The following is a 72089-nucleotide window of genomic DNA, read 5'->3' on the forward strand; positions in this document are numbered from 1 at the left end:
GCAAGTGCAAACTCCAGCAGGGAGGTCAGACTTTCTCCAGTTCACACAGACCTGGTCAGGGAGCACTGGGTTCTTCCAGTAGACCTTGTACCCGGCACTGCAGACAACCCCGCTGTATGGACACTTGTTGGCCAGGCTGGTCACTACGATGACGAGTTCCTTGTCAGCTTGGCTGAGCTGGCCTGTTTCCTTGTTGCAGATGGCATTGTAATAAGCTAAGAAGGCTCTGAATTCCAATGGCTGGTGAGACAACAATTTACATTTGGTAAAAATCCTGTCAGCGGTGACAGGGTTCTGAGGTAGCGAAGCACAGACATGCTGGTACCCTGTTCAAAGCCAGAAGGCCTTCCTGGAGGCGCCTGCCCTCTCGCAGGTTTTTTTTTTTTTTTTTTAATACAAAGTTGTAGAAGTTCTTTCTATAGTTTGGATATTAACCCTTTATTGGATGTGTGATTTGCAAATGTCTTTTCCCATTCAGTAGGCTGCCTTTTCATTTTGTTGATGGTTTCCTTTGCTGTGCAGAAGCTTTTAGTTTGATGTAATCCCATTTGCTTATTTTAGCTTTTGTTGCCCTTGTCTGAAGAGACTGGTCCAAAAAATTCTGCTAAGACTGATGTCAAAGACCTTACTGCCTATATTTTCTCCTAGGCATTTTTGGTTTCAGGTGTTACAATCTTTAATCAGTTTTGAATTTATTTTTGTGTATGATGTAAGATAGTGGTCCAGTTTCATTCTTTTGCTTGTAGATGTCCAGTTTCTCCAACCCCACTGATTGGAGAGATTCTTCAGGGTTGGCTTTGGGAGGAGGGCTCATTGCTCTTCCACTATTTGAAGCCAGCTATGACTTCCTCCCCAAGCCCATCATTCTTAGACAACTTACTCCAGTGCCTGAAACTGGAGGAAACTGGGACATCCAACAATGGCAATGCAGACCCAAGCATTTATCTTTATTCACCCAGAGACTGACAGGAGGAGCCAAACGCGTGGGCAGGGGGCGGTTACCCGGCGCTTCGCCTCACCACCTTCTTGCCCCGCCCCCTACACTCTGGGGGCGGGGCAGGAGGCCAGTCGGTGTCCCGGCCCCTCAGCCTCGCGCCAGCGGGCGGAAGTGACGCAAGCCCAAAGCCATTTCCGGCGGGCCGAAACTAGGAAGAAACTTGGAGCTGCAGAGGCGCTCCTGCCCCGATCTCCGCTGCTCCTGTGCCCCGTGGCCCGGCAGCGCGGAGCTGTCGGGAGCCCTGGCCATGGGGCAGCTCCGGCCTTCCGCAGTGTGAGGCGCGGGGCCTCCCGCGGGCTCCCCGATAGGCCGAGGGCGGGCAAGCGGGAGGCGTCGTTCCAGCTGCGGTCACGGCCGCTGCCGGGCTCCCGGCATCATGAACATAGACGTGGAGTTCCACATCCGGCACAACTACCCCTGGAGCAAGTTGCCGGCCAACGTGAGGCAGGTACGGCTGGAACCTGGGGTCGGGGCTCCGCCCTGCCATCACCTGCTCACCTTGCCCGCGGGGCCGGGGCTGCCCCTCGTGGCTGACTCCCGCCCTTCCCCCGCCGCGGTCTCTGGGAAATCGTCCCGCAGGTCAGGGGTTCGAAGGGGACGGCTCTGGGGTCACAGGGGCAGGATAGGGCCGTTGCTAAATGGGATGGACTCGCTTGGCACCTTTGCCCGTAGCCTCGTTTAAAACCAGATACTGGATTAGGCGCTTGCGAAACCTATTTAACACGGCCCTTGACCTCCAGAACTTCAGGATGGTGGGGAATAGACGAGAAACAAGTCAATACGTTACAGGATGATAGCCGCTCACACGTACTTGCATTGTAGTATATGGGGGCACACAGAGGAGTAAGAAATTGTCCGGGGAGCGTCTGGAGCCCGTGTGGAGGAGGCATTGAAATTGGGCCTTAAAGGACGAATGAGAGATAAGAGGGAGTATGATTTTCCGGGGAGAGGGAAAGTTATTTTAAGGGCTTGGACGAGTGAAAGAGCGTGTTGAGAGTAGCTAGCAACTTAGTATCACGGGAGGTGGAGGTGTGGGTATATTGGTGTTTGGAGGTGGGATTTTGTGAGTGAGTGGAGGTTGGTTGGTAGCAGGGAAGGCTGGAAAAGCAGGCAGGGCCAGATTCTGAAGGCGCTTTCCTACTTTGATTGTTGGATTGTATCCTCTAGGCAGGATAGGTTTACCAGAGATGTTTCAACAAGAGAGTGACGGGAGTTTTTGTTTTTGTTTTTTTCTTGAGGGTTAATTCTCAACTGCTTGAGTGTCATTTTTACTCAGTTGCTCAACAAATATTAATTGAACACCTGCATGCTCTGCCTTGTTCTAGCTGCTTGTAGTTTGCACAAGTCAACAACATAGAGACCCTGCCTTCATGGAGCTTACATTTTAGTAAAGAAAGACAGTAAACAAGTAAATGAACAAGTACTGAATGTGGCAGGTGGTGTTGAATCTTACGAAGCTAGTGATACATGCTGCATGTAAGGCACTGTTTCTCTGGCCGTAGATTGATCTTCAAGTTCCTCCCTTTCTACTTGGTTGAGAGTGAAATTCTGTTTTCCGTTGGTGCTGGGCAGTTATATATTTGGAAGATTTGGGATGGTGGTGGTGATGGTATAGGATTATTAGTTTGCTTCCTCACTCAGCATGGGGGCATAGTACTGGGAAATGAATAATTTAAGGTTCTGGCGATACATCACGTGGCACGGAAAGTGCTTTCACTGTAAGATACCCAACAAACAAGAAAGTAGAAAGATAAAGGAACTAAGAATTCGTGGTTGTCGGTGGCTGCCCATGTGACATTTATCTTGACTTGGAGGAACAAAGCTCTAAACTTGAAAGAGTAAGTTTCTCATGTTAAGCTTGAATGAGGGCTTTGGTACTTCTGTTCTTTAGGGTTTTGTGGTGTATCCAAAGACAACTGGAAGACCCAACAGTCCTTTTCTTGGTTTCCATCTTTTCTCTACTTTTCCTTTCACAAAAATAAATGTAGCATAATGGAAGAAAGATGGATGATTCAATTATGTTCAGCATGAATAATTGATCTCAGTATTGGCAAAAGCATATCTAATACTTAGTCAAGACTATTAAAAATAATCACAGATCAGTATTATAACTAGGTAGAAATGTGACATTAAATTAAAATTTGTTTTGGTAAGATCACTTAAAAAAAATAGCTGTTTTAGCTTAGGATAAGCTTCCACTTGTAGAAGGTTTTGGAAAACCCATCTGTACAAGTTACTTCCTTGGACTTTATCTAGCCTTACTACTGTTTGCCCAGGTCAAGCTCCACCTTCAGTTGCTGCATCAGCTTTCTATCTGGTCTCTCTTCCTCAGTGTAGGACTCCCTCACATTCATTCCTCACACTACACTGGGGTGAGATTTCTAAAAGGCCAATTCAATCCTGTACTGCCTGTCTCCTATAGATTACTTGTAGCTGCTTGAATGTCAGAACTCCTCCAGGAAGGTTTCCCTGACCTTCTGCATCTGGAGAAGTTGACCCTCCGCAGCCCTGTTTCTCATCCATAGCACTTAACCCCACTGTGTTGCATTTGCTGCTTATATTACTTGTTTTGCTTTTGTATTCTGAGCACCTATTGCATGGTTGGCTTTTAGTAAATATTTTTGGAGCGAATGAGTGATGGTACCAGTCAGAGATATTTTTCCAGGACTAAAGCTCAGTCACTTTAAAAGTGGGAAATAGTTCTTGTACGGAAAGAATTTGTTTTTTGCCATTACAGATATTAAATACTTTGATAGAGTTTCCAGTAAGCTTTGACGACTTTAATTTGGAAATGACTCATTTGCCACTTCTGAAAACTGGGGGAAGGTGAATTCAGATTTTTTTTAGACGTGTAAAGCGGGAAGGGGATTTCAGATTTTTACAAAATGTACGTAAAACCAGTAGCTTTTATATGGATGAGATGAAATGTTTTTATGCGATATGGGCTATGCAAGACTTTAAAAAAAATACATTAAAAGTTGTAGATAAGGCCATTATTTCAAGGTTTTTCTGTAGCTTATCTGTATCTTGTATTCATTATTCAAAAACAATGAGGTTCTGTATCATCTAAGAAAGGTCAATTAAAAAATTGTGCGTATCTTTTTTGTGGGGGGCTGTGATTGGGGTTTGTAGGAGCAAAGTCTTTAGAAAACCATTCGTTCTGCTGTTAGCATAATCTGATGCACAATGGGTGTTTCACAGCCAGCACCTGTGTGTCTCTGCATCTGTTACAGTGCCTTTTATATGCATCTCGGCTTCATTTGTCAGACCTGGTCAGTATTTCTGCAGTCAAATGCTCTACCACTGAGCTATACCCCCAAACCTGGTCAGTATTTCTGAAGGGTCAGCACGACCCAGGGTAAAATGACCCTTCTTTTAGTGGTAACAGTGTTTCAAAATGTGAATGGTGGGAAATTTGGGGTCGGAGTGGGAGAGAAGCCAAAGAATCTTTGTGAACAAAAGCAATTATATTTCATGTATATGGGTAGTGAAGAACAAAATCAACTAATACAGTTTTCAGATATTTGCGGGTACACGTATGTATTGATTGATCAGGATCAGTCATTACTTAATTCCTGGCACAAAGGCTTAGATGTTTACACGTTGCATTCTCTAACTGGCTTACAAATAATAGGCTCTTATATTTTGTATGAGTGGCTTGATTATACTTTTTGTCCTGGAGTTCCCAGGCATGAGGTTAGAAAGGGAGAACATGGTTGTAAGTTGGGATAAATTAAGAGATTTATTTTAAAACAGAAGAGCAAAACCTCAAGTGTGGAAGTTGCTCAGGTTCTAGCAAAATCGTGTGCTTCTGTGCGTGTGTGTTTTGTGTTCCTTGAGAAAGAGACTTATCTGGCAGCAAAGCTAGAGAAAACCCTTTACAAGTTTTACAGCAACCCCAGTGTATTAATTCCCCTCAACATCTTGGCTACTGACCCGGGCTTTGGTGCTGCATAGAAGATAGAGAGTAGTTTCTCTATGATGAACTTTGCTCCTAACCACTGGAAATGTTAAAATGGATGAAAAAAATAAAAGCACATATATTCTGGCAGTAGTGTGGGTCACAGTTTAACCTGTAACAGACTAATTGATTTAGATGCAGGAAGAAAGATTTTCATTTTCTCACATCATCACTTTTTTGTTAAAATACATCCCACCAGTGGGTCCGGTTATGTGCCAGTTTATTCAAATATGAGTCTTACCTGTCTTGTGAAGATTGCCTTGGGTGAAAGTATGTGTACGAACATTTACCTTGCCTTTCAGACCTGTGAGTAGGAAATATAATAACTGAATCCTCTGATTTTTCTGCCATTAGTTTCCTAAGATGTCTAATTTTATATTACAGCGTGTTGGAAAGATCATGCCTAGTAATTAGAGGGGGGAGAGCAGTCATGTTAAAATCAGTTTATGGTTGCACATTAAATATGATGTTGACTATAATCACACATACTTATTCTTTGCTTTTATGAGAGCCCAATTTTGAATTTAAAACACCAAAGCACAGCTAGAAAGGTTTTTGCTCATTAAAAAATGTATTAGAATTCTAAATTGTCTAAATGTTTTTTAACAAAACCATAAGGAGCTGATGTTTTTAAGAAGTCATCTTTTTGGGGCTCTCCCTCACCTGCTCCTCCCCACGCTTGCATGCGTGCGCGTACTCTCTCTCAAATAAATAAATAAATCTTAAAAAAAAAAGTCATCATTTAGAGGTACATTTGAAATGTACATTCTTCAGAAGTGTTAATTTTTAATAATCATAGCCCTCAGATGTAAATAATTAGCAGACAGGGATCTGTCTTTAGTTGTCACTCTGAAATTAAAAAAATATGTAAGTGCAAGAAACCATCCATTCATCCATCCATCCATCCATTCATTCAACACACACAAATTAGGAACAGTCAAGAAAGAAATCTTTTTAAGTAGAACTTAGTTTTTTGTTAACTTAATGAGGTTATGCTCTCAGATTGCTCTTTTATTTGATATTAAATACTTTAGGTAATTTCAGTAAGTCCTTTTAGAAAGGCAAACTGAAAATAAACACACTGAATTTTTGCTCAATATTATAGCATGAAAATTAGTATAATAATATTTAAGAAAATATTCTTTGTTCTGGAAATTAGAGGTATTAGGATAAAATTAGGGGGCATGGTTTTGAAGCTGTATGAGGAAAAAGTACTTTTGTTTTTTAGAGTCTTGGAAATTCCCAGAGAGAATATGAAAAGCAGGTTGTCCTCTACAGTATCCGCAATCAGTTACGATACAGAAACAACTTAGGTAAGTAGAGGCGTGTTTACATCAAGGTGGAAACGACTGTTGCTGTTTACCGTTTTCATTAATCTGTCCTATCTTTTCAATACATATTTCGTAGTACTGAAATTATTCCATATAGACATTTAAGAAGCTCTGTACTGAGCCATCCCACCTAACAACAATTTGTATTAGCAAGTAGATTTTTCTTTCTAAATCTGATTCAAATTTTTTTTTTTAAAGTATCATTTGTAGATTCATTTTACCTATAGAATATTAATCTCAATTCAGATGTACTTTTTTCACTTTAGGTGAGAAAATAAGCCAGAAGAGAAGAAGTACATTAGTTCTTAGTGGTTTTTGATTTTGAATTTTGTGGGATTTTTTTTCCATAAATTTTCCAAATATAAGTTTAATGAAAACTCTGTAATAATTAGAACACATTTTAAGCATAGTTGGTTCTGTGGTTTTTTTTAGCTTTCTCTTTAAATGTTTGCATTTTGTCAGATGACTGATTAGTCTGTTCTATTGCCCTGCTAGTCTTCCTGTCCGTGTGTTACTCTCAGTTTAAGCACAGTAGTTCAGAGATAGTTTTTTTATTTAAATGTATTTCATGGAAGTTAGAGGCCTTTTTACATTTAAAAAACAAAAACTATCAAATGATTTTTTGAAATAGACTTGATTCATTGAAAACTACCATTCAGTTTGACTCTCTTGTAATATAGTAAGGGATTTGATGAATTCTAGCTTGCGTTTTGCATCTTTTGGAGAGGACATTCCACGATTGCTTTCTTGGCTTTCTGATTTGGTAAGAATTCTTTCTCTACTTATCTGTCCTGTTACAGATTCCACTTGTGTACTCTGAAGTCTGTTTTTTTGTGGCATAATTGTTTCTTTGTTCCAACTTAGATCGTTTTGTTTGTTCTCTTCCAACTAGTGTGCTTTTATTTTTAATTGATGTTGGTTTGTAAAGTAGTTCTTATTGCATTTATAATTATATGTAACTGTAAGACACCTCAAAATGGAAAATTTCTCTTTCCCCAGTTAAACATGTCAAGAAAGATGAACGCAAATACTATGAGGAATTACTAAAGTACAGTCGTGATCATCTCATGCTGTACCCTTACCATCTGTCAGATATAATGGTAAAGGGCCTGAGGATAACACCGTTTTCCTATTATACCGGGATCATGGAGGTAAGTTTACGGTGTACGTGGGCCATTAGGCATGGGACAGGACTACATGTCGTCAATGCCGAAGCCAATAATGACTGACTGGGCCCTTCTCAGCCCCAGTGGGCATTGTTTCTGAGTTTACAGTGGAAAAAGGAGTGTTGGTTACAAGCTAACTGTGTCATCCACACCGTACAGGGAGTTGTTGTTGTCCGGGCTTTCATAGTGGAAAGGCACCTGTTTTTCTTCTGTGCTCTTGTAGCATTAGTCATTTATGTTAGCAGAGTCTCTATAAAACCGACTGCTTTTAACACGTGAATAAGGTTGAAGATGTGGGTGACAGAATTGAACATTGCGTTCAGAGAAACTTAATGCTTAAGTTTAACTATTCTCTGACTAGAGAAAGAATAAATGATTATAAACCCAACATGCAATACATGTGTGTTAGAAAAAGAGAAATAGATCTGTAGTCCTGGCTGCTAATTTCTTGCCATTTTTATTAACTTTTGGGTGTTAGCGTTTTTCCAAAGGCAGTTTTTAGGCCTGTGTCGAGTAACTTTAAGTATACTGTTTTGTTTTTGTTTTTTTAAAGATATTTTTTATTTATTTATTTGACAGATAGATAGAGAGCACAAGTAGAGTGGCAGGCGGAGGGAAAGGGAGAAGCAGGCTCTCTGCTAAGCAGGGAGCCCGGTGCGGGGCTTGATCCCAGGACCCTGGGATCATGACCTGAGCCGAAGGCAGCTGCTTAACCAACTGAGCCACCCAGGCGCCCCAAGTATACTGTTTTTAAGTGAGCTGTATGTGAAGGTTGGCAGTGTTTTTCTAGTACTCAGCTGCTACTTAACTTTATCCGAACGCTGCTGTTTTGGGCCCACTCGCCGCTTCCAGAGCAGGGGGCCTGGAGCTGAAGGAGCTGGGAGCGTGCAGGAACAGTGGCATCTCTTTCCGACGTGGCTTCCTTTGCAGGAGCTCCCTTTGCTTTTCTCCCTGAGCCCCTTCTTCACAAGCACTTAGGCCGTCCTGTGTCTCCCGCGTCTCTGTGTCCCTGTTTGGGTGGAAAGATTAGCGTAAAGCTCAAGGCCTGACAGCCCTGGTTTCTGTCAGTCCCTTTTCCCTAGAACCAGGGCAGCAGAATGAACGTGGCAGCTAATCAGTAAGCAGAATAATTGTGGCTGTCTCTTTGATTATTTTGCTGGTATTGACCACAAGGTTTAGGAGAGATAATAGGGGAAGGTTTTTTCCCCCTTTACCAGCTTTCAGTTATATCCATGTGCTTGCTGCTCTCTGGTTTCTGTTCTTATACCATTGGGTGTAGCTCCTGGGTTGAAAATAGGCCCTATCCCCACAGTAAACAGTTGGTTTATTATTGGAGAAACAGATGGGATTGGAAGAAGCTGGATACTGAGTTTAACCGTGCCGGTGGTTGGGTCTCGTAGGAGCAAAGATGACTCAGTGGTTACAGTCTTTGTCGGTAGTGCGTGTCTCAGATTCCTGTTGATGGAACTGTGATACATCATGCCCCTCTTGTAGGGCATGAATCTAGGATCAGGCATGAGGGATGGAGAGGCAGGAACCTGGAGCTCTAAAAGAGGTATTCCTTGCTTAGCTTCCAGAGGGCAGAAAGTTACAGGGCAGATGTTTGGGATTCACAGAGAGTGCTGGGAGAAACCCTGACCTAAAGGTCTGATCATCAGTTACTAGGTTGGGACCATGTAGCAAGTACCACAATGTGGCATGCATGCGTTAGGTTGCACACTTTAATCTCAGTGCTTCGGGCAATAATTGTTGTTATTCTGTTTGGCTATCGCAATACATATTTATTCACATGTTTTTATCTAAGGACCATTTTGCATTTAGAATTTTTAATTGTTTTCTTTTTGAAAGGACATTATGAACAGTGAGAAAAGTTATGATTCATTGCCCAATTTTACTGCTGCTGACTGTAAGTATTTAATTATGCTGAAGGTAACGATTAGAGTCTGTCTTGGTGCATGCATGCTGTTGTTTGTATTGTCATGTGTCTTTAACCTAAAGCGCTTCAAGCCCGGGAACAGCAAGCAGCACTGTTGGTAGGAATTTTATCAGGTGATGCAAGTCAAGTATAAGGTCTAGTCTAAATGTCTAAGGGAGGAATATTTTGGGGGTAAAATGAGAAAAATGAGACTATATATTTCTAGAAACTGAAGTTCTTTCTAATACTTGGGCTGTGTTGTGTACCAAATGAGGGAAGAAAATTTGTACACGATGGTTTTGCAGCATGATACACAGTTGTTACTAATATAATTTGCTTTATTATGCTTATTTTAAGGAAATATATATTTGACATGTGACACTGTTCTCTTGTGTAAGGAGAAACTTTTGCTGAGAAGTACACTTTGACTTCCCAATGTTGGGAGGGTTTCTGCTTTTTAAAGATTTTCCCATGTGACATTGTCAGAGGTGTCAACTTGAGTTCATCTTTCCCAGTTTGGTTTTCTTTTATTAATTGTTTGAAGAATTCCTTTTAATTTGATATTGATTGTTAATCAGTCATCAGAGATGAACAGAAGCCAAGGGTTTTTTCCTAAAAGATCTGGGTGTACTGATATTTTGAGATACATTAAATGTTTTTAAAGGAAAGGCTCTTTCTTTCAGGTCTAAGGCTTCTTGGCATAGGAAGAAACCAGTACATTGATCTGATGAATCAGTGTCGGTCATCAAAAGTAAGTTAGTTGTTGCCCTCTTTCTCGTTTCTTCCTTGTTATCACGTGTTCTCATTGTTTTAAGTGGGAGAAATAATGAATTGTAATTTCTTTGATCAAGAAATATGCTTCATACAGAAATAATACCAAAACAAATCCTCCGTATTCTCTAGGTTATGCTTGTGCAATTATCAAATTAAAATATTTAAGGAATAAAACATTTCTTTTTAAAAATTAACTTTGCTCTGCTGGTCTTTTTACTTGCTCATTCCACTCCCAGCATTCACTGGATGGGTGAAATAAGGACACAGTCTCCAAATTCATTTTTACCTCTTAGATTTCCTTTGAGCTTCTGGATTTAGATCTAGACTTGATGATTAGTGTTTTGAAGTAATTTACTTTGAAATAATTGAAGAATGACTTTCTCTATTCAGTGTATCTAAAATTCTTCAGATTTAAAAGCAGAATTTAAAAAGATTTATTTAGCCTGTGAGAAACAGTCTTATACTATGATCATTAAAAGTAGTGATTTCAGGCTGATTGCAAATTCTCAGATGTTTGTACCATTGCAGAAATTTTTCAGAAGGAAAACAGCTCGTGATCTTCTACCAGTGAAGCCGGTGGAGATTGCCATAGAGGCGTGGTGGGTGGTGCAGGCTGGATATATCACAGAAGATGACATAAAGGTGGATACCTTCAGAAATGAAACATAGGATTTTTATTTTTTAAATTATCTTATAATTTTTAATTATCGTTCTCTAATTTTTCTAAAAGTAACACTATTTGGTTTTCCTGAAGAAAATTAAGCATAGGTTCAAAATTTTAAATGACCATAGTAGGCTAGAATATTGGTGGGTTTTGAAGATACTCTTTAATAATGAGGGAGGTGCACCTGGGTGGCTCAGTCGGTTAAGCATCCGACTCATGATTTCGGCACAGGTCGTGATCTCAGGGTGGTGAGATTGAGCCCCGCATCAGGCTTCACACTCAGCAGAGAGTCTGCTTGAGATTCTCTCTCCCTCTTCCTTTGCCCCTCTCCCCCTTGTGTGTGCATGCATGCGGGTTCTCTCTCTCTCTCTCAAGTAAGTCAATCTTTAAAAATAAAATAATGAGGGAGACTTGACTTGGTTCATGTACAGTAATCCGGGGACTTCGATTAGATAGAAGTTTCATCTCAAGTGATGTGATGCTGCAGCTAGCAGCCATGATACTGGCCGGCACTTCTTGAGCACTTGCTGCGCCCTAGATGCACCAGGCTCTCTTCCCCGCACCTTTTATATTGTCTCATTTGATTCTCATAACAGCCCCCAGGGTGTGTCCTACTTGTACTCCATTTCGCATATGAGGCAAGTGAGCACAGAGGAATGAAGTAATGGTTCAAGTCACAGTGGTGGTGAAGGTCCAGGATTTTACCTCAGGCAGTGTGCTACGGGCGTGGTGCTCCTAGTCGCTCTGCTGAAGTGCTGTACCAAAGGGGGAGGTGCTTTGATGGGGCCGAGGGCCCGGATCAAGGGAAATGATAGTCCCGGTGGCCAGACCACGTTCGAGAGAAGCCTATGCCTGGTAGAAGAAATGCCGATTTAGAGGAAAAGGGGTGGAGCAGTGACCAGCTGGCCCAGAGACCAGGTCATGTCTCTGTGTGGTTGAAGGAATGAAAGTGAGCATGGGCACTTTTTTTTAGTTTGCATTTTATTTTACTTCAGAAGACAGATTAAATCTCGTGAGCGGAAGGCTTAGAAATTTTGCTTCAGTGTAGGAACTTCCTAACGGCTGTCAGACTGTCATAAGATAGCGAACTTCCTGTCACTGATGGTATCCGTGTGGGGTCTGAATAAACTTCTGCTCTGAGAGATTCAGAGTCAGCAAATGTATCTGATTCCCATTCAGAGAAGATGATGAAATATTAGTATTTATTAGGTAACACTTAATGATTAACAGCAAATATTGGTACTTATAATTACTTTGTCCTCCATTCTGTTGGTAGCATATTATGGTACCTTAATTGACGGTTATGTACATAGCTTTTTCCTTTGAATTCTAGAGTGATAAAAGAAAAAAATATGTGGTATTAGCTAATGACACATAATAATCATAATCATGTATAACATACAATATAAAATGTAATAATATATAATCATAATAATCATTGATTTAAACATGAAGATTTCAGGAGACTTATGAATTAATTTGGATCAAACTTAATTGAAAATATTTTGCTTTTCTTAGATATGCACTTTGCCTGAGAAATGCGCTATTGATAAGATCATCGATGCGGGCCCTCAGCTCTCTGGATCACTAGATTACAATGTAGTACATAGTAAGTGGTTAGTAGAAATGGTCTTTTGTCAACATAAAAACTTGTTTTAAACCATCAACAATCAATAGCAATTTTTATCAATTAGATACACATAGTACTGTTTCCTAAGACATGTTATTGTTTGAACTGTGACTTTAGTCCATTGTTTCCCAGTGTGGCTGTTGTTCACTTATTCACATACACTAGAAATTTATACAAATGAGTCATAAGGAAATTTTTGTAGTTCTGAGCATACGAAGAAAACAGATTTGAAAACTTTAATTCTTTTCCTCTTCTGTTTACTTTTTTTTCTCCTTCACCTAGCATTCAGTTGTAAGAATCTTTACAGAAAATCAGGAATCTGTTTTGTTTTGTTTTATATTTACTGTTGTTTAGTATTCCATCTAAAACAAGTACTTTTGCTTCTGTAGGCTTATATAACAAAGGATTTATTTATCTGGATGTACCAATATCTGACGACAGTTGTATAGCAGGTAAGTATGTGCTTATATTTTCCACTGTTTTTGAGTGGTTACTAGGTGCTGGGCATTGCATATATCACCCTAATAAATTAGACACGTATCATTCTAAGATCTATGATATTAGAATTTTTCAAAGAAAGACATTTCTCCTTTGTTATGTTGTAACACATTGCAGTGTGTTTTACTTAAATTCCTTATTTTTATCTTCGTGTTGTTGTACATGCGATGTTAAAACAATGGAAGTCTGAAATAAATTTCTCACGTCCTGAATCAACTCAGTGATTTTACAGATTTGTGTCCTTTTCGTCTGTGTTCAGTGCGTAACTGGTTTTACAGATGTTCAGTCCTGTCATCTCTGATATTTTCACCCCATGTGCCTGTCTTATTTTTTCGTGTCACTGTTGTCTTTTTTGTCTTTATCTACTCCTCCCTTCCTCCTCCACCCGTTCCCCAAGTTAAACCGATATTAAAGCCCTTGTGTATTTCCTTGTGGATGTATCAGTTTTATTAAAACATTCCCCTATTGCTGGTTATTTAGGTTGCTTATAATTTTTTTGCTGTAGTAGTGATGTGGTTAACATCCTTGAACACAGTGGAGCTTTTCTCCTCTAGGTTAGATTTCTTACCAATTTGTAGCACTTACTATATTTAGGTTATGTGTTACAAGTATGTTTTCTGGCTTATCTTTCAGCTATTGTTCTCGTTCATTGGTATCTTTTATCATACTAAGATATTTAATATTTGTGTAATCAAATATAAAATGTCAAAAATTTCCAGGGAATGACTTTTCTCTTAACTATTGAGTGATGGTAGGGGCTCATGACAAAAATAGTCCCTCATATTAGTGTTGAATCCTGACAGGTTATCATGCTGTAGTGTGTCCTGACCTTTATTTGTGATTCTTTAATAATGGATTTTGAACCATGTGCATACATGAATTCTATTTTAAGTTTGGAAAGACAGCCAGAAAATAATGAAATACTAATTCTGGTTTGTCTAATTGCTGCTATAACAAATAAAATACTAGTTTTACAGTTGGAAAGGTTTTGACAAGGAAATGATTTCTGGAGGACAGGGCTGGTAGTGGTTTCCTGTCACTGTGGGAAAATAGGAATGCATTATGCATTATTCTGGTCTTTACTCTCATCGATAAACTGATGTTGACTCATTTGAGAATCACCTAGAAAGATTGGTTTTTGATTAGTTCCTTTCAGTCCCTGTTGACTGTTTGAGCATCGCCTCACATTAGCGCTAAGTGCATCTGAAGGGTGTGGTCAGAGGAGGGCCGAGTGGGTGGCTACTGCGTTACAGAGGGGTGTTCTCCAGGCTTTTCTTAGTGTCTAGCGAGTTTTGGTGGTACAGACAGACTCAGGCTCTTTTAAGTGCTGAATATACCGTCCTCGTCACCATGGAACATGGGATGTTCCCCAATTTGGAATAACCTGTGAAAGGAAAGCAGTTTGACATCATGGAGGCCATCAAATTTAGCACAAAAGACACCTGAAGTTGATTTCAGAGAAAGCATTTCAGCTGTGTTTCAAAAAAACAAGCACTATGATGGTGGAACAAATAAACTGGGGGAGAGGAGTACTTTGAAGAGAATAGTCACGAAGGGGTCTGTTGTTAAAACATATTTAGTCCATCATGCATCAAACCATATACTTACTCAGTTTATGTCTCCCCTTTCGTTTATAGCTTCTAGATTTCTGTTACACTTGAATAGATTACTTTTAGGATATGTATAAAAATAGGCTAAAACGTCTTAAAATTAGCTTTTGTCATACAAGTCCAAACCTGTAGCTGGAACTTATTTTTGTATTTGAGGTGAAATAAGGGCCCAGCTTGGTTTTCTTCTGTTTGGAAAACCAGTAACCTTTGGATAAATGCTAGGACGGTTTTTTCAGTAACTCATGACCACTGAATGGAAGTGTTAACTTTTGTCAAACATTGAATTCCCCTCTGCATTGGATCTAATTCTGATATCCTTTTTTCTTCACTGATTTATTTTTATTTTTATACTGTGTTGTTTCATTACAGTGACTTAAAGTAACCTTTAATATTAGTTATGGCCAGGACTTCCTTGTGAGTTTTTTTTTTTTTTTTTTTTTAATAACTTCCTTGGCTATTTCCAGGTATTTTTTCTTTATATTTATTTATTTTTATTGACATGTTTAAAATTCTTATTTTGTTATTTTTTAGAGTTGTAATTGACATCCACTGTGTTAGTTTCAGATATAAACTGTAGTGTTGATGATTGTATGTATTGTGAAATGAGCACCACAACAAGTCTAGTTAATAACATCCATCACCACACAGAGTTAGCAGAAAATTTTTTTCTTGTGATGAGAACTTTTAAGATCTACTCTTTTAGCCACTTTCAGATACGCAGTGCGGCATTATTAACTATAGTTGCTATGCTGTAAGTTACACCCCCAGGACTTATTTAATTTTATTTATTTATTTTTTTAAGATTTTATTTATTCATTTGAGACACAGAGAGCACGAGCAGGGGGAGCAGCAGGCGGAGGGAGAGGGAGCTGCAGGCTCCCCGCTGAGCCAGGATCCCGACGTGGGGTTCCATCCCAGGACCCCGGGATCGTGACCTGAGCCGAAGGCAGACGCTTTACCGACTGAGCCACGCAGGCGCCCCCCCCCCCCAGGACTTACTTATTTTATAATTGGAAGTTTATACCTTTTTACTCCTTTTACCCATTTCGCTTACCTCCCATTTCTGGAAACCACCGGTCTGCTCCCTGTATATGTGAGGTGGTTTTTTTTGTTGTTTTTTTTTTAACCATATTTTTGAGTAGGCAATAGTTAGGATATACAATTCTAAATTTATAGAAGAGTATAAAAACGTCTGCCTCTGACCCCTGTGTCTGGCCACCCAGTTTCTCTCTCAGGGGCCACTGTTAAGTTTCTTGTTTATCTTACCAAAAGTATGCTAAGCACATAGATGTGTATGTATATATCCTTTTACACAGATGGTGTGTTGTAGTTCGTACTTTGTATTTTTAACTTAATGTGTATTGGAGACTATTTGGTATCTCTTCACGTAGAGTTAGGTCATACTTTTTTTATGTATTTGTAACCTCTTAAGTGTCTTGGTTTTTCTTCTCTAAAATACAGGGTTATAGTGTGGAACATCTCATGAGGTTAAGAGGATTAGACGAAATTGTGTACGTAAAGTACCTGGCAGTAGTCTGGCACTTAGTATGTGCTCAGTAAACGGTTGCTGTTACTCACACAATTGATAGTGTAGGAAAAGAATTAATGATAGCAAATAATGGGGTTTCTAAAATATTTCTAAAGAGAAACCTATGATCCTTAAAAGTACTTGGATGACTGGAACTATAGGTAACACTAAATTAGAAAGTGACATGAGCCAGATCTGGAAAGTGAATACGCTGTCCTGAAATGTACATTGTGATTTTTCACGGTGTCTTCATTTTGAACACTTCAGTTTTCTCTGATTTCTCTTTGTAAAGAAGAACTTAGGTTTTGGGTACAATTAGATGGTATTAGGGTCAGGGGACACGGGGATACTTACTCAAATCCTTTGATGGCCTAGGCACTCTGCCTTCCCAGGATATTTTCAAGGGAAACCTGCACAGGGAGTATGGTAAAGGAAGGCATAGTGCCTCTTCATTATGAACTGGGCAGAGTGCTCTAGTAAATTGGTTTAGAGTGTCTGGACCAAAGAGATGGAGAGAAATGAATATGAATACCCATTCAGGTGGACATCCACTGCTGGGCTGCCTCCTGTGCTGAAGAAGGTCTTGCCCGTCTTCCCACTAAGACCACTGAGGAGGACACACTAGAAAGCCCCAAAGAGCAAATGATCCTAGTGAGTGCTGGTAAAAGTGGCAGTCATGCAGATGAATTTCCTCTCTCCTCAGGATGGAGTGGGGATGATGGGACAAAGGCAGTCAGTACTCTCTGTGCACCTGGTCTTTGTATATAGCACAGCAGTTCTGTGTCCTTTGCTTTTCTGCTTTAGCCCAGTCACCCCTACTGTCTATGAGGCATTAAAACACAGCCATTGTGGCCTTCCCCATTCGGAAGCAGCCCCAATCCCCTTGCCTTTCTACCCAGTTCATGTCCTCCAGCACTTCCTCTGCCTCAGTAATGCTGAGAGTTCCCTGGGATTACTCTCTGTAGGATTTGTGCTCTACTATCAGAGTCCTCTGTGTAGACGGGGTTGTATATGGCCTTAACTTTGCGGGTTTTAGAAAACTTGCTGTGGAGTGGATAAACTAAATCAAAAGCTGAATTTAGTCCCTAAAGTAGAAGTTTCTCTTTTTGAATAGGTATTTGAATTATGCTTTTTTATTTTATAAAATCATATCACTGATGAAAGTCTATTTTGTTTTAGTTCCTCCTCTTGAAGGTTTTGTAATGAATCGGGTGCAAGGTGATTATTTTGAAACTCTACTCTATAAGATATTTGTTTCAATAGATGAGCATACTAACGTGGCAGAGGTAAGTATGACAATGTCTTACGAATGGACTTAACCTCAAGATTATAAGTTTGTGTAAAGTAGATAAAGTTATTTAACAATAAAGTTAAAATGTTTTCAGAATCTGTACATGGGTAGATCATAGACCATTAATATACTTAAGTCACAATTCTTAAGTTACTTTCTGTATATAGATAGTAACTTTTTTTTTAGTAAATAACTTATAATTTGGTAAGTAAGTTTTTATATGATTTCTTGGTAAAAGGATTGTAGACTATTGATTGATACGAGCATTTTCTTATTTTAAATGAGACTAAATTAAAATGTAAAGAATCTTCCATCGTTGTGGTCGCTGTTTGGATTCATACTACTGTAAGCATCTTAGACATAAGGAAAGAAGAAAGTTCTGATTTCAAAATGTATTCAGCCTTTGAATTATTCATAATATAAAATTTTGCTGATTATAGTTCACTTGTTTATGACAGCTGTGTAATATTAATAATTCTAGGAATGTAAATAATTTTTTGTTTTATTTTCTAGCTTGCAAATGTCCTTGAAATAGACTTATCCTTGGTTAAGGTATGTGGTTTTTATACTCTTTTTTATTTATAAATACCGAATGGCTTTTATTACAGACTTTTGTCTTGACACGCTACTGAGAAAGAGAGACAGTGAGATTCTTATTGGCTGTGCAGGGGAGTGAGGACAGTAAGGGGGGGTAGAGATAGAAGAGAGCAAGGTAAGGGCCCTGAGGCAGTGTTCCACCCCAGGCAGTTAAAGCTGGCCTCACGGTCCTGTGCGTGCAGGAAGCAGCCCTAAGTGTCTTGTAATGAGGTCACTGAAAGCAGCCCCTTCTGCCGCTGCTTCCTACAAAGCACCAGGCCAGAGATGGGAAGCACTCTCTCTTCTACATCTGCGAACACCTTAGGTGAAGAGCAGGCCTACTGAAAAATGGCCTTTTCTAGTTACAGGATAGAAATGTTTGAGGTTCACTATAAGCAGAATCTATGACAATATTTTATTTCTACAAATACTCTGATGCCTAGTTTATTTTAAATGCTAACTTCCTTTATATTCTTTCAGAATGCTGTTTCAATGTATTGCCGATTGGGCTTTGCCCATAAGAAGGGACAAGTAATAAATCTGGATCAGCTTCACTCATCATGGAGGAATGTTCCATCCGTAAACAGATTAAAGTAACTCATTTATTCAGTATGAGATATTAGAGTTTCCTTTTGAAAAAAACATTGTTTTATGTCAAAAATTTTCCTTATCAACCTGTCAGTTGAGGTGAACCCTGGATATTAGTGGTTTTTAATCTTTTTTTGTGTGATGAATCGTTTTTAGAATCTGGTGAAAACAAGAACCCTTTCCCCAGAGAAAAGTACATACAGTATTTTACATACAGCTTTAAAGAGTTCTTAGATTCCCTGGAGCCCATCCTTGGGTCTTGGTTAAGAACCACTGCTGTATGTGGGCAGAGCATTTGGGGCTATGTTTCAGTTTGGGGCTTGAACATGACTGGACTGGGTGGGTATTCATAATTAGCGTGCTGACTTCAGTAGCTATTTTTATGTAAGATATAATTTGTATGATTTTTAAAACGTGCATGTATTCTTCATTAATAGGAGTACTTTAGATCCACAAAAGATGCTGCTATCATGGGATGGTGGGGAAAGTAGGAGTCCCATACAAGAAGCTTCATCAGCTACTGACACGGATACAAACAGTCAAGAAGATCCAGGTTAGCAGTTACTCAGTTTAATTTAGAGTCTGTGTATAGATACGCCATGTGTCTATACAGACACTCACAGAGTGAACTCGACTTTGTTCTTGATATCATTCGATACGCAGTCTTTGAGTACTTAGCCATATGCGAGGCATTGAATATGGTACCTTCCTTCTGAGGATTAAGTCTAGGGAGAGAGAAGGTGGTATAATCACAGAAACCCACAACAATGTGAGAAGTGTTTTGGTGCTTGTGGGGAGCAAAGGGGAGGAGCTCTCTTGTTGCCTCAGAGGTTTGGGAAGCCTTCGTGGAGAAGATGATAATTGGGCTAAGAAGGAGTAAGAGCTTGCCAGGTGGTGGGTGAGGGAAGGCCTCAGCACGGGCTAAGCACAAAGGGAGGCAAAGCACAGTGCATGAGGGGGCTACACATGGTTTCACGTTGGGGCGGGGGGAAAGGAGCCCTGCGTAGGCTCCTGTTCTTACCCCAGGCTCTGACCCGAGCCAGGTGACTTGTCTGAGGAGGCTAGCTAGTCTTAGGGTTCTGATAGTTACCAAGTCTTGGTTTATTATTGGCTTTCAAGAAATTTACCACAAAAATGAGTACTTAAAAAAAATTTTTTTTTTTAACTTTCTCTGGTGGAGATAGGTAGGACTGGGGCCCCTTAGGACTATAAAATTGCTTATATTTAGTTAAGTACTTTTCAGTTATTAAATCAAGTTGAAATGCAGTTCTTTCTCATTCCAAATGGTGAGTGAAGAATAATTTTCATTTACTCGATTTTAAATTACGATTTTTTTTTTCCCAGCTGACACAGCCAGTGTAAGCAGTTTGAGTTTATCTACAGGATATACAAAGCGTATTGCTTTTCTATTTGACTCAACTCTTACTGCCTTTTTAATGATGGGAAATCTTTCACCAGTAAGTCAAATTCTTGCTTAAATATGACAGTGTTTAAAGATTAGATGTAAAACAGTTCATGTTTTGAGATCCTTTTTTTAAGTACTGGATTTATTCCTGAAAACACAAAATGCAACTGTCTTCGTTTTGTGTTCCTTAGAGGAGTATAGTAACTTTTTAGTGAGGGTTAGCCTCACACCTCACTCATCTTTAACTTTGATTATATTGGAAAGCATAATAGAAATATAAGATGTTACGTTTCGTAAAGAAAGAGAAAATTAGAACTTATTCATAATAGACTTGTATAAGGTTTTAAGATCCATTTTAGTTTTTTTGTTTTTGTTTCTTTATGCCAGAACTTGAAAAGCCATGCGGTCACAATGTTTGAAGTTGGCAAACTCTCAGATGAGTCTCTGGACAGCTTTCTTATAGAACTAGAGAAGGTAAATCTGGGTTGCTCATTATGGGATGTCGGGGCATTTGGTACCGTTCCTTGCTTGATTGTGTTGACTTTTGATGTATTCTTGCTTATTCCTACCTCATTCCTCACCTTAAAACTGCAGTGGTCATTTACACTTAAAAATACTGAGTGAACGAACAGATTTTGTAATTTACAAGGTGGTTTGTGGACCTTATCATCACTTAGCATGATTTGGTTTAATGAAATGGGGTATGGTGGAGCGCCTGGGTGGCTCATTCGGTTAAGCATCTGTCTTCGGCTGGGATTGAGCCCCGCATCCCTCTGCCTCTGCCTGCCGCCCCCCCGCTTGTGCTCTTTCTCTCTCGATAGCTCTCTCTCTGTGTCAAATAAATAAAATCTTAAAAAAAAAAAGAAAAAAAGAAATGGGGTATAGAAATAGTCTATGTAAGTTTTTAAATTACATTCTTCTAAAATAGCTTTTGATTTTTTTTTTTTTTTTTGGTATGACTCTCTAAGATCTCCTCTTCTGCAGTTTTATTTGAAGTTTTTGTTCCCCTTGTCTTAAATCTGGAGCAGTGTCCCTGGATACCATATTTATGTCCACTCTCACTATCCCCTTTAGCATCTTGAAGACTTCAGCTATATTTGCTCTTAGGCATCTCTTCCCTTCCCCTCCCCCCCGAATGAAAATAGCCCTAGTTGTCCTTAGCTCTAAATCTTGATTGTCCTTCATGTTTTTTCCTGGGTTTTTTGTTTTTGTTTTTCTGTGGGGTTTTTTTTTTGTTGTCTGCTGTTTATGCTAATAGTTTGTGTGCTGAATCTCTTCCTTGACTAATAATTTTGTACCTTTCGTGCTTTAGTGATGAACTCTGTATATTAAATGTGCTACTTCGAGGATTTTTGATGATTTCATTAACTTCTTTATATTAAAATAAAAAAAAAAAAGACCATAACATTTGTTCACTCTTCCTTCTCCATAGGATTTTTAGTTTGATAATGCAGAATTATAGTTGAGATAATCCTTGCTATTAATTGGTCTCTTTCATTTTTACCTTTATATATCCATTATTCCCTCAATGCTTTTAATATCTTGTTAATTCCATTTCTCATATATTGTGTATCATCTTTTGCCAATAAATTTTTTATTTTCTAGCACATTTTAAGTTCTGTTTTCCTGATTTTTATTTTTCTCACCTCAACTCGTCTTTCATCATGTGTAGCAAATTAGAAGATCACTTTATTCTTTATATATCTATATCCTTTTGTGCCACATAGCCATTCTTGGGAAAGCCTTTTAGTCTGAAGTTTAGTTGTTAAAAATAGTTCCTTAGCTATTTTTTAAGAAGCCTCGTCTTGATTAAGCTTAATTGATCTTATATTTTTTTTAAGATTTTATTTGAGATAGAGTGAGCAAGAGAGGGAGAGAGAGAGCATGAACAGGGGGTGGGGCAGAGGGAGAGGGAGAAGCAGTCTCCCCCCTGAGCAGGGACCCTAAGATCATGACCTGAGCCGAAGGCCAACACTTAACTGACTGAGCCACCCAGGTACCCAGTTGATGTTATTTTTTTAATGCCAATCTAATTTAGTCATTTCCCCCTACAGACCTTTCTTTCCATTTCCTGTGTTGTTTCTGGGATGTATGTATTTTTACATATTAAAGAAGTACCTGACTCAGTGTCCGAAGAGCACAGGGGTTTTGTCCCCTACTCTGTCCCTGCATCCCATACAGGTCATACCTAGCACTTAATAGGGACTCGGTGAACCCTTTTTAAATGAATTTAAGCTGTGTATTCAGTAGTGTTGAAACAGGTATGTTGAATCACATACTCCATTGTCCCTTGCAGCCAGTGATACAGAACTGTGGACATGGTGATGAGAACTAGAAGCATAATTGGTGACCATGGATTGGAGTGCTTTTCTGGATGAAGCAGAATATAGATTTTAGCTTTTTTTTTTTAAGCACCCTATTTGAATCATATGTGGGAGGTATAATTTATATATAATGGTATAATTTAGCATTATTTGGTTGCTTAAAATTGTTAGTTTTACTTACTGGGATAATTTCTGTCATCTTCAAAGATGTATTCAAATGGAAACTCAACTGAGATTTAGGTTAAGATTTGTTTCAGTATTGCCTGGGCAAATTTTTGGTGTACTGATTCTTAATAATGTTTTAATGTCTGTACTATATGGCTATTATATATTAGGATGAATGGTTTGAGACTGGTATTGCAAAATTTATTTTCTCTTGGTTTAGGTTCAGAGCACTGGTGAAGGAGAAGCACAGAGATATTTTGATCATGCACTTACTCTGAGAAACACAATATTGTTTCTGCGTCATAATAAAGACTTAGTTGCACATACTGCACAGCCAGACCAACCCAGTTACGGTATGATGAATGTGCTTGATTGTGAAAACATGACTCTATGGAACTTCTTCCTAAGAAATTAAACAGGTCATGCTCGCTTATTTAATCATCGCTTAATGCATTTTGTGTAGACGGCATGTCGAATTTGCAACTAGAGGCTTGTTTTGTGACTTTCTTTGCTCGTCAACTCTTTTTTTTTAAGATTTTATTTATTTATTTGACAGAGAGAGAACACGAGAGAGGGAACACAAGCAGGGGGAGTGGGAGAGGGAGAAGCAGGCTTCCTGCCGAGCAGGGAGCCCGATGCAGGGCTGGATCCCAGGACCCTGAGATCATGACCTGAGCCGAAGGCAGACGCTTAACGACTGAGCCACCCAGGCACCCGATCGTCAACTCTTTCTTGTTTTACTTTTTCTCCTTTCTTACGTGTCATTGACATTTGTAGTATCTCAGTCTGCTTAGTAGCTACAAAAATCGTTGGAGTGTTAACTTGTTTAAGTGGCTGGATGGCATTTAGAACAGGCCTCAGTTTGAGGGGTGAACAAAGCCAAAATTTAGTTGATTTAGGAAGCATAACATTTCCTGAATGAAAGATTACATTGTATAAAAAGAATAAGCAGGAGCTTCTGATTGAAATGCTGTTGTAATATTTACTGAAGTATTTTACTTTAAAAAAAAAAAAGAGAGAACAGAGAAACTTTTTAGAGAGTAAAAGAAAGAAGACAGTGGCAGTTTTAATCTGTGATGAACCCTAATGTGGCTCTTGCCCTGGTGTGCATTCTTGGGTGTGGGATAGATTGGGGGGGTTCCCAAACTCTAGCTCAACGGACGGTAGGTCCTGAGTAGGGCAGTGTCACTCAGGAATGCATGTATTTAAAAAAGATGACATGGTTTAGGCACCAGGGAAGAGCATTTGGCTCCAGTCCTCGCTCATTCACAAGAGCTGCATCTTGCAACTCCGTGAATTCTTAGCACCACGAGAACATTGAATTTCACTCATTCTTTCATTTACTTAAAAGTTCTATTTTTCTGGCCAAGAACCATTGGTTTCTGAGTCATATCCATTTTCATTCTAATTCTTTCACCAGCATCTGGCTTTCTTTTCAGCCCAATTTAAACATTTAAGGATGGAATCAGTTGTCACTTCACAAAAGTGGTCGCAGAGGTGAGGTCAACTGGGTAGTTGAGCTGAGTGAAGCTGGACACACTCAGTTCCTCGTGACTGGCTTCTTCAGCCCTAGCATGTCAGGGTCAGAGTTCTACTTTAGCAGAATTAGGACTGGTTCCATGCTGGGGCTCTTTCTGAGATTATTCATAAGTAGTTACAACTGAGAATATTAAGTCACCAAGTGCCAAGAGGCCAAACCACTTATTCATAAGCATTCGTTAATAGTAACCATTTGTTGGCTACCAAGTAGATCATGTGACCTTACGAGCAACACAATCTTGAAGATGTCTTTGTATGTAAAAATCCTGAAATTACTGGGACTTTTTAGTGACTTACGGAGATAATGGGTTAGAATATTTGAAATACTCTGTTAGAGACATCTTGAAATACACCATTCTTTCCTGCCCATCATGGCGTCCAAGAATGTTAGTGCTAGTGACCAGGCAAGTGTAACTCATTTTATACATAAAGAAATCGAAGTTTGTATTGGTCAAGTCTCCTGCCCATTTAGTCATAATGGCCTATATGATTAGTCAGTGGAAGAGATGGGACTTAAATCCATGTTTCTTGAAAAAAAAAAATTTTTTTTTTTTTGCTCTATCCCTTTTATTATCTTCTTTTGAACATTAAACTTTTTATTGATTCGTTCATAAACAATCTATTGCTTAGTAGTCTGGACTAAACTTTGTTTTTCACCATGAATAGTCTATGTACCAAAAAGTTAAAGTTGAACGAAAAACCTCAACCGTATCTATATGAAAGTAGTTAAGTATTATTCTAACTTTTGAGGTTGGTTTGATAGTTGACTGTTTTTGGTACCAGTTAGATCTTTCATTTCTCACTAAGGTTTTTTTATCTGACATTTTTTCACTCATGGTTGTGATTTCTCAGTTTTATTAAATTTGTTCCTGATTTGTTGTACGTAATCAAGCATAAATTTCTCGTTTTCTTTTTTAAGATTTTATTTATTTATTTGAGAGAGAGATTGTGCACGAGCAGGGGGAGGGGCAGAGGGAGAAGCAGACTCCCTGCAGAGCAGGGAGCCGGACACGGGGCTCAATCCCAGGACCGTGGGATCATGACCTGAGCTGAAGGTAGACGCTTAACTGACTGAGCCACCCAGGCGCCCTTTCTCTAGTCTTTATAGAGTTTTTCCCCTTCTCTCCTTTTCCTAAGCCACCTGCTCAACTCTCATTTTACTTCAGAATGAACCTCACATCTGGCTCCAGCCAGACCTGTCTTACAGCCGCTTCTCATTCTCCTGCCCCCACCTTGTTTGTCGGCTGTATGTAACAGATGCTCTTCCTGACGTCTGTATGACTCTCTCTCCTCCATTATCAACATTTTATTTGGAAATATTTTAAATTTACAAAAAAATTTTAAGAGTTCAAGAATAGCATAATTACTTTTAACCCAGAATTTGGGAGTAAGTTGCGTATCATGGTCTTTCTCCACAAAACTGTTCAGGGTACATTTCTTTTTTTTTTTTTTTTTTAAAGATTTTATTTATTTATTCATGAGAGACAGAGAGAGAGAGAGAGAGGCAGAGGGAGAAGCAGGCTCCCCGCGGAGCAGGGAGCCCGATGCGGGACTCGATCCCAGGACCCTGGGATCACGACCTGAGCCGAAGGCAGACGCCTAACCGACTGAGCCACCCAGGCATCCCCAGGGTACATTTCTTAAGAATAGGGCTATTCCCTGACATCAGCTTGTCTCAAATGAATAAATAAAATCTTAAAAAAAATAGAAGATTTAGTATTGAAAAAGTAGCCTGCCATTCGTATTCCAGTTTATTAGTTGACCTAGTAATGTCCTTAATAGCATTTTTTCCCCCTCAAGTGCAGGATCTAGTTTAAGATCTGATACTACATTAAATTGTCATGTCTCCTTTATCTCCTTTATTCTGGAACAAATCTGTAACCTTTTTTTGTCCTTTATGACATTCTTATTTTTTAAGAATATAGTCCCTTTTTGTTGGTTTTACTAGAAAGTTTCTCACATTGGGTTTGTGTGATGTTTTGTTGTGAGTCCAGAGTATTACCTAAGGAACGTCATGTTTTTCTAAGGGTATGACATTCGGAGGCATGTGATTTCCGTCTGTCCCCCATTGTTAGTTTTGATCACCCAGTTAATGTGTTTTTGATTTTTCTACTATATAGTTAAATATTCTCCCCACCCGCAGTGACTAAGTAATCTGTGGGCAGATACTTCCAGACCATGCACATATCCTATTCCTCATCAATCTCTCCCCCCAGATGGACCATCCAGTGGTGATCCTGCCTGAACCATTCTTTACTGTGATGGTTGTAAATTGATCATTTTTTCCAACTCCAGTTCTTCCAGTAACAGTTGGGACTAGGCATTGTTTTATATTTTCAGTGTAAATTGATGAATTCCTGTTTTTTTCAGTGGCTTATAATTAATCACTGCTCTCCCTTTATTATTTGTGTGCTATACTTGTCTCCAGTTTTGCCAGTAGGATTCCCTTCAAGCTGTCTCCAGTTTCCTTGTGCCATGCCTCCATCTTTAAAAAAAATCCTTACTTTTGGAGCAGTTCTTTACTTTCTGGCAAAACAGTCTTCTCTTGTACTTCTGTCTCAGTCTTGGAATCAGCCTTTTCTCCTAGGAGCCTGGTTTCTTTTACTAGAATATGGTATTAAAGACCAAAGTCCTGGGGCTACTTGTGCTCAGTGCTTCTGGGCCCTTCCAGCAGACCATATGTTTTTTTTGATTCATTCTTGCTTGAGGGGGAGATGGGCTAACTTGGTCTCCTGATGTTTCAGCCTTACCTATCTTTTTTAGAGAACAAATAGGACTGGTATTTTCGGAAAGGGTTAAGAACGGGAACACTGAAAATCTGGTACATGCTGAGGGAGTTCCTGCTTTATGGACCCGCAGACTTGGGCATATATTGTTAATGAGGAATGTTCCTATACCAGATTCTGAACTTGGCCATGAAGCTCTTTGCAGAAATCGGGGGGGGCCAGGACACAGCTTTTTTGTGGCATGTAAGTCTTCATAATATGCCACTGCCCAGGAGCGGCTGGGGATAGAGAGGAAGTAAGGTAGAGCAAACACATATTTCTAATGTAAAAGGAACACCAGTAGACCGTTATCTTCCTAGGTCAGGGAATAAAGACGGTTAGCTTTAAATCTTAAAGTGTCTTCGTGGTTTCCGAGGGAATTTGGCACTTTATTAATAGAGATACTCTGCCTATTGAAACAATATTTAAACACCAAGGCAGTTACCAATATTTTGTCTTAGACATTGCTGTTCCACCTTGTCAGTCTTCCAGCCTACCTATATGCTTGCTCATAATTCAGGTTTTCCTCTGGATCTGTTGCGCTGTGAGAGCCTTCTTGGTTTGGACCCTGCAACTTGCAGCCGAGTTCTAAACAAAAATTACACACTGCTCGTGTCCATGGCTCCTCTCACCAATGAAATCCGGCCCGTGAGCAGCTGCACCCCTCAGGTAAGGAGCCACTTGCAGCACTGCGAGTGGTGTCCTTTCACACTTCCTTGTGGTGACTTGAAGAAGAGGTTTACCAGTTTGATTGTGTTATTTCTCAATTTGCGGATGCCAAATATTAAAATCAGTAACTCAGAAAGTAGTTTTGTATTTTATGCTGTTGTAAGATGTTCAGCTTGTGATATAGAATTGGTATGTTTTACTCATGTATTATCTAGTGACTTGTGGCACATTGAAGTTTTCTTGATGAATGCAGTATTTTATTTTATTTAAAGATTTTATTTGAGAGAGAACGTGAGTATTAGTGGGGAGAGGGGTAGAAGGAGAGAGAGATTCTCCAGCAGACTCTGCACTGAGCATGGAGCCTAACGCGGGGCTCAGTCTCAGGATCCTGAGATCATGACTTGAGCTGAAACCAAGAGTCAGACGCTAAATCTACTGAGCTACCCAGGTGCCACATTGATGACTGCAGTATTGTATTTTATTTTGTTTTATTTATTTTATTTTTTTAAAGATTTTATTTATTTATTTGACACAGAGAGAGAGACAGCTAGAGAGGGAACACAAGCAGGGAAAGTGGGAGAGGGAGAAGCAGGCTCCTGGCTGAGCAGGGAGCCCGATGCGGGGCTCGATCCCAGGACCCTGGGGTCATGACCTGAGCCGAAGGACTGCAGTATTTTAAAGAGAATGTTTTAGATGCTCTAGGAAGGAAGCCTGGATTGCCTTCAGGGATAAAGTCAATTTAATTAGGAAAAATAAAATGTCTTAGAAATGGGTCTATGTTTGCTAAATAAGCCGGAAAGGAAAGATTGTGCTTGAAAACTAGAACTCTAGGTATCTCAAAATTGACTTACGAACATTACTGCTCGTCTTTTTAAAAATAAATTCAGTTGTGTATTTGTATACTTAGCAAGGACATTGTGGCCTATACCATTTTCAGAGAGTGGGGATCATGTTGCTGTTCTTCAGTGTTACATCCTGCCTGGTCTCCTAGATGTGCGAGGTTAATGGTGTAGAAGAAAGGAAGGGATCCTTGTACAAGGTTGATTTTATTGCTGTGCTCTTCTAGCTGCCTTAGTGAGCATACCTCCCACACCCCCAAATTTGTTCTCTGTTCAGTAGGTGTGGTTATAGGTTGGCATTTACCAACTTTTTAAAAAATAATTCTTCGTGTGCTCCCCCCGCAACCACATATACATACTTCCTCCCATTCTGTAACATGACTTCTAGGGATAGTAGGATTCCATGAACTGAATGAATGGTAAGATGGATGGAAGGTTCGATAGCCCCTTTTGTGAAAAATCTCATGTGATTAATGACAGTAACTAGCACTTTGAAATAGAGCTTATTATGTGACAGGTGCTGTTTTAAACCTTTTTGAACAAGCTTGTAAGCTTGTGTCTTTACAAGGTAGATATTTTATGGCCACATTACAGAAGAGCAAAGTGAGGCACAGAGAGGGTAAATGACCTTCTTTTTTAATTTTTTTTTTGTTTTTATTTTTTGGTAAATGACCTTCTTAAGATGATATGGCTTAGGGGACAAAGCCAAGATTCAGACCTTGGAGTTCTGCCCCAGAGTCCATTCTCCCAATTGCATAAGATGTGCTTTCTCAGTTCTAGGATAAAATTGAAACTGTTTGAATGGAGCATTTGAAATTTATTTTCATAAGGATAATAGCAATTAACATTTATGTGAGGCAGTAGCTGTTTGTAAGACCATTCTTGGTCCCTTATGAGATTTGGCTGCTTTAGCTAAGTATTACAACTTTCTCTTCCCGTTTTGTGATCACAGCATATTGGACCAGCTATCCCAGAAGTCAGTTCTGTCTGGTTTAAACTATACATTTACTGCATCACTGGGCAAGGACCACCATCTCTTTTACTGTCCAAAGGTACAAGACTTCGAAAACTGCCAGATATATTTCAGGTACGTTGTGTGAACCGTGTTTCTTTCTTTCTTTTTGAGGAGGGTAGAAATTGGTAAGCAGCATTATAGTGACCTTCTTAAATTTTTTTTTTTTTTACATCTCTAAACACCATTTTATTCATCTTTTACTCATTTTTTTCCCCCTAGGGTTATGATCGATTACTCATAACATCTTGGGGTCATGATCCTGGGGTAGTTCCTACGTCAAATGTGCTCACGATGTTGAATGACGCTTTGACACATTCGGCAGTTTTGATTCAGGTACCGTTGCTTTATTTGAAACAACCAGTTTTGGATTTTGATTTTGAAGATTATAGTTTGTCTAGCTTTCTGCCGAGTCGCAGTCAGATGTCAGTAATTTAAAATTTGTAAAGCTGAAATGCAAGGGATCAGCTGTGGGGTTTTGTCCTGGCCTTTGTCTGGCAGTGCGGGAATTGCAGAGACAACATGGACTTTGGAGTTAGACCCAGCCTTGAATTCCAGCTTCCTCTTTTGCTGCCCATGTGGCTGTACTTACAAGAGCTCTGTTGAGCTAGAATTCACATAGCATACAATCCACCAATTTACATCGTACCAACTCTGTGGTTTTTAGTGTGGGTGCAGGTATCCACAGCCCTCTCCATGCTCATTTTAGAACGTTTTCATCACCTCAGAAAAGAATGCCTGAACGCTTAGTTCTCACTCCCCTATTCCCCAGCCCTAAACAACGCTGATCTACTTGGCTCTCTCTCTAGAATGCTGATTCTGGGCATTTCACATACATGGAGTTACATAATATGTGGTCTTTTGTCACTGACCTCTTTCACTTTGTAGAGTGTTTTCGAGGCTCATCACATTGTAGTGTGTATCGGTCCATCATGAATCAGTACTGCATTCCTTTTTATGGCCAAATAAGAGTCCCTTGTGTGAATAGACCACATTTTGTATTTCCATCCATTGCTGATGGACATTTGGATTTCTACCTTTTGGCCATTATGAGTAATAGTAACCACTGTAATATATAAATGGTCATTTATAGGTTTTTGTGTGGCCGTGCTATCATTTCTTGTCGGTATGTGGCTGGGAGTGGAAATGCTGGATCATATGGTAATTCTATGTGCAACTGTTTAAGGAACTTCCAGACTGTTTTCCAGAGTGGCTACACCATTTTACATTCCCACCAGCGCTTGGTATTATCTGACTTGTTTTATCATAACCCTCCTAGGATGTGAAGCGGTATCTCATTGTGGTTTTGATTTGTATTTTCCTGATGCCTAATGATGGTGAGCCTCTTTTCATGTGCTAATGAGCTGTGTGACATTTTGAAGATACTTCTCTTATACTTAGTTTCCCACCTGTAAAACGGAGATGGCAGTATTTACTGTATAGCAACAAAAAGTAATAGTAGCAGCTAATGATGAGATAAGCAGTTTATCGTTTTAGGATTACTGAATGAAATAAGACTGTGTGAAGTGTGCAGCATGCATTCTGCTTCATAGTAGGTTCTCAATAAAGATTTCATTAATTTATTCAACTAACAATCATATGTGCCATATTCTGTGCTAATTAATGTGGATATACAAATAAGACACAGTCTCTGAGTTTAAGGGATTTAAGTCTCGTGGGAAATGTTGCATAAGCAGTTAGTTTCAGTTTTTTGCAGAGTGAATAGGATTATATATGGTGCAACCATTAGAGAATAGTACCCAGTTCAGCCTTGAGGCAAGGAGAAAGGCTTGGGGGACACTCATCAGAGATAGTGAGACTCAGGCTGAGTATAGAAGGATGATACAGAAGAGAGCCAGGCCAGGCAGAAGGGTTAGCAGGAATAAATCTCTGGGCAGAGGTTTTTTTTTTCTTTTTCTCCACTGCTACTTGCTCAGTACCTAGAACAGCGCCTGGCTCAGAGTAGTTTCTCATGAGGGTTGTTGTAGGCAGGCCCTGGAGTGTAGTGTACCTTGACAGTTGTGCTACAGGGCTTAGACTGTACCCTGTAGATTGATAGCAGCCAGTAAAGGGTGCTGAGCAGGGGATTTCTGTGGTCAGTGTGTTTTGGGAAGATCGCTACCCAAGTATGCTACCCCAACCAGTAGGGTAATAAGAAACCTGAAGCAAGAGGTCCAGTTAGGATTTAGTATAGGAGTCCTGGCAAGAGGTGAGGACAGCCTAGATCAGGGAAGTAGTAATAAGAATTGAAAGGAAAAAATGGATTCAAGAGTTATTACAAATTAAAATTGGTAGACTTGATCAGATGTCTGAGAAGGATATGAGAAGAGGAAGAGAATGATTCCTGGGGTATTGGCTTGTGAAGGTAGAAGAATGGTGATATCACTACTTGAGAGAATAGAGGAGAAAGAGCCAGTCGATGGGGGTCAGATGATGTGTTGTGTTTGGTGCATGTTGAGTATAAGGTGCCTGTGGGACATTTGGATGGTGGAGCTATCTAATCGGTAATTGGAAATATTTTGAAATCCAGACAAGAGTTGAATGGGAGACACTGACTTGAGTGTCCGCATCAGCACGTGGAGGCACTTGAAACCACGGTTAGCCTACACGTTAGCCAGGAGGGAGGAACACAGAGCAGGGGTTCATGGTGGGAGATGACACGGAATGGGTTAGGTGTGGGCTTGAGTCCGTCTGCCTAAATCCACATCTTGATTCTACCACTTAGTAGGGGTCTCGGGCGAGTTCAGTTATCTTGAATTCCTTTGCCTGCAAACTGGAAGTAATAACAGGTCCTGTCTTTATAAGGTTGTTGAACTTTATGACCGAATCGCATAATCTGCATGAAATGGGTAGAGTCCTGCACTTAGCACACAGGAAGGTCTCCCGAGATGTTCGCTGTGCCCTGGCAGGGGTAGGAGAAGCAGACAGAGGAGTTTCAGTGTTGGTTACAGAGTTTTGTTTTTGCTCAACGAGAATGCCTCCTTTAGTAAGTGGTATGGAAGAAATTCACCATGCTGGAACTTATAACAAAATTAAGAGTTTGATTAAAGCCATGCTTTCATCATAACAGTCTTGATTAGGGTTTAAATCATAACTGTACCAATGAAGTAGAAGGAAGCTGTCCGAAGAAATATGTTCAAGTTGTTATGTGAACTATCTTAATGAGTGCGATTATTCTCTGAAATGATTTTTTTCTTTTATATCGAGTACTCTGAATTTCAATAATGCATAGGGTTTTTTGAAAGGGAAAAATGTAGAGATCCCCAGTGTTAACTTAAATTTTCTATTAGAACAACTCTCAATGCACATAAACATTAAGTTCTTCATGCTTATTATTCTTACACCAAAACAAATTTAGGGATTTAAATACAAAAATACACTTTAAAACTAACAGAATTCAAATGAACATTAATTGAATGCAATGGCTAAAACTAAATTATTATGTGTAGCATGGGAGTGGAGTGGTTAGATTTTTCTTAATTTTTGAATTGATAGAACCTGCACATGATTCAAAATAAAACACTATTAAAAGATGCACAAAGTATCACTGCACTTCTAACACTATCTGCCCCATTCTCCTCATTTCTCCTCTAAATCAGATACATTTATTAGTTTCTACTCTAGCCGTCTAGAATTTCTTATGCATGCGCGAGCCAGTGCACAGTGCCGTCCCCATGCTTTTTTCACTTAGCAAGTGGAGACCTTTCTATTTCAGTTTGTAGGGAGCTTCCTCTTTTTTTTCTTTTTTTCTGCAGCTGCCTTGAAAATACATCCATTAATTTATTTAACCCTTACTGAGGGGCTTTTATAATTATATAATTTTGAATATGTGTCATGGAGTGCAGGTTTTTGAGTTTTGCATTCCAAGTTCATGGTGCACCAGGTGATTGATGATGGGATTCTTTTACCACTGTCCTCTCTCAGAACTACAGCTAACCCTTGCGCGAGTGTGCTTGATTTCAGTCTCCGCTTGTCTCATACCTCATGTACTTGTTAAATCGGCCTCTTTGTTTTTCATTAGCCGTATGCTCCATTGGAGATACGTGGCCTTATAAGTTAGTATGCACTTAAGGTGGTCTTCGCTTGCTGGAGAGAAAAAAAAACTTGAGAGCTTTTTAATGGAATATTAATGTAGGATATACCGTCACATGGCATAGTTTCATTTATTGTTTGATTATCTGTTTGTTCATGGAAATACAGGTTTCTTGTATACCTTTCAACTGTGTTTCTTCATGTTTAGGGACACGGTTTGCATGGGATAGGAGAAACTGTCCACATACCATTTCCATTTGATGAAACAGAACTACAAGGAGGTATCTTACTTTTGAATTATATCTGTTTGACCTCTTTATCATTAATCTTTGTCAATAGTTTGGTAGAAAACATAGTAGGAAGTGAATTCTTAAAATTTTTAAGTTCTAGGGTCTTAACATGCTGCTTTTAAAGAGTATTAGCAAAGATGGGGGCGCCTGGGTGGCTCAGATGGTTAAGTGTCTGCCTTCGGCTCAGGTCATGAACCCAGGGTCCTGGGATCGAGTCCTGCATCTGGCTCCTTGGGAGCCTGCTTCTCTCTCTCTCTCTCTGTCTCTCATGAATAAATAAATAAAATCTTAAAAAAAAAAAAAGTTACCTGATTAAAACTGATGGGTATATTCATATAGCACTTGTATTTCCCACTTCATGTAAAACTGCTGTTCTATAATCTTACGTTTCTGGTTCTTAAAGAAGAGCCACATTGCTTGAATATTTAGAGAGCCGTGAATGGTTCAAGTAATCTAACTTAGGTTGATTTATGTAAGAACTTAATGTTCTTCCAAAATGATAGTCACCACTCTCCCTGACTCCCTCCAAAGTAGGGAAAAAGGAAGGTTTTTAAAATATTTTTTTCCTCTTCACATAGCTAGACTGCAGAAGCCTTGCGTTTGAAATTCAGTTCTCTCTTTTGCCTGTTGTGAATAAATGTGCATGAAATTTGGAGATGAATTTTCTCTTCCAAAAAACAGCCCCTTTTTCAGAAATAAGTACTTCTCTGCAATTAAACTTTGCTATTTAATCCTTTGACACTTTATAAAATATTCTGTGGGAAAAATATTTGTTCACCTGAAGATACAGGCTAGGGACGGTAGGATCTTAAAATTTATAAAATCTCAAAAACTGATTAATATCTTGCCTTGGGAGATTATTGTGTGAATTATAAAAGAAAGGAATCTTGATTTTTGAGTATAATGCGTCTTTCTGTTTATAAGTTCACCTATTTATGAGGACTTGCACTAAAATTTAAATAATTTACTAAGGATATAATTTCAAGTGCATTTTTAGCTTTAGTTTCAATAAGAATAATTTTACTTTTAAAAATTTCTCAAAAATATGGTGTGTATTTAATACATTTCCTAGCAGAAGCCCAACAAGTAAGCATTTGAGGCAGAATAGAACCACAAAGAGAAGCCTAGAGAATTTGCCCCCGACTGGTCCTATTTGCTTGCTTAGCAGTTAATTTGTTTTGATACAATAAATGCCTCCTGCTGTACATAATATGTGTACACCATCCTTTCACATTCACAGGTAGTTCTTTGTGATAGATTAAAGTATAAAAGTAGTTCTAAGAATTGTTTAATAAAAGTATATTTACATTTTTGATGTTGTGTTATAATAATGTGATGTCAATCTTTGTCCTTAGAGTTTACTCGTGTCAATATGGGTGTTCATAAAGCATTGCAAATATTAAGGAACAAAGTGGACTTGCAGCATTTTTGTGGATATGTCACCATGTTGAATGCTTCTAGCCAAGTTGCAAGCAGAAAACTCAGTGACGCTTCTGATGAGCGAGGTCAGCCAACAGTTGGGTTCTTTGAATTAAGATCATTGTATGGGGTATATCGCAATCTTAACACTTAAGAAGCAGGGAGACTTTTGTGGGGATGTTGAATTATTTAATACTTCGTATTTTTTCACTAAGGTGAGAAAATATTCTGTGACATCATTTGGACAAGTATCAGTTGTTCGGATGGAGAAAATACTAAGTGCCCAGCTAAATGGGTGCTGGCCTGGGGTTGGAGTACAGAATGGCTGTGGGGTGTTAGCCCTTTACTGTCATCTCCATTTCTGTGGGCTTTCAGTTAAGTTCTTTTGTGGAATGATGGCTTCAAAACTTCAGTCTCTGTCTAAAAATGTTTCTAAAGTAGAATGAACAGTTTTTCCGGTTGAACCTTTCTCTGTAAAAGGTACCACTGTCTCAGGAACCCTGGCCTAGAATCTTATCTTTGTCTCTTCCTTCTTGTGCCACGCTGTCCATTTAGTTTTCACGTTCTGTGAATTAGTCCTTAGAAATGTCTCTCATATCCTGTCTTCCCTTCTCTCCATTTTAAATTCACTGTGACTGTCATGCTAGTCTGTGACCCTTTCTTGCTCATTAGCCTTCCTGGCCTCATTCTTCTTTCTGTCTCCAGCACAGCCTACATGTTGACAACAGCTGATTTTCGTTTCTCTTTTTAATTAAAAAATATATTTTCACATCACCTTCTCCTGCTTACTGATTGTTTCTGCTTTGGCAGAATTTTGGCTTGTAGGCGGCTTTGGTGGCCGAGGTGCCAGCTCTGGTCCATGACTCTAGGAAACCTTTCAGTTCAGACATCTGTCGTTGGTTGACGCTGATTCCCTGAGCCTCTTAGCGTGAAATCCTGAGTAAATATGATTGATTGCTCGCCATCCAGTGCATTGGATTGGCTCCCTTTGAGTTAAATATCCAGCCCTAGTTCTTTACCTTTGGCCAGAGGATCTGAGTAAATTTTAACAGTTGGGTGCCACGTATCACAGGGCATTTTCCAAACAGGGGGTATGGGTTAGGCAGTCATTTCAAAACATGTCTGCTACAGTCATGTTTTCTTTCTTTCGTCCCACAAACATTTATGGAGTACCTGCTTAGATGCTGAAAGGATTGAAATTACTAAGACCTAAGGAATAAAAAAAACCCTAGCAAGGGAGACAAAGACAAGCCAGTGAATCAGCTTGCTGTGTAGTGTTAAAAGTCTGCGATAGAGCTTGGCATCAGCTTAATGCGCTACCATAGGACAGAGAAGGCGTATCTCAGCCCAACTGAGCTGTCAGAGAAGGCTTCTTAGAGAAGGTAAAGTTTGAACTCAATTTTGAAAAGTGAGGATTTGGGTATATAAAAGGTGTTTATTTATTTGGAGGGTAGCAGCCTTTCAGGCAGAGAGAATCAGGCAATAGAGCAGCTCACCTTGGCCAAAAGAAAGAATTTGTTGGAAAATAGTAGAAAATGAGAGTAGAGAAGTAAGGTCAGGAGATCTTGGAGGATCTTATGTGCTGGAAGATAGGAAGAGTCCAAGAATTTTGAAGAGGAATGACATAATCTGACTGCATGTTTCCATGGGGATAGAAGCAACTTCAGTAATGATCTAAGTGAAAGTCTGAACTTGAGTTCTGCCTTTTGAGTCATTTCCTTGGGCCAGGGTTTCACCACTTTGGCACTATTTACATTCTGAGCTGGATAATTCCTTGTTGTGGGGGCCTGTCCCGTGCAGTATAACATGTTTAGCATCCCTAGATATCAGTAGCATCCCTGTCCCCATTCATGACCTTTGCATCAGTCTCCAAACATTGTCAGAGGTCTCTTGGGGGACAGGATTGCCCCCTAGTTGGGAACAGTTGCTTTAGGCTGAAGACCCTTCGTTCTCCATTGTCATTCTTGTTGCTGGAAGTCTTCTCTTCCGTTAGGGCTGATGGACGACTTGTGCCAACTATGAGAATCCTAATACTGTGTATGTCCTCTCATTGCAAGGAGAACCTGATTTGGCTTCTGGCTCAGATGTAAATGGGAGTACAGAGTCTTTTGAAATGGTCATTGAGGAAGCAGCTATAGACTCGGCAGCAAAACAAAACTCTGGTAAGGCTTTAAGAATTATTTTCAGTTTTAGACTAGTCTCTGAGATTTAATAACTCTTCTGTTAAATCATTTGGATGTCATTTGTTCTGATTATCCATAATGGACCTTTTAATAAGTATTTACTAGGAAACATGTTTATATATTTAGAATAACGATGAAAGTGTTACAAAAATATGACCTGAGAACAATGACTTCAGTTTCAATTTTCCTGTGTTAAATTCTTTCATCTTGTCGATGTCTTGCAGTGTCTTTTTTTTGGTAAAAGGCCATTTTGAGCATCTGGTGAAAGCTATGTACCTTCTCCCCAGAAGCATGTACATACTCAATAAAGATTCTTTCCTGTTGCAGAGATTATCTGACCCCCTCTGAATCCTCTCCCCCTGCTAAGCCCATTGGTGGACCACAGGGGTGGGAGGAATCTGAAAATTTCTGGACGTCCGTTAAGAAACCCTGGTCAGTCATAATATATGTAAACACATATGTGATTAATTAACTATACATCGTTTTGTAGTTGCCACAACAGAAGCAGATTGGGTTCCTCTCGAGCTGTGCTTTGGAATTCCATTGTTTAGTTCTGAATTAAATCGGAAAGTTTGTAGAAAAATTGCTACACATGGCCTTTGCAGAAAAGAGAGGTAAGGGTTTATGTTCATTGTCATCTTTCCATCTGTGAGACTTTTAGGCTGTCAGTTGCCACATCTTATTTTCTTTTATTTCACACATGAGCATAGTAATTGCCTTGTGTTTATTCATTGATTGAATAAAGATTGCTAGTTTAAGGGTTTACTATATTTTTCAAAATTAAACTTCAGCATCTCAAAAATTTGACACATGCAAACATTGGGGGCACATATTTTGGTTAATTTTAATTATGTTAACTTAGTTACCAAGATTTGGTAAGAGTGTGATAAAATTAGCGTGCTTATACGAGGTTATGCCTAGTGTTTGTAATGTGTACGTGTTTGTAGAACATTTCCCTTGTGCCCTTCTGTCCCTCTGAGCAAACACACACTCAAGTTATGCCATGTAAATAGCGATTATCTCTTTTGTTGGAATTACAGCTGAATTTCTAAATTTTCTTCAGTTTCCACATTTTCTAAAACGAGCAGATATTACTTATCAGAGGTGACATGGAAGTTTTATCTCGCATGCCGACTCTGAGCCATTGGGAGCCATTGCTAAGAGGCAGTGTTGTAAAAGTTTTGTGACTGTTGAGCAGAGAGGAGTGTCCCTGAATCTGAGTGTCGGGCAGGGCTGCTGGGAGAGCTGATGTCCACAGGTCTCCTTGACTTCTTCATTTAAGAAAACAGAGTTGGATAATAAGTAATTCATTCAGTTGGCTTAATACACTTTATCAGAAGATTAAAAGTACTCAGTTGACACATAATTTCAGTAATTCTCTGAAAGTCACCTACATGAGTAAAAAAAGTAGGAATACTATACAGCTTTAAAGATTGCCACCATAATTGTTACCAGTTTCCATATTTGAAAAATATTTGATTTCAGTGGGTTGATGTATAGTAAATCTGTCAGACTTTTTATCAGCATGTATTTTAAAATTAATTTGGGTATTTGAAGTTTGTATCGTAATTGTCATTCCTACTTGAGTTTTCATTTTAAAAGTTCTCTTTCATTTAACATTTATATTTGCTAATAGTATAAGCTTTTTCTAACAGTAACTTCTCAGTTTTGGTTTTATACATGATTTTTTATTTCAAAATGGTCTTTTTAGGCACTATTAACTCCCAGTTTTAATAATATTAAAACTGGCAGAGATTTCATTGACGAGAACCATTGAAATTTTAAGAAAATTTTTATGTGATTAATCAGAACGTATTTACATATATAAATGCATTTAAGATGCTGAAATTAAACTCTTGTGAGATATTCGTTCTTGTCATATTTGTTTTAAACTTTTTACCCCTGTTTTCCAGCCTTCAGAACCTCTTACATTCCAGTAGAAAACTCTCTCTACAAGTCCTTAACTTTGTTCACTCATTCCAGGTAACAAAACAAAAAATCCAAATGGTGTTTGCATAGAGCTTTATAGGATTCAGAACACTTCCGTGTTTATCTTGGGCCTCCGCAGTAATGAAATAAGCATTAATTTTAATTGATAAATAAAGATGTTGAGATTTAGGAAGTTCATTTTCTTGCACATGATTTACTGGCTGGTGAAGGGGGTCTAAAGCTGGAACTCTTTGTTCTGTGCCAGTGCTTTATTCAGTAGAAATGTGGTAAGCATCTACCATGGGCCATGTACCATGCTAGGTGCTGGTTCCTGGGTACGATACTGTTCCCTTAACTGCAGTGATTCTCGGTTGCTGATAGGGAGCTCTTTGTAGCGCAAGCCAGTGCTTTAGACCTTTTGTCTTCCCCCTTCCCCCAGGGAAAGAAAGGATACTCTGTAGACTTGATTTGTAGATAAACTTTTTTTTTGGACTGGAGTATTTCTGTTCAGAATATCTGATCCAGTGTTATAAAATCAGTAGTTTGGAGTTTTGTTTCATTTATTTTTTCAATAAATACTTGGGTCTGCTCTATGCCAGACCCTTTACTATGTGCTGGGGAAGAAGTGCTGTCCAAGACACTAGTGGAGCTTATAATGATGTTTGAGACAGTAAATAGCCAAGTAAACGTTGAATTATGTAAGTAATTAAAGATTTCAGTAAGCACTTTGAAGCAGCCAAACTCCTTGGAATCTGATGGAATCCAAAGGGAGACCTGATTTAAATGGACAGAGATGATATATAAACTGAAACTTCCTAAGGGATGGAAAGGAGTATGCCATGCAGGGCTTAGTAGGAGCAAAGGTCCTGGGTCGGGAAAACACTCTGTGTACAAGGAAACGAAAGAAGGCTGGTGTGGCGGAATCCTCATGAAAGTTAGGGGGTTGGCGAGAGGTGAGGATGAAGAGTAGGGGAGGGCAGGGCCTTCTAGAGTATGGTAAACAATTTGTATTTTATGTTGGAGTGCAAAGAGAAATTATTAAAGACTTTTAAACAGGAATGACATTATTTCTGATCGACTGTTTTAAAAGATTAATTACCGTTTGGAGAGCAGATTAAAAAGGGACAAGCATAGAAGCAAGACCAGTTCAGAGACCATGTGAGAGTTGTTGGTAGCTGAGCTCCCTTTTGAATTAAAAGTACCCCCAAATTTTGCATGTATCCATAATAAAAGTTTATTACCCGTATGTACTGTTATATCAATAAATTGTATATATTATAAAACATACACAAAAATAGAAATTTTGTTAAGGATGCAGTAATCAATATGGGATTTCTAAAATTTTTATAGTTCCATACCCCACTTTGGAGACCACTGGCCTCGACTATGGTGGTAGGCTATGGTGAATGAATAAAGTAATTTGGGATACATGTTGGAGGTAGATTGCTAGAACCTGGTGGTTAATTCAATGTGAGGAAAAGATTGAGGGTGAAAGGAAGGGAGGAGTCAAGCATGATTCTCCAGTTTCTGGACTAGCTCGGTGTGTAGAGTAGGGAGGACAGGGGCGGAGCTTGGAGAATGAAGGTTAGGGACGTGGTAGGTGTGGAATGGATGGTGAAACACTCAAGAGCCGATGCCAGATAGGTGGGTGTGTGAGCTTGGAGTCCTGGGGAAAGGTCTGTGCTAAATATGAGAATCTGAGAGCCCAGGAAGCCCATGGAGTGTTCTGGTGCTTGATGCTATGTGAGGGGTTTTTAGAGATTAGGTCTAAGAATGAACGTTTGTCTTCTCTTACAGTCTCATGGCCCATTATTTCTATTTATTTCTAAGCACTTGTAGTCTGACTTGTATTAGTCATTATTGCATGCGGTGATACCCCGCCACTGATTATCTCGGCGTCTGTGAGGTAGATCTTTGCGTCTCCCGCAGTGTCTTGCATTCCATAAACATTTCTTGGGTCATCAAAGTCCATATTTATAATGAGCTGTATGAAGTGGTTTGGTAAAGTGTTGGTTATAGGATTTTTCTCCTGTTCCTTGATCTTTTAGGAAGGTGCTTCAACCCTGGATGTTCCCACGGAGGCCAGCTTCTCCAGCGTGCTCTCACAGCCCTCCTGTGCTGAGATGGGAGTTCCACTTCCTGCAAAGAACTTAATATTTAAAGATGGCGTCTTATCAGAATGGAGGGGACGGTCACCTTCCTCGCTTCTTATTGCTAATCTCCATTTGCAATAATTTGGTTCCACCATTTGTTGCTCACACTTCTGCCTTTTTTCTTTCTTAACGTTAGCTTTATGGTGCCAGCCACTAAAAAGCATCGTGCTGCCGCAGTGCAATTCACGCTTCACCGATGTAAAAGGTTGGGGAACACGTTCGCGTTTTCTGAAGTTCTCCTCACTATTGCACCTCCTAACGCAACAAAGAGCTTTTTAGCAGCCCGCACTGTATTTTTTACCTTGAGACAATCTGCATTTCTTTTATAAGACTGAGGATATATACTTTATAGGCTTTATGATGACTGTTACGTTTATAAGCAGTCACTATGAATATTGCAGTGGTAATTTTATATGTTAGTTTATCAAACATAAATCTTGTTTAATTTTATATTTTGTTACCTACTCTTTAGGGGGTCACGGGAAGAGTCGGAACTCTTCCTCTGAAAAGGCTTCTTGGTACTTAAAGTAGCAAAACTATAAAACAATAAACATCCAGTTTCGAGAGATGATATGATGGGGCATTAAGAATTTCTGTGGATGTCTGTAAATTATGTATATGAGTTGAACATTGTCGACAGTATGTAAATCAGCATAGTTATGTACAACTTAACCTTGATTTATAAGGTCTTAATTCCGACTATGACTATACATTGACATCTCCTGAGAAGCTTTGGAAAACATTCTATTTTTAAACCAATGTTTATATGTGGACTTCTGTTGTCACTCACTTTGGGCTTTACATTTTCAGAGTCTTTATGGGAAAGTAGAATTTATTTTCCACTCTTGTAATTGTGGCTGCTGTGTGTTTTCACCCAGACTGGCTTTTTGTTTAGTAGCTTTACCAGTGAATTGTTATGAAATCGAATTTGATGTTTTGAAACCAAGGATTGTGATTTTAGGTTAGAATTACATATTAGGGGCATTAAGGCTATGTCTTCTGATCAAAAACACTTTGGTGATAAACCTACTTTGAAGACATTCTTAGGCAATCTGGATCTTAAATTTATGTGAATCGTTTTGGAGGAACTGAAAGAAAAGTTGAGTAATTTCAAAATGTTTCTTGAGTCATTGATTCTTTTAGATCTCAAATGGTAATTAGAATAATTGGAATCACTTTCTAGATTTTCTAAGTTACCTTCCTTGGGAAGTTTGTGCAGTGTTATAAGTTTAGTGTAGCTCTTTTCATAGGATAATGGTTTGCTCATTTAAAACTGTAACCAAACTAACTGGTCAGACAACATATATCTAAAACACTTAAAGCATTAGAAAATTTGGGAATGTTAGAACCTAAACATTTTTGCTGATAATTTTTGTTATTTATAGAACTGGTATTTGTGTATTTAACATAGTTCTGGAAATACATGCCTTTCTTAAAACTGTTAACAGAACCATGCATTCAGTACCATGGCCTACCTATAGAATTGAGTATCTCAGAGCAGGTCACCTGTGGCGCGCACTCAGTGCTGTGTTTTGGGGTAAGTGCAGTAACCTTTCCTTTTCTACTTTGTCTTATATGAGGTAGAAATCAAGTGTATGTTATAAATGTTTGTCTTATTATAAAAGGAAAAATACATACTAATATTAAAATAATTTCTTACGACTGTGAATCACCCATTTATTTTTCCAATAATTGATATTGTACATTCCTAGTGCTATTAGGTATGTATGTAACTTTTACAGTTTTTCAATAGAAAGTTGTAAGTATTTCACTTGATCAGGGCTCTTTAATCTCATTTTCATTTGCTTTGTTTATATCAACTGTAGTTGTTTTATTTATTCCTGTATTAACAATCTAAGCCTACTGTAATGACATGTACACTAATAAAGAATGGAATAATTTGTAGTTGTTGGCAGTGAACCCAGTTGGTAGTGAATTGAAAACTTAAAATATGGGAGTGATTTGCTGCTATATTTCCTTCGAGAGATAATGGAGGAAGAATTAGAACCTAATAGTGATCATGAATTTTAGGGAAAGTACTGGAAAAACAGGTGGACGACTCTGGTTTCTCCCATGAATGAGGAAAGGTTCTGATTCCCAGTTGAAAAGCTCTCGTACTTTTAAGGAGGGAGAATCTGCTTTTTCGAGCTGTTAGTAAAATGTGAAAGCTGCTTTTGTGCTTTGCTTTATAAATTTGGCTTTGTTTCATCCATATGTTAACTCATGGGAAGATGCATCTCCTAATCCTACAAGTGTTGATCCAGTTCAACAAAACGTTAAATTTTAAGTGTAGACTTCATTTGCCAAAGAAGACTTATGAAAGAATTTTAACGTAATTTCATTTGGCTTTGTGCTACTTCCCCTTTCTTTTCTCCCCTTAATGTGCTTAAACCATGGGAAACCTTCTTTAAAAACCAAGAGAAAAATACCAGAAAGGGCACAGAATTTGGTATGGTACAGTTTCACCTCTCAGCTGGGTCTAAAGAAATGCAACTTTATGTCATTTAAAAACATATCTGATTTTCTCGATTCCTTTCATTCTTTCATTTTAAATATGTAATCAGATGATTTTGTATTCATTATTGGGAATATCAGTTTCTTTTACTTAATGTTGTCAGTCTTCTCTGCCATTCATGTTTCTATTTTATGTTCAGTGTTTCAAATACAGTTTGTATTTAAAGATTTTAAAGTACCAAAACTCTAACTGAGTACAGTGGATTGTTTTCTGGTATGATGTTAATATTCTGGAACAAAATGTATAAAGTGTTGTCAATTTGATTATTGACACATATAATATGTTTACAAATAAACTGTGGTGTTGATCAAATTACTGTGAAAATGTGTATATAATCTGTAAGTCCCTTTCTTAATATTAAATACAGCCATGCTTTCAGTGCTGTGGCTTTCCTATACTTTTCTTTAATGACCTTTTCATTTCAGATTTATAGGAGAGTTGTAAAGATAGTCCAGGGATGTTTCCTATACCCTTCCCCAAGCTTCCCCTAATGTTACCACCTTATAAACTATGGCCTATCTGTCAAAACTCAGAAATTAACCTCAGGACAGTACTATTTACTATACTGTAGACTTTATTGGGTATTTATCTGTTTTCCACTAATGTCCTGCTGTTGCAGAATCCAGTCCAGGACACCACGTTGCATTTATTTAGTCATGGATGCCTCCTTTGTCTCTTCCAGTCTCTGACAGTTTCTTAGTCTGCCATGACCTCAACACTGTGAAGAGTACTGGTTATTTTGTAGAATGTTCCTTAATAAATGGGTTTGTCTGATGTTTTCTTGCGATTAGATTTGAGGTTATGCTTTATCAGGAAGGATGCACAGAGGTGATGTGCCCTTCTACACATCATAGGGTACATGATGTCAGTAGGCATTACTGGTGATATTCCTTCATTGGCTTAGTTGGTGTCTGCTAGGTATTTCTACTGTAAAGTATTTTCCCACTGAATTACTAGGTCTAGCCCATAGTCAAGGGGAGGAGGGTAGTATCTCTATATATTATTTAGAATTTTTCTTAAAGTTTGTTCCTCTTTCCTATTTATTTGATCCTTTGTTTATATTAGTATGTGATCATGGCTATTTATTTTATACTTTAGGTTAAAGTCTAATAGTGTAAATTGTTTCAACTTAGGCTTTTGGGAACTCTTTGAGGTTCACTCCTAAATTCTTTTGATGTGCCTTCATTTTTTTTAAGACCATATTTTTACTTTCTAGCAATGCCACGTATTATCTGGATGCAGGACCTAGAATTAGCTGTTTCTCCAAGAAGCCCTGGTCGCTTTCATTGGAGACTGGTATGTAGATACCAAGATCTGGGTGTTGGGTGTGCTCAGTGCTACTGCTTCTACGCCTCTTCTGTGAAATGTGCTCAGAGATACTAATAGGCATACTAACCAATATGTAGTACACATCTCTATAAGTATTTCTAGGTTTATATGTATGTATATTAAATTAAACATTCAGTTATACTCACTGAACCAGCACTGCAAGGTTCATTCTAGTTTTGCCTCTGTGTTCATTTGTAACTTCTTTCTCTGAGAGTGAGAACCCTGGCTTCTTTATCTACAATTTATTTGCTTATTTGTTGAACCTTAGAATACTAATAAAGTGGTTTCAGAATAGTTAAGTTGTACCCCTGTGAGAAAAATGGCCCCACTGGCGTACAGTGTTAAGTACTTGTTTTGTCCTGAGCCTTACACTAGCTACTCCGAGCACCATTTTCCAAAGTAACTTAGTTCAGCTCCCTTTATTTCCCACTTCCTTCGTTAGGTTATGTCAGATATTTGTAAAACAGATTCGCTTGTCACGCCTGTGCCTTCCATCTGGGGTCTCTTACATCTCCGTTGAGTTTTTCATACCATAAAATTCGCTCTATATAGGCTTTGACAGATGCACGGTATGTTCCCACCATCGCAGGACTATATAGAACAGTCCCATCACCCTAAAAATTCCTTTTTTACTCACCCCCCCCCCGACCCCTCACAACCACTTACCTGTTTTCCATTCCTATAATTTTGGTTTTCTGGAATGTCACAGAAATGGTGGGATTGTGCAATTTGTAGCTTTTTAAATCTAGCCTCTTGCAATGCAGAATGCATTTTAAATTCATGTTGTTGTGTGAATCAATAGCTCATCCTTTCTCTTGCTGAGGACTTCGTTGTATGGTTGCATCAAGGTTTGTTTATCATTTAATGGTCACGTGCAGGTTTGTAATAGAATTCGTTTTGCTGGGAGTGGGATTGCTGACTCATTTGGTAAGTGTATATTTACCTTTATAAGACACTGCCACACTGTCTTCCCAAATGACTGCCATTTTGCATCCCCCCAGCAGTGAAGCAGAGTTTCTGTTGCAGTGGTAACTCTCTGTGGCTGAAATACTCATTTCCTGATGAAAAATGATGTTGAGCACTGTCTTTTCATATGCTTATTTGCCACCCATATATTTTGGCTGAAGTGCCTATTCAGATCTGTTGTCCACATTTTAAAAGTTGGGTTTTATTGGGGCTCCTGGGTGGCTCAGTCTGTTAAGCTTCTGCCTTTGGCTCAGGTCATGATCCCAGTGTCCTGGGATCGAGCCCCGCATCAGGCTCCCCCCTTAGTGGGGAGCCTGCTTTCTCCCTCCCCCTCGGCACCCCCAGCTCCCACTCGTGCTCTCTGTCGCTCTGCACTCTCTCTCCAATAAATAAAATCTTTTAAAAACAAATAAATAAAAATTGGGTTTTATTGCTGAGCTTTAAGAGTTCCATAAATTATTCTAAATACAACTCCTTTGTTAGATACGGGTTTCGCAAATATTTTCTCCCAATCTGACTTGTCTTTTCACTCTCTTAATAGTGTCTATTAAAGAACAAAAGTTCTTAATTTCTGTGTAATCTATTTGTTTTAATGGGTTGTACTTTTGATGCGGTTACCTAAAAAATTCATCACAAACCCAAGGTCATGCAAAGTTTTCCTCTGAAAGTTTTACAGTTTTATGTGTAGGTCTTGGACACATGTCGAGCTAATTTTAATATATGGGGTGAGATTTATGTCGAGGCTTGTTCTTGCATATGGACATGCAGTTGATAGAGTACCATTTCTTGAGAAGACTCTCTTTTCCTCATTGAATTGTCATTACACCTCTATCAAAATCAGTTGATAAACCTGTAGAGAAAAGGTAGATTGGCGGTTCTCTAAAGTGAAGATGGGGAGCGAGTGCAAATGGGTATACATCATTTTGGAGTGCTGGAAATGTCCCCCCAAAATAATTGTATTGTACACTTAAATAAAACAAGTGAATTTTATCGTGTAAGTTGTCCTTCAATAAAGCAGTTTTAAAATATATATATATATCAGTTGACATTTGTGTGGGTTGTATTTCTGGGCTCCTTCTTCTGTTCCCTTGAGCAGTGTGTCTGTCCTTTGAATACCACACTGAAATTGGATAGTCTTTCCAACTTTGTTCCTTTTTTTTTTTTTTTTTTGAGAATTGAATTTATTTTGACTCCTTGGTTCCTTTGCCTTTCCATATAAATTTTAGAATCAGCTTGTCAATATCTACACACAAGCTTTGCAGGGATTTTAATCAAAGTTATATTAAATCTATAAATCAAACAATTGACACCCTAACAAATATCTCTCCATTTATTTATAACTTTTGGGGTGGGTGGGCACTGTTTTGTAGTTTCAGCATACATAAACTACATGTTTTGTTAGATTTCTTCATAAGTACTTCATTTTTGTGTGCTTTTGGAAATTTTTTAAGATTTCATGTTGAAATTACTCATTGCTTGTATATAGGACTATGACTGACTTAGATGTTTTGGTTTTGCTAGCTCACTTAGTGAAATTTTTAGTAGATTCTTGGAGATTTTCAACGTAGATGATTATATGGTCTCTGAATAAAAACATTTTATTCTTTCTAATCTGTATGCCTTTTCTTTTTCTTGCATTATTTCACTGATCAAACTACCAGTATAATATTGAATTGGAGTTATGAGAACAGACATCCTTGTTGTGTTCCCCCATCTTAGGGGAAAAATATTCAGTCTCTATTAAGTATGACGTTAGCTATAGATTTTTAAATGTCATGATGACCATTAGGTTAAAGAAGTTCCCTTCCACTTACTGAAGTGTTCTTGTTTTTTTTTTATCATGACTGGGTGTTGGATTTTGTCTTTGTTTTCATTGTATTCAATTAGATGATTATATGGTTTATTTTTATTTAGACTCAATATGGTGAATTACACGGATTTTTTAAAAGATTTTATTTATTTATTTGATAGAGAGCACAAGCAGGGGGAGTGGCAGGCAGAGGGAGAGGGAGAAGCAACCTCCCCGCTGAGCGGGACCCTGCTGTGGGACTCAGTCCCACGACCCCAGGATCATGATCTGAGCCAAAGGCAGATGCTTAACTTGACAGCCAGCCAGGGGCCCCCATTGATTAGTTTTTGAATCTTTAATCAGCCTTGTGTTCTTGGTATGAATTCAACTTGGTCACAGTGGATTATCCTATCTACTGATGGATTTGATTGGCTAATATTGAGTATTTTTATGTCCGTATTCCTGAAGATACTAATTTGTGGTGGTCTAATATCTTGGTCTGATTTTGGTAGAATTTGCTAGTAAAACTATCTGGGCCTAAAGTTCTCTTTTTGGAAGATTTTGAACTACAAGTTTAATTTCTTTCATAGATACAGTTAACTATTTTTTTGGGTGAGTGAGTTTTGGAAGTTTGGGTCTTTCAAGGAGTTGGTCCATTTCATCTAAATTATTGAGTTTATGGGCATTTATTGTACGTAGTACAGGCATATCTCGTTTTATTGCTCTCCACTTTATTGTTTCATAGATAATTACATTTTTTACAAATGGGAGGTTTGTGGCAACTCTGTGTCGAGAAAGTTATCGGCACCATTTTTCCAAAAGCATTTACCCACTTTGTGTCTCTGTGTCATATTTTGGTAATTCTCTCAGTATTTCAAACTTTATTGTATTTGTGATGGTGATCTGTGATCAGCGGTTACAACTCACTGACAGCTCAGATGATGGCTAGCATTTTTTAACAACAAAGCTTTTTTTTTAAATTAAGGTATGTACATTGTTTTTTAGATAGTGCTGTTGCACACTTAATCGTCTCCACTACGACCCAGCAATTGCACTACTAGGTATTTACCCCAAAGATACAAATGTAGTGATCTGAAGGGGCACCTGCACCCCAATGTTTATAACATCAATGTCCACAATAGCCAAACTGTGGAAAGAGCCAAGATGTCCATCGATGGAGGAATGGATAAAGAAGATGTGGTATATACAATGGACTATTACTCAGCCATCAAAAAGGGTGAATACTCACCATTTACATTGACGTGGATGGAACTGGAGGGCATTATGCTGAGCGAAATAAGTCAATCAGAGAAAAACAATCATGGTTTCACTCATATGTGGAATAGAAGAAACAGGGCAGAGGACCCTAGGGGAAGGGAGGGAAACAGAATGGGAAGTAATCAGAGAGGGAGAAGAACCATGAGACTCTTAACTATAGGAAACAAACTGAGGGTTGCTGGAGGGGGGGTGGGTGGGAAGATGGGATAATTGGGTAACGGACATTAAGGAGGGCACGTGATGTGATGAGCACTGGGTGTTATACGAAACTGATAAATTATTGAACACTACATCTGAAACTAATGATGTACTATAAGTTGGCTAATTGAATTTAAATTAAAAAAAATTGGAGGGCATGTACTGCATGGAGCACTGGGTGTTATACAAAAACAATGAATCGTGGATCACTACATCAAAAACTAATTATGTATGGTGACTAACATAATAAAATAAAATTTTAAAAAATTGTCTCCAGTGTAATGTAAACATAACTTAAGTGCACTGGGAAACCAAAAACTTCATTTGACATTATAGTATGACACTTCATTGCGTGGTCTGGAACCAACCCGCAATATCTCCCAAGGTATGCCTCTATTCCCTTGTTGTCCTTTTAGTCAGTGGGATCAGAATAAGAAAATAAAAAGATGAAGTGAGGTAAATTCCAAAGAGAAAATGTTTGAGAATTGTCCAGAACAGATGAATCCAGAGGTACAGAAATCCAATGCATATCAATAATGAATTTAGGAAACAATTCAATCACATCACAAAAGTACTTAGAGAAAATGTTAGCCTACATTGTGAATCCAGCAAAACTATCAACAACAAAGGTAAAAAAAATATTTTCAAATATGTTACTAAGTTTATTATTAGACTCACCTAAAAAAAAATTCAAAATTCAAATAAAGGAGAATTACTCCAGAAGGAATTTCTGCAATATGAGGAGTGCTGCACAAAGATGTTGATTAAAATGTTGATTAAATTTTTTTTCTAAATAAAATTTTTTTCTAAATAAAAATAAAAATGATGTTTAATTTGGGAGTAGGGAAACGGAAAATCCTAAAAGTAGGATTTAGTAGGGAAGCTAAAATCCTAAAAGATAATGGCATCTGAGTCAGGAGATGTTTTACGCAGGGTTAAAGCACTCTATACTCACTGTATTTTTTAGAGAGTAAATAATATTCTTTGATTTGCACACCCAACACTTACTGTACATTTGCTAAATGGCAAACGTGGTACTAGTTTTTAAGGATGGATCAGTGAATTAAAAATTCTGGACGTCAGAGAGCTTACATTCTAGTTAGTGGGGACAGACACTAAACAAAATAGTATAGCATATTAGAGGGTGGTGATTCTATGGGGAAAAAAAGTCATGGTGAGAAGGATGGGAAACACTAAGGATTGGGATTACAGTTCACCAGTAACTGATTAGAGAAGACCTCAAGAAGAGAGAGACATTTAAACAAAGAATGAGAATGTGAGCCATGTAGCCATCTGGGGAAGAGTGTTGAGGGAGAGGAAACCACCTGTGCAAAGTCTCAGGTAGAAGCATGCGTGGTATGTCCAAGGAACTTCAAGAAATGTGATGAGACTGGGTAGGGGAGCTAAGGAGATTGTTGGGTAGATCTGGGAGCAGGGGAAGAGGCCAGAAGGTTTGGTATCTTACTGGGCATTGTAAGCACTTGGACTCAGGTGTGAAATCACTAGGTTTTGAGCAGAAAAGCATACAGTGTGACATTTTATTTGGTCACTCTGGCTGCTATGTTGAGAATAAATGGGTAAGCATGGAATTTGAGTATGTGCAACAATCTATATGTGAGGTATTGATGACTTCGGTGAAGATGGTTCATGGAAGTATTCCATGGAAGATGGTTCATGGAAATAGCTAGAAATGATTCGGATTATGCATGATAAAATATGAGTAACACTAAAGGAATAGCGTTTGTAACTTTGAAACTGGTAGAAGGGAAAAATGGAATTGGGAAACAAGAAAAAAGGGGGGGGGAAGAGAAGAAAAAGCAGGTTAAATAAAAGCAAAAATATGGTGAAACAACCCAAATTCATGGAATCATGATACACATAAATTGACTAAACTTGCAAACTTAAAAGAAAAGAAACAACCAAATTGTTAGGTTGAATTCTTTTTTTAAAGATTTTATTTATTTGACAGAGAGAGAGATAGCGACAGCAGGAATATAAGCAGGGGGAGTGGGAGAGGGAGAAGCAGGCTTCCTGCTGAGCAGGGAGCCCGATGCGAGGCTCGATCCCAGGACTCTGGGATCATGACCTGAGCCGAAGGCAGATGTTTAACGACTGAGCCACGCAGGCACCCCTGTTAGGTTGAATTCTATCCCCCAAACCTGTCAACTTGATGTTTACAGGAGACACCCTGAAAACCTAGAGATGTGAGAGGGTTAAAAATGAAATAATGGAAAAGACAGATAAGGAAACTAGGTACCAAAAGAAACCTGATATTTACATAAGACAAAGTAGACCTTAAGACAAAAGCATTATTGGGGATGGAGAGTGTATCAGGGTCCCAAATGGAGGCAGATGGCACATTAAAATTAGGACCATTTAAGGAGAGTTCTTTTACAAAAGGATTAACTGCTGATATTAATGAGTTAGAAAACAAAAATACAAACAGGAAGCCCACTGCCAAAAGACAAGTGGGATTAATCATAAAAAAGAGAAGAAACCAAAATAGCATTAGGAATTAAGGGGTCATCACCTTAGATCCTGTAGAGTTTAAAAAGTTATAAGAATATATGAGAGGGGGTAGCTGGGGGGCTCAGTCTGTTGAGCGGCCAACACTTGATTTCGGCTCATGTCATGATCTCATGGGTCCTGAGATGGAGCTAATGTCGGGCCCCATGCTCACCAGGGAGTCTGCCTGAGGATTCTCTCCCTCTGCCCCTCCCCCGCAATTGCTTACATGTGCATACTTTCTAAAATAAATAAATCTTTAAAAAAAAGGATATATGACAATTTATACTGGTAGATTTGAAAACATTGACAAAATTATAAAAAGTATAACTTAGTAAAATTGTGATTTAGGAAGAAACCAAAGCCTGAATATTCCTATAACTGTTAAATCAGTAATTTAAAATCTTATGAAGGAAACATCTAATCTAGATAATTTTATAGGTATGTTCTACCAAACTTTTAAAGAATAGATAATTTCAACTTATGCAAATTCCTTCCAGTAAATAAAAAGGAGGGAGAACTCCAAGGCTAGTATAACCTTGAGGGCAAATTCAGAGAAAAAGGGGCCAAGAAAGGCCACCTACAGTCTAATCTCAGCCATGAATATAGTTGCAAAATTGTAAGCAATATATGAGCAAACTGTACCCCTGTGAAATATGTAAAAGATAGCAAGTTGAGTTTATTCCAGGAATGCAAGGTTCATTTAACAAATCTATTAATACAATTCATCTAAAATTTTAAAAAGTATATGATCATCTCAATAGATGCAGAAAATGATTTTGATAAAATGCAACACCCAATTAAAAAAGAAAAAAAGGCAATGTTTTTAGTGAATTGAGAGTAGAAAGGAACTTTCTCAACCTGGTAAGATGTATCTACTAAAAACCTACAACAAACATCATTTTAGTGGTAAAGAGAAAAATTCCCTTTGAATTCAGCGACTAGATTAAAATACCCATAATTCCTACTTTTATTAAATCATATGTGGGAGGTTCTAGCAGTGAAGTAAGAAAAAAAAAGATTGGGAAACAACGAAAGGAATAGCCATTATCCACAGATAATATAACTTCATATAGAAAACAAATTAACCTAGTAGATTATTAGAAATAGTAAGTGCAACATGGATAGATGTATAATCACAGCTAAAAATCGGATGCAACGCTATTCACCAGGACTAAACAAAAATTAAATATCTTAAAAGGTACTAAAATGGCAAAAACATCAAGTTCCTAGCAATGAGGTGGTAAGAATTTATGCAGCACTGTTATGAAGAACTTCTTTTGTCTATCAGGATTTATGTAGAAAATAGAAGCCACATTATTATTTTAACAGAGATAAGTAAAATAAAGGGAGTCAGTGAACAATTTTTTTGGGGAAAAGGAAACCTGAGATAACACAGAGTCCGTAACAGCAGGAACTCTACCCCCAGGTCTGAAGTAAACCTCGAACGAGGTTAGCGTTGCCAGAACCTAGAAGCATGAGGGAGGAGCCCTCCGGAGTCTGGAAGCTGACTGCTAAGGAGACAGCACCACTGAGCTGCTGCGGCCGTCCCAGGAGCTGGGAGGAGGTCCCCTGTGGCGCTGGGACTCGGATTTGAGGAAGGAGCACCGCCTGGCTGAGGGAGAGGAGCGGAAACTGGACTAACGTTGCCCGTGGTGTGGTAAGCAATTCAGTTTCCCCGTAACCAGAGTTACCTGGCCAGTGCAGTGACCCCCTTCGTTACCTGTTTTTTCAATGACATGAAAAGTCCAAGGTGGCCAGGTGGCAGTCTCAACTACTGGTTCAAAGGAAGCTTTGTTGTGCTCCCTGGAGGAAGCATTCCTCCCTGGGGAGCCTAAAATCTCCAGATGGAAAAGCAGAAATGCTGCAAATGGTTTATTAGTGTAGTCATGATGGGAGCCATGCCCATTTCCCCTCCTTGACTCCTGGGCCCTTGTGTTCTGAATATGGGAGACATGGCCCTGTGAGGTGGTCATGGATTCAAAGTATTTAAAGATACTAGAAGATAGGGGCACCTGGGTGGCTCAGTCGTTAAGCGTCTGCCTTCAGCTCAGGTCATGATCCCAGCGTACTGGGATCGAGCCCCGCATCGGGCTCCCTGCTCAGCGGGAAGCCTGCTTCTCCCTCTCCCACTCTCCCTGCTTGTGTTTCCTCTCTCGCTGTGTCTCAGTCAAATGAATGAATAAAATCTTAAAAAAAAAAAAGACACCAGAAGATAGAAACCCCCAGGTGTGCACATGGAGAAGACCTACCCAGTGGGAGCTCTTGCAAACTGCTGGTGGGGTATAAATTGGAACAAGCTTTTTTGGAAAACGATTTGATACAAGTTTGCAAAGTTGTGCACTTACGTATCCTGAAATCCAGCAATTCTAGCCCTAAAAATCTCTTAGAAGGCAAGTAGCAGCATTGTTTATATTAATTTTAATAGCAAAAAAACAGTGCTGGTGGAAATAATCCAAAAATCAATAGAGGAATCAACAAATGATGTGTTGCATTCCCATGTCGACATACAGAAGTGAAAATGATTGAGCTATAACTATTAGTGCCCCTTTCCAATTATAACATCCATTTTATAGATGGATATAATATGTCCTAGTATCACCATGAGGATATTAATTCTAGTTTTCTTTTGATATTTTCTTCTGCCCTCTGTCTTGTCTCTGTTTTTCTCAGAATTCCTTTTTTTTTTTTTTTCCTGCTTGTGCTTCTGGAGGTTTTCCTGTAAAGACTGGTGATCATCTATGTAAGGGTGGGTATCCCCCAGAAGGTCATTGGGACAGTTGTGTGCACAGGTGGGACTTGTTGGCTGGTGGGAATCACTGAAGGAGGAAGTTGCTTTTTACTAGGGTGCTTCCAACTGTCTGGATCTGCAGGTGTTTTCTCTGGGTCTGAACATTGTTGATTGTCAGTGATAATGGTGCGGTAGGGATACTTGTGCTGTTTTTGGTTTAAGGAGAGGTTTCAGAGACTTCAAGTTGGAGGTGGAGTCAAGGTTTTATTAACCATTCTCTTCCGTCCTGTGCCTTATCCTGCCTGAGCCTTTCTGACTCAGTTTCTCCTTACATCCTAGCTGGATGAGGAAGAGGTGTGATTTGGGGGAGTCAGTGCTCTTTATAATGAGCTCTATTTTCTGTTGGACTCCCCTTTATCTGCTCTGAAAAGCCACCTGCCCATCCCAACCATCTGCCTTCCATCTTCATGTGCTGTGGTCTGGTTACAAACTTCGCTTCTTTTTGTCGGTCATCATTATGTTTCTCATTCTCCTTGTGGTTTTTAGCGGGTGGTTGCCAAGAGGAGAAGGGCAGAATGTTCTTTAACTTTTTAAAACCAGAAATTCTCCCAGCCTCATTATATTTTGTTTATTCCCTTAGGGGACAAGGAACTCCATCCTCATAGGAAACCACGGTGGTGGTGGGTGTAGTGGATGGAGGTGCTATCGATCGAAAGGGACATGAAGAGGTAATTGTCGGTGCAGGATCCTCTAGGACTCTCCTTTCCTTGTGGTGACGTGACTGGTAACATTTAAGATGGTGAGAGCTCGCTCAGCCTGGATCCCCCGTGACTTCAACGAAGAGAGCATCTTTCTTTTCTCTACCCATCCCTGTGGACCCGTGACCAACGTGCCATGTGCAGTGAACCCACAGCAGTGTAGTAAAAAGGGAATATCCACCATTCCCTGAAAAGGTTATTAAATTACTTCCTCTTGGAGCACCTGGGTGGCTCAGTTGATTAGGTGTCCGACTCTTGATTTCGGCTCAGGGTTGTGAGATCAAGCCCCGTGTAGGGCTCCATGCTCAGCGGGGAGTCTGCTTGAGATTCTCTCCCTCTGTCTCTCCCCCACCACTCTCTCTCTCTCTCTCTAAAGATAAATCTTTAAATTACTTCCTCTCTTTTCCAAACACATATTTGTGGTGAGGCCAAATAGTTTTCATATACTTCAATCAAAATAACGTCTCACAACAGATGGAATGCAGAAGCATATGAGAATCCAACTGTAAGCCAGACATTAAAGAGATTTGCAGGGACATATGACAATGCTATTTTTCTCACTGAAGTACTTCTTCTTTGAAAAATATAGTTACTTTTCATTAAATATGTTGTTTATGCTAACATGTAATGGGTTTATTATTATACTTTTAACTGAATTAATAAATGCTCAACATTTTTCACAGTTTTAATTTCTACTAAATACTTATATACCAAGATATAAATACAATCCACTCAAACAAAAGCTCTTTGGAGGCCTCAATAATTTTTAGTATTTTAAAGGAGCCCTGAGACCAAAATGTTTGAGAGCTGCTGACCTCGACTATTCCAACTGTGACAACAATTAGGGATATACACATATTTTAAAATCACCATCAGCCATGGCCTATATAATCATTTACAATTTTTATATTATTTTTAGGAAGCTTTCTAAGTCACAGTTTTTTTCCAATTAAGACACAATTCACTGTCGCTATGATAAATTGGAAAATGCAGACAAAAATGAGGAAGAAAATGTCAACCATAATTTCACTGCCCAGAGATAAACACTGGGAACTTTTTGGTGTGTTTCTTTGCTGCACTTTTTCCGACTTACTCCACACAGAAACACAGACACATGGGCATAGGTAAACACCTGGAACAATCAGGAACCACCCTCTACACGAAACCTGGTCTCTTGCTTTTTCTATTTCACATTACCTAGTTAGAATTTTTTTATCTACCAAATGTTTTCTGAAAATGTATACTTTTCATGCCAAAGTTTCCACATCGATATACAGAATCATTAGTTAAGTAAATTGTCTCTTTTTAAAAAGATTTTATTTATTTATTTGAGAGAAAGAGAAAGAGAGGACATGGGGGGGGAAGGGCAGAGGGAGAAGCAGATACCCCGCTGAGCAGGGAGCTGGATGCTGGGCTCAATCCCAGGACCCCAGGATAATGATCTGAGTCGAAGGCAGATGCTCAACCGACTAAGCCACCCAAGTGCCCCAGTTAAGTAAATTGTCTTAAAAAATCGTGAGGATTGGGGCGCCTGGGTGGCTCAGTTGGTTGAGCATCTGCCTTCCGCTCAGATCATGATCCCAGGGTCTTGGGATCGAGCCCTGTATCGGGATCCCTGCTCAGTGGAGAGCCTGCTTCTCCCTCTCCCTCTGCCTGCTGCTCCCCCTGCTTGTGCTCTCTCTCTCCCTCTCTCTGTCAAATAAATAAATAAAATAAAATAAAAAATCATGAGGATCAAAAACCTAGGTGATTCCTTAAGGCCAACTGAATAAAATGAAAGTTACACTTATTTAAAATAAAGTCCACCAACGACTAGCCCATTTTCTCAATCCAAAAATCTCCCAATGAGAGCACAGTGAACGTCAGTCCTGAATAAATCCTAAGAGGCCCCTTCTTAGGCCCAAATTATCAAGAGTGTGATTTTTCTCTCTGTGTGGGAGGAAAAGGACAGAGCTTTGGAAAATGCCCAGTTGGCTCTAAACTGTTTTGGTGTTTTTGTATGTTTCACCCATGAGAGAAAACAAGGGACACTTTCCACTCCCCAAGCAGACACCTGCTTCATCCCAGGCAGGATCGTCCGGCAGAAATTTGTCTTTAGACCATTCCTGCTGTCATTTGAGCAACAACACTGAAAATCCAGAATGCCCAAAGGGCACAGTTGCCCGATTAAACCTTTCTTTTAAAGTGATCTCTTGGTGATTTTCTTGCTGGTGTTTGGAAAGTCACTGTCCACGCCGCTGGAGTGCGGGCAAAGCACGGATAGTTCTGTTTAAAGCCCTTCAGCTGCTGGGGTCTGAATGGCTGGAGTAGCTCCAGTCCCCTCTGCAGGCTTTTCCCTTCCAGTGGGTGGCAGTGTTTCACTTTTTAATCCTCCTTGCTCTTCGGGAATTCTCAACTTGAGGACAGCACAGATTTTCTTTTCAGAAGAGTAAGCGGGAGCCGGTGATCATCCGCCTTCTTTGCCCACCTCCCCAGTCCTGTGAACTGTTATTCGCAGAAGTACTCTGAGCACGTCAGGTCTTACTACTCTAGGTTGATATGAATATATTTCCGAGGGAAAGTTTCTCGTGCTGGGGGTGTCTGTGTGTAGGATGACACAGAAACATTGTCAAAAAGCCACTGGACTCTATCTGGGTCGCCAAGGTTGAGGTGGGTGCCCGTGGCCCCTTCTTCCTGACTTTGTTCTAGGAATCACCCCTTCCCCAACAGGCCACGTAGGAGCATCTGATCCAGCCCGGCCTCGCAGAAGGGCACAGAGGGTGGGTTCGCAGTGGAGGGATGTTATTGAGTCTGAAAAGCTGACACTTGATCAATTTTTGCATTTAATGAAATGTTCCACGTGTGTTGGGTTTCCATGGCTGTGTAATAAACTACCACACACTTAGTGGCTTAAAACAACATCCAGTTCTGCGGGTCTGAAGTCCGTGCACGGCCTAACTGGGTTCTCTCTTCAGAGTCCCCTAAGGCTCAAATCAAGGAGTCTGGAAGGCTGCTTCTCATCCAGAGCTCATAGGGTTGTGGCGGAACTCAGAATTCAGAGCCTTGTAGTCCTGGTTTCCCTGTTGACCATCTTGCCTGGAGCTCTTTTCGCTCCTAAAGATTGCCTGCATTCCCTGACACCTGTCCTCCTCTGTCTCCAAAGCCATGGAGAATCCTCCTTGTGTTGAATCCTCACACAGTGACTCTCCCTGATTTCTCCATAGCTGATCTCTAGACTCAGCTGTAAGGGCTCAGGTGCTTAGGTCAGGCCCACCTGCACATACTCCTTATTTTACCTTAATTACATCTACAAAACCGCTTCACAGCAGCACCTAAGTAAGTGTTTGATCAAAGAACTAAGAGAATATATGTGACAGCGGGGGCGGGGAATCTCGGGGGCCAGGAATTCTGTCACCACACCAGCTAACAGTTCAAGTGCCAGAAATAAGATATGCAAGCTCCCCGCTCTGACGGTGTTTCCATTCTTGACCAGGATGTTGGGCTGGGGACATACAATAAAAGAAGAAAAGAAGCAACATGATACCTTCAGGTGGTGATAAGTGCTTGTGAAGAAAGTTAACAGGGAGGTGTTGGGATGGCGGGCGGCTGAAATGCCCTGACACGGGCTCTTTAGCCAAGGCCTCTCTGGAGAGGGGACATGGAGCTGAGCTACAAAGGGATGAGGTGAACCAACGATGCAAAGCGCTGGAGGAAAAGCCTTCCAGGTGCGCGGAAGGGTAAGTGCAAAGGTGGGATTTTGGAGAAAGGGACAGCGAGGTGGCACACGCGTGTCCCATGTTCTCGGTGGCTCTGTGCAGGTAGGTGGGCAGTGCAGGCTCCTCGGGCCAACGCAGGGGGCCTCCCCGTTCTGGCGCCTCAGCACCTGGTCCGCACACAACAGAGGGCTGGTTCTGTACGGAGGCCGGTTGGTTTCATGGAGGAAGAAGCAGAGGGTTTCCCGAAGGCCCTTAAGGCCAGGGAGATCCTCAGTTCCACTGGACCAGGGAGTCTCCGCTGGGGGAGGGGGGCGAGGTGGAGGGCCACGACCGTGTGCTTGCCCCGAAATCAATGAATGGCGCACGTTATGCTCACTGCTTGGACAGTTCAGAGTACTTTCTCCCCCCAAAGAGAGCTTAGAGGAGTTTAAAAGGATTTGAGCAAGTCGTGACCAATGTAGGAAACACTGGAGAAAAGAGACTTAATCTGCACCCCACCCCCCGTACCCCGGCTTCACCACACCCACAGGCTCCCCCAGTGGCGCCCAGTGGCCCCGGGGTTAAGCATCAAGCACTGAGGGCTGCCTTTCCTTTTGTACTTGAACTTGTACATTTGTGTGAAGTGGAGTAGTAGTGACACCTCTATTGGATGTCTTGATTTTGGGCACAAATCAAAGGTTTGCTTCTGGGGGGAGTTACGTCAAAATGAGACAGATTTTTATGCAAATAGCCTGTATGAGAGCTGACCCCTGGAATCACATTGGGGGTGGGGGGAGGGAAGGGAGAAAGGCCATTAAGGGTCGGTCAATGAGAGGGTTAAGGCTGTCGACAATCAGGGCTCCATTCCCAAGGGGACCCTGTGGGAGACTGGATGAGACACATGTGAGCATTGTGCCCTGTGGGTCAAGCACTCTGGAGATTGCTTCTCTGACCCCGTCCCTCATTGGTTGAGGGCTGCCCCTGTGGGCGTTAACCTCCTGGCACCTTTGACCTGCCCAACCAGGGGGCTGAGCATACTTCCCAGGTCAGTGTGACCCTTTGGGGCAGAGAGACACCTGTAGGGGGGGCAGGAAGGCAGCAACATACACAGGAGCTGAAGCTGCAGGTGACCTCTGGCATGGAGTGAGGGGATATCGGCGGGGCTCACGACCCTGGGTATGTGGCTGGGGAAAGTGAGCTGTAGTTTCGCTTGGCCCTTGCACGGAGCCCCCTTGGTGGAGAGCCGCATGAGAGGGGCGTGTACTAGGCTCTGACTGCAAGCTGGCTCTCTTCTCGGCAGCCCTGCAGGGCTCTCTCTGTGATACCAATCCAACCATTCCCTTACAGTGTGGCCGGGGACAAGTTCTGCCACTTGTCTGAACTTTGACTTCCTTGTCTGTAAAGTGGGGATGTACCTCTCCCTCACCGTGATGCCTTAAAGATTTAAAGAAATAGTGTGAATAGAAAAGTCAGCCTGAAGATGCCTTGTAAGCTTCTTCCTTTCCTGCCTCCTTTGTGCTTTTATTCTTAGGAATATTCATTCACTCCTTACTGTGGGAGGAGATGAACAGTCCTCTCATTTTACAAAGGGTTGGAGTATTATAAGGACTTACAGAAGATAGTAAAGTTTCTTGTTCCATGGGGTGAATCAGACCTGTGGGTGTCTCACCGTTCATCTGACTTGGTGAAGCTGGTCAGCTCCGTGAGGTCTGCTTACTGTGGGGGTCAGTTACAGTTCTGTCTTCAGGCTGGAGCGTTTCCTTCTGTCTTGTGACAGTTCTGCAGGCTGGCCATCACCCATTCCTGATGGTCACACTGTAGACGATAGTCACAGAGGGGCAGTCCCCACCAGTCCCCACCAGCAGCCTAGGAGTGATAGTTCTCAGAGCTACGCTTTCTAAAAACCAGGCAAGACATCGGTTTCGAGAATACTGGCTAAGTGACCTTGGGCAGGCTGCAGGATCATTCTGAACTCCACTTTCCTTATCAGGAAAATAAGGACAGATAAGACTTGAACCTTGCAGACTGAGGCAAGCATTAAATGACGTGAAGTGAGAGCTCCTGGTGCATCATCACCCTCCATGAGTCCTGCCAAATACGCTCGGCTTAACACCCTGGTAATATCAGCCCTGCAGTGGCAGGGTCACCTACCAAAGCATTCCCTTTTATGAACAAAATAGATCCACGAAGTTTCAGCCTTTCTGACCTCACGGCCCTGCAGGGGCATGAGTTGCTCACAGCCCCATCAGAGCCCCCACCAGGTTGCCAGCACCCAGCCAGCCACCGTCTCTGGTTTGAATATAAGTGGGATAACCGGTGGGACTCTCAGAAGAGTCGGGGTCTGTGTAACCTGAAACCTGGGCAGATGGTTACATTCCCTCTCATGCTGCCCTTTCAATTAACTTGTGCCAAATGACATCATTCAATCCATCTCAAAGGTTAAGAAAAACAGTGAAATAGTTTCTCTTGGGATCAAAATAAAAATCTGTTTCTCATGAAAGGTTACAGAGAAGATAGACTAGAAGGATCCCGGCTGGTCACTCAGCCTATACTGTCCACCTTTACATCACTGTTCCCGCTGGGCTGTGTTTATGGAACTACCTCTCAGCCCTTCCCTCTCTCTGACCTTGTTACAAAATTGGAGGACTCAGATACGGGTGTGTGTGTGTGTGTGTGTGTGTGTGTGTGTATGCGTGTGCACGTGCACTTACAGATATCTGAAAGGAGCATTTCCAACACTCCAGGAAACTCTCTTGTGCTCCTTCCTAACTCACGCCCCCTCCAGATGTCACTACTGTGCTGACCTCTAGCACCTTACTTTTGAACTTCATATACATGGGATCATACGGTTTGCATTGTTTTGTGTCTGGGCTTCTTTTGCTCATCAATATGTCTGTTAGACCGATTTATATTGTTGCTTGGAACAGGAAGCAAAAGTTTTGCTTGTGGCTAATAATGAGTGGTACAACTCTCGTTTCTGTTCCTTGATCTTGGCTAAGGCAGAAACAGCGCCATATGTTGGGTGCTGATTCGGACTATGTACAGAGCCCTGAAGAGCCTTGCCCCAGCCCTGCAAGGATTGCCAGCCAGCTAACACTGTGACTTAGTCTTCCACTGTTCTGTGAAGCCAGCTTCTTCAGGATGGTGGTCAGACCAGTGAATTCCGTGATCCTGGTCCCACTGCGTGCTCTTCACTCGCTGTGTTCGTGAGGGCAGTGCTAGCGGCTGTAACAGAGCAGACCCACCCTGGAACCTCAGTGGCAAACATGCCAGATGCTTCTTTCCTGCTGACTTGCAGTTCAGTCACCAGTGGAGTGAGCTTGGGTCCCAGACTGATGGGCACGATGCCATCCTCAACACCTGCCGGCAGATGAGGGGACAGAGAGAGAGCAGAGAGAGAGAGAGAGAGAAGCTTGCAAGCATGGGAGCTGGCGTAGATCACTTCTCTTCGTGTACTTGGGCCACAACTCAGGTACATGCTCACAACCAACTGCAAGTGAGGATGGGAAATGCAACCAACCATGTGCACGTCCAGGGAACGTGCGAGGTGGGCTGAGAAACAGCTGCCCAGTCTCTGTCACAGATTTGCACAGTAGACCTTCAGAGTTCAAGCTGTAGAACGCTGGCTCTGGAAGGGATCGTAGAGGTCATGTAGCCCACGGGTTTTCAACCAGGGCTGTGCCGCCCTCTTAGGGGCCACACGACTGGAAATGTGTGGTGCTGTCTTAATTGCGACAATCAGCGACAATCACTCACTACTGGTGGTGGCTAGGGGCCGGGAATGGTAGACTTCCTGCAATGTGCGGTGCGGTCCCGGGCAGGGAACAACGAGCTCAACCTGTTCATTTTACAGGGGAGGGAAAGCCCAAGGTGGGAAGATGCCTGTCTGTGGTCACAGTGTGACCTGGACAACAATTCAGGTGCTCCACTCTGGATCCAGCATCTGCTCTCCTCTGACACAAGATGCAGTGGTTAACAGTGCAGGCTTGGGAGCCAGACAACTCGAGTTCAGGTTGACTCCAGTATGTTCTATCTGTGTGACACTGGACAGATGACTTACTAAGCTTCATTTTCTTCATCTGTAAAATGGGGATGACCTTAGTACTTGCCCCATAGACTAGTTTTTCTTTTTCTTTTTCTTTTTTTTGAGAATAAAAATGAGTTAATTGTTAACTGAGCAAAGAGCTCAGAACAGTGCCTAGTACACGGGGACTGCTCCTTAAATGTTGGGTGTTAATATTTCCCACAGTATTTGCGTATAGTTGTTTTCATGAAGATGAATGGTATTTCCCTTCTTAAAAAGAGTTTTAATGAGGTATAATGTATTTATAGAAAAGTTGACATAACATAAGTGTGCAAATTAATGAATTTCCACCAACTGGACCGACCCTCATAATCAGCATCCAGATCAGTATCAGAAGCATCACCAGTACCCCCAAAGCTCCCTTTTGCTCCCTACCAGTCACATTCCCCCCAAAGGGTAAATCAGTATTCTAAATTCTAACAGTGTGGATTCTTTTATGCCAGCTTTTGTACGCTATATGCATGGAAACACATAGCATGCACTTGGTGTGTCTGACTTGTTTCACTCAACATTATATTTGTGAGTTCCGTACCTCTCAACTCCTCCCCTCTCTCCTTGTTTATTGGGAGGGACTAAAGTGCTGGTACGGAGGGACAATATATGGGTGGTGACTAAACAGGAATTTTTAAAAGGAAAACATGCTATTTAGATTACTTAAGAGGATTTGGTGAGCTTTTCTGCCTTATTTAAAATCCTGACATTTAATAATTCCAAGTGCGGTAAGAAGTTTTGAATTAGTGATTTGGGCTCCGTGGAAGGAATCGAAGAATGAGAGTAATGAAAACTAAAAAAAAAAACAAAAACAAAAACAAAAAAACCCCCAACCAAAAAACCAAACCATACTTAGCATCTTTTGTAGGCTGTCACTAGATAAGATGCTGGTTCAATAGAGCTATTTCATCTCCTTCTACGACTTTTTCCTGACAAATAGTTGTCATAACCAAAGGTTCATTTCTTTATATAATGAAAACACACTCTAAGTATAGCATGTTTTCCACTCCCAGAAAAATGATCTCTGCTGCCTGTACACTTTGTGAGGTGGCCCTAAGTGACCCCTCTGCTTCTTTCCCCTAGCATACCTCCCTGTAGGCCTGTTGGTATATTTGTGTGAATAATAAATAAAAGTCTGTTGACTTGAATTGATATTCATCTTTATACTCCAGTAGGAGTCATTGTCTGCTTAATTTCAGGACGTAGATGTAATAATTTCTCTCTCTCTCACCAGAGCTGCAAAACCAATTCTGAGCTAATGCTTCAACAAGGCAGGAAGTCACCAAAGATTTGCCAGACATTTCAAGAGAGGTATAATATAAAGTAAAGAGCATAGTTCCCAGAGAGATCCATAAATAACTCAACAATTCAGCCAGGGAGGGAGAGTTGTGGGTTATAACCTGCAGCTACAATGGCATCCAGTTTGTGGCTGAATCTGGGATTGCTGCCAGGTGAGATCGAATCATTGTTCAAGGTGATTAAGACAGAGTAATGGGCAGGAATATTTTTCCTAAAGAAATAGTGAAGGAAGTTGCTGTTGGATGAGGAAGTGAAGTGGATAAGGTCTGAGGATAGAAAAAGCAAAGGATTGGACTAGTTTCTTTTCATCTTTGCAAGAATTAACTTTTGGGGTGCCTGGGTGGCTCAGTTGTTGGGCATCTGCCTTTGGCTCAGGTCATGATCTCAGGGTCCTGGGATCAAGCCCCGCATCGGGCTCCCTGCTCAGTGGGAGGCCTGCTTCTCCCTATCCCACTCCCCCTGCTTGTGTTCCTGCTGTTGCTGTCTCTCTCTCTGTCAAATAAATAAATAAAAAAATCTTAAAAAAAAAAAAAAGAATTAACTTTTTACTTTCACATGTCATTGTAGAGTTGGATGTTTTGAGAATTCTTAATATTGCCCATATATGATCTCCCTGTTTCCTTGTACACCCCCATGGCTTCAACCATTACCTTGCACAGGTGACTCCCAAATCTGTATCTTGAGCACATCCCATCTCCTATGCTCTGAATCTATAGATCCAAATGCTGGCTGGGCATCTCTATCTGATGTCTTGTCATCATCTCCACAGGTAATATTCCCAGAGGTAAGCCCAGAATTTCTATCCCTTTCCTGTCAAATCCATTCCATACTGTGTTATGTGACTTGGTAAATGGCACTACCCACTTGCTCAAGCTCAAGCTACAGATCTGGAAGTCAACTTACTCTCCTCTCTCTATTTCTTCTCACATATTCCATTATTGCCAAATCTTCCAATTCTACCTTCTAAATACTGCTTAAGTCCAACTGGTCATTCTTTCAATTCTCATCACCTCTAGGGAATTTGATTCCTTTCTATTTCTTAACCAAATTATTCCAGTGGTCTTCCAAGTAGTCATCTGGTCTCTAGTCTGACCAGACAGGTCTTGTCAGTCTACCTTGAACACTGATGCCATAATGATCAATGTCAAAAGCATATCTGAGTCTAACAATGTACACAAAAAGCTATACACAACAACAAAGTGGCATTTATTCCAGGTATGCAAAATTGGCTCACGAATCAAACATCAGTCAATGTAATCTACCATATCAACAAGATAAAAGAAGAAAAATCATATGATCATATCAAATTGATGCAGAGGAAGAATTTGACAAAATTCAACACCCATTCATGACAAAAACTTAGAATAGAGGGTGACATCCTCCACTTGATACAGAACTTCTACAAAAACCTGACACCTAACAACACACTCGATGATGAGAGACTGGATGCTTCTAAGATTGACAGTGATGCAAGGAATGTCCTCTCTCCCCATTCTTATTCAACATCCTAGTGGAACTCATAGCCAGTGGAATACAAGAAAAAGGAATAAACGTATACAGTTTGGAAAACTTTATTTCATGTAATATGCAAAACTTCTAGAAGAAAACATAGAAGATATAGAAGAAAACCTATGTGACTTTGGCTTTGGTAATGAACTTTTAGATACAACAACAAAAGTGTGATCTGTAAAAGAAAAATTGATAGGTTGAACTTGATTAAAGTTAAAAACTTTTGTCCTGGGAAAGATACTGTTAAGAGAATAAAAATACATGCCACAGACTGGGGAAAATATTTGCAAAACACATATCTGATAAAAGCCTTGCATCCAAATTATACAAAGAACTTTTACAACTCAGCAATAAGAAAACAAACAACCCAATTTAAAAACTGGGCAAAAGATCTGCACAGCGTCTCACTGAAGGAGACATGGATGGCGGCAGGTAAGCCTAAGAAAAAATGCTCAAAGTCATTTTTCATTAGTGAAATGCAAGGTAAAACAAAAATGAGATTCCAGTGGGTATCTATTAGAATGGCTAAAATTGAAAAACTGACAAAACCAATTGCTGACAAATATGTGGAGCAAAAGGGATTCTCATTCATTACTGGTGGGAATGCAAGATGGTACAGTCATTTTGGAAGACAGTGTGGCAATTTCTCACAAACTAAATATCATCTTCATAGGTCATCTAGCAATCATGCTTCTAGGTAGTTACTCAACAGATCTGAAAACTGATGTGCACACAAAAACCAGCACATGAATGTTTATAACAGTTTTACCAAATTATCAAAAACTATAAGCCTTCAATGTGTCCTTAAATAGGTGAATGGATAAACAAGGTGTGCTACATCCAAATTATGGAATATTATTCAGCACTAAGAAAGAATGAGCTATTAAGCTATGCAAAGACATGGATACATCTCAAATGCATTTTTCTAAGTAAAATAATAATAAAAACACATACTATATTATTCCATTGAGGTGACAGTCTAGAAAAAGCAAAACTATGAAGGTGATAAATCATTCAGGGTTGCCAGGGGTTTGGGTGGGGTAGCATTAACTAGATGAGACACAGGAATTGTTTTAGGGTGGTGAAACTATTCTGTATAGTACTTCAGTGCTGACTACATGATAGTACATATTTGTCAAAACCCATAAAACTTCACAGCAGAAAGAGTGGACCTTAATATATGCAAGTATTAAAAAATTATGTAAGAGGTTGGAGGATCCCAGGATGGAATGCAGAACATGACAAAATAATCCACCTGTATTAAAATGTATAGAACCACCTCACTGAAAGGGTGGGGGTAAAGGTAGTGGCCTAAGTGACTTAGGAAATGAGTGGAGTCTGTAAGACTGAAGGCAAAAGCAGCTACATACACAGTGTACTTTAGTTGCTAATGTTGTTTCTCACAGGGTATGCATTAGTGGTTCTAAAACTACTATACGTGCATATGAGAATTTAGCAATTAAGGAAATGGATGGTTGGTGGTGGGGGCCGTTTTTTCTCACTTTTGGAGTAAACCTTGGTCATTGGAATCTCTCCCACTTGGATCTTTTTTCCTATTGACATACCCTTCACTATTGTGGGTATTTTTTTTTTTTTTTTTTTGGAGCACTTTCTAACTTTCTGGCACTACAAAGTGTTCCAGACTCATCTTGTACACTTTCTGCACCAGTCCTAGAATCTACCATCTCCCCAAAGAACCCTGGCTCCTCTCATTGGAGGAGATGTGTTTGTCCCTACCAGGGTGTTATTGTTTCTAACAGGTCCTTTCTGCCGACAGAATATATTTATGTATACTAATCCATGCATATACACTTATTTTAAAATATTTCGATCCATCTGTATCTACATTAAGCTAAACATGAGTACGTTCTGATGTTTCCAGCTCTAATCCATTACCACATGAGCAACTATCACAGCCAAGAGGAGCCTAAGGAGACATGACAACTAAATGACACACGGTATCCTGGATGGGATCCTGGGACAGAAGAAAGACACTTCAAAAAAACCTAAGAAGATCTGAATAAAGTATGGATTTCAGTTGAAAATAATTATCAATATTGGTTCATTGATTGTGACAAGTGACAAGATGCAAATAAGAGATTTTGGGTATGGGAACTACAGGAACTCCCTGTACTATCTTTGCAAGTTTTCTATAAGTCTAAACTATTCTACAATTTAAAATTTTTAAAAATTAAAAAAAAGAAAATTCTAATTCACAAAGCATATGTGATAGGGTCATTCCCCTGTTTGGTATCCTTCAATGGCTCCCCATATCTACTGGGTAGGATGAACTCCTTACATGGTGTACAAGGTGGCCCCTGATGAGAACCCTGTGTACCTTGCAATTCTTGTCTCTCAGTAGTCCCCATGTAAATTCTGTGCACCATCCGTATCAACCTACACGGGGCTCCCCATACACACTGTGCTTGTTCACACTTGCATGTTGTTGGACATGATGTTCTCTCTGCATAGAACTCATTTCCCTCATTGTTTTGCAGAGATCCACAGCATCATGTGAAGAGCTCCTATTGCCTAGCTTTCATGCTGTTTTCATGAAGACATGACTTTAGAGCTTTGTGTGATCCTGGAAAAAAACACATCCCTCCCTTTTCTCCCCACTATCACTTACAACCTTAGAACCGTTATTTGTCTTGAGGATGGTCAAGATCCACTGTGTCCTTCTCCCTGGCTCTACTGGCCACTTCCAGCAGATTGAGACACTCACATCCTTCCTCCTCACCGGCACTCTCCTCTCCTATGGCTCTACACTGCCTCTAATCTGACACTACCTCGCCTTCCTCCCAAATCCTAAAATCCATCCACCGTGCTCTTGGAACTCATCACAATCCCCTCCATCTTCACTCTCTTCTCTCAGGTTCCATGCCTGATGGGAACCTGTTTCACATTCAAGTCACTGTTTCTCCTACAGACCCATTAGTGACAGCTTTTTCCTACCCATAATATCTTCCATAGCACTGGGCTATGAGATGGGATATTCTCCTCTCTTCTCACCAATGTTCTATACCACTATTTCTCTCTCCTTCCTGAAATCTTCCAGCTTGAACCTTAGGTCATCAGATTTAAAGTACCTGCTAGCACTCTTTGTTGAAATAATTTACAGGCCACCTGAACTCCAGGACATTTCTCTTCATTCCTTGAGGATTTAGATCCTGGCTCACCACCGTTCTCTCCAACCCTGCTTCTCCTAATGCCTGGTGATATCAATGTCTGCATGGATGGCTGTGCAGAATCCTGAATTCTCAGCCTCTCACCCTTGTCTTGTCCAGTGACCTTGTCCCCTGCTCTACCTCAGCTTCCCATTCCCAAGGCCATACCCTGAACTCATCAATATCTGTACTTGCATCCCCTCTGTGTCTCATTCCATTCAGACCATAATCTCTGATCTTTATTTTTTTGTCCTCAAATGCCCTGAATCCAACAATTATTCAAGCCATGAGGACCTACAATACCTTGGCCTGATCATCTTTTCACTGCTCCTCTTGCCCCTCATATCATCATTTTCCTTTCCATCAGTTTCAGTTCTGTAGAGACCATCTTATCATTGCTACCTTGCATACACCCTTGGTTCTTTTCCTCTTATTTCTTTTTATTGCATTCACCTGGCCAACTTTCAGCCATGGTTACTGACAACTTTCCATCTTTTTGCATACCATATCCAATCTATGAGCAAACCCTGCAGTCTCTTCCTTCCAAATATATCCAGAAACTAACCATGTTCCCCACCTCTGTCACTACCATTCTGGCATAAGCCACACTTGTCTTTTGTATGTATTAATAGATTTCATGGCTGTCCCTGTACTTTCTCCTCTACAGTCTATTCTCCATTCAGAATCTAGAGTGATCTTTGAAAAATGTAGGTCAAATCATATCACTCTGCTGAAAGCCCTCCAGCAGCTCTCTACTTTACTCAGAGTAAAAACCAAAATCTGTTCAATGGTCTACAAGGCCCTCCTCAGTCTGGCCCCCATCAGCTCTCTGACTCCATGTCATGCCACCCTTACCTCTCTCTCTGCATTTTAGCCACACTCCCCCCCTTGCTGTTTATTGAACATACCAAGTAAGCTCCTACCTCAGGGCCTTTGCACTTACTGGTTCATCTTCCTGGGATATCTTTGTCCCTATTTCCTAGATAGCTGTATGGCTTGCTTCTTCCCTTCCTCAGGTTTATTCAAATGTCACTCTTTCAGATAGCCTTTCCTTAAGCACCTTGCAGAAAATAATGACTACACTGTCACTCCATCACTCTCCAGTCCCTTTACCCTGATTTTCCCTATAGTGCTTATCAGCACTTGACATATGATACAGATGTGTGTTTTTTTTAGATTTTATTTTATAATGTTATGTTAATCACCTTACATTACATCATTAGTTTTTGATGTAGTGTTCCATGATTCATTGCTTGCGTATAACACCCAGTGCTCCATTCAGTACGTGCCCTCTTTAATACCCATCACCGGGCTAACCCATCCCCCCACCCCCCTCCCCTCTAGAACCCTCAGTTTTTTTCTCAGAGCCCATAGTCTCTCATGGTTCGTCTCCTCCTCTGATTTCCCCCCTTCATTTTTCCCTTCCTACTATCTTCTTTTTCTTTGATACAGGTGTATGTTTTTGGTATCTTTCCCCCAATTAGAATATAAGCTGCATGAGGGCAGGGATGTTATTTTTTTCACTAATATACCCTTAGAATCTAGAAGAGTCTTTGTCAATATTTGTATGGACAAAAGTTCTAGGTATCCTTCAAGACTTAGATTACATGTCACTTCCTAAGGAAAGCCTTACCTGACTCTATGTGCCCTAGGACCCCAAGATAAGCTGGCCATTCCCTCCTCTGTGCTCCCCAGCACCCTGCACTTAGAGCTTTATAATTGCTTGTGGGTCTCTCTGTCCCAGCCCTCACCCCACACTGGTCTGTAAGACTCTTAGACATGGACCAGGTCTTTCTTCTCCTCCTCAGAGCCCTGGTGCCAACCACAACACTTGGCACATAGAAATGGTTACTGATAGGCTGGCTCAGTCGGTGGAGCATGTGACTCTTGATCTGGGGGTTGTGAGTTCAAGCCCCACGTTGGGTGCAGAGATTACTTAAAAATAAAAAAATCTTAAAAAAATGGTTACTGATAGGACAAAATTATATAACTTACGTGAAAGCGCTTGACAAACATCCACCTGAGTCGTTCTTTTATTTATTTTTTAATCATTTATTTTTAAAAATATTTTATTGGACTTGTCTGGAACTGGTCGCCTTCTTTTTATTCACCGTCATGGTTTTATCCAACCCTTGTCTATTTTGCATATTTTTTCACATCCCATTTCCTCTCTGCTCCCAAAATAGCAGTACAATTTTCTCTGATTGATGCTGCTTCTCTGCACAAAATAGCAGAGGTTCTGGGCTCACACACCTGAGTTCTCTGGGCTCAGGTGGGGTTCAGAAGGATACTTGGGAGCTCAGCTGCCAGCAGATGAATGTGCTTGGCATCAAATGAAGTGTGGGGAAACGGCAAAGCATTTTAGAATGGCAGGCATGATGAGGGCCATTTCCACTCTGCTGCTCTGATAAGCAGTTTCTGGACCTGTTCTGTGAGTAGCCTTACCAGCAACCTCATCTTGTTTGAACTTATATCTCTCAGGATTTGAATTAGCATTTTTATAAGATATCTCCAATGACAGGAAACTCCATCACATAGTATGCTAATAGTCCTCTAGAATACACATGTGAAATAAGCTTCCTTTAATTTTGTTTGCTCTACCTGCCCCTGCAAAGAAAATGAAATTATTATCTCCAATGAGATTGATTCTTTCCCAACGAAGCTTTTACCATTATGAAAAAGGATTACCAGGAGTAGTAGAAATTGACAAGTTATTTTGGTTCTTTGCTTAAGCAGATTTATCTAGGCAGAGACATTTTTTACCTCTTTTTTTGGTCATATCTTATATTCTAGTTGGCGGAGAGTACAACAAAGGAAGAGAGAAAATAAGAGAGAGAGAGAGATCTACAGAAATCTTTTTGTATCATGAAGAATCTAACACTCTAGTTGTTTTAACATATTTTGTTGTTATTTTTTTTAGTAAAATGGAGGGAGTCCTTTAAGAAATCAGCCTTAAAATCCTTGAGCCATCTTGTGTCACTCTCTCAGGGAGAGCAAGTCTCCGAGAGAATTAAAAACAGCTGGGGGTGTGGGGGCACAGCCA

At 40.0% G+C, this 72089-nt stretch overlaps 1 protein-coding gene across 2 annotated transcripts; it reads left to right on the plus strand.

Annotated features, from left to right (window-relative positions):
• The first annotated feature begins 1113 nt into the window (after positions 1-1113).
• FAM91A1 (family with sequence similarity 91 member A1) lies at positions 1114-46275 on the plus strand. Of its 2 annotated transcripts, XM_032415601.1 has the most exons (24): positions 1114-1445; positions 6187-6271; positions 7289-7440; positions 9304-9361; positions 10054-10121; positions 10673-10786; positions 12327-12417; positions 12828-12890; positions 17254-17360; positions 17879-17917; positions 18422-18534; positions 18967-19082; positions 19874-19986; positions 20322-20408; positions 22644-22776; positions 27248-27396; positions 29188-29322; positions 29470-29583; positions 33488-33560; positions 34925-35074; positions 37046-37150; positions 37662-37785; positions 39085-39154; positions 41149-46275. In XM_032415601.1, exons 1-24 carry the CDS (start codon positions 1374-1376, stop codon positions 41332-41334), a joined length of 2517 nt encoding a protein of 838 aa, XP_032271492.1. In that variant the 5' UTR covers positions 1114-1373; the 3' UTR covers positions 41335-46275. The 2 variants fall into 2 exon arrangements, with proteins under 2 accessions (XP_032271492.1, XP_032271493.1); XM_032415602.1 differs by lacking the exon at positions 10673-10786.
• The last annotated feature ends 25814 nt before the right edge of the window (positions 46276-72089 follow it).

The sequence above is a fragment of the Phoca vitulina genome, unplaced genomic scaffold (genome assembly GCF_004348235.1).
Source record: "Phoca vitulina isolate PV1807 unplaced genomic scaffold, GSC_HSeal_1.0 scaffold18, whole genome shotgun sequence".
In the NCBI taxonomy this organism is placed as follows: domain Eukaryota; kingdom Metazoa; phylum Chordata; class Mammalia; order Carnivora; family Phocidae; genus Phoca; species Phoca vitulina.

Coding starts and splice junctions, on each gene's coding strand:
- FAM91A1 (XM_032415601.1), top strand. CDS start 1,374: ATGAACATAGACGTGGAGTTCCACATCCGGCACAACTACCCCTGGAGC. Junction 17,361..17,878: donor AGCATACTAACGTGGCAGAG/GTAAGTATGACA, acceptor TTTATTTTCTAG/CTTGCAAATGTCCTTGAAAT. Junction 37,151..37,661: donor GGCAGCAAAACAAAACTCTG/GTAAGGCTTTAA, acceptor ATCGTTTTGTAG/TTGCCACAACAGAAGCAGAT.